This window comes from Onychomys torridus, chromosome 19 (genome assembly GCF_903995425.1).
Source record: "Onychomys torridus chromosome 19, mOncTor1.1, whole genome shotgun sequence".
NCBI classification, from domain to species: Eukaryota; Metazoa; Chordata; class Mammalia; order Rodentia; family Cricetidae; genus Onychomys; species Onychomys torridus.
The window spans coordinates 11,033,011-11,093,958 of record NC_050461.1 but is presented as its reverse complement, the minus strand read 5'-3'; the positions used below and the strand labels follow the sequence as shown (position 1 = coordinate 11,093,958).

The following is a 60,948-nucleotide window of genomic DNA, read 5'->3' as shown; positions in this document are numbered from 1 at the left end:
TTAAGTTTTATGTTTATAAGAGACTGAGAACTTCTATTTTGACACTATGAAACATAATTCTCAAGTTAGGTTTTATGAGTAAGGTAGAATTTGTCTGTTTTCCCCTAAAACTTCTTTTATCCTGTGTAGGATCAGTAACAGTTGGTTGTAATTTTTCTTTTCCTGATTTCCTCAATGGCCTGTATGGCTGGCATAATCTGGTATGTAAATATCTATTGGATGAAATGACACCACAGATTACAAAATTTCCTGTTTTTAGTGTCATTAAACATTATAATGATTTGTTCTGTAGTTAGGATTCAGCAAATTGAAGTCAGCAAGTGGGCAATCTACAGAAATAAGGTTTTTGCTGTGTTGTTTTGTTTTTGTAACAACAACAAAAAAAAAAACCCAAAAACCTTCCGGTTTGGTTCTTGATCAATGATCTTATGAAACGATGTTTTCTCAGTATAAATCAGTGATGTAGAGAACGAGGAGGTTTTCCTGTGGCTAGAACAGATTTTTAGACAGGTGATAAACACATCACATTGTTGGCTTGAGTGAAGCAAATGGAACAAAGCTGCCTCCCGATAACAGGACAACCTCTCTAAGGTCATATGACTTTCCTCAGCAATCATGACAATCAATGCCAGGCTCCAGTCATGTGCGGGAATCTGGGCTGATGTAAGTGAAGCCGCAGTTTTGAACCCACACGTGTGCCGCGGTTGACTAGGCCAGTGATTGCTGACTGACCTTGGCGAGCTCTCTAGACACCTGGCTAAGGTGACAGCAGAGTATGGTGAGGATTGACATGGCTCCGGGAGTGTGTTCCAGAGCTTCAGCAAGTGTCCGTAGCCTGAAAGCTGAATAACAGACCGGGAGAGCTCAGGAGTGGACAGAAGGCAGGGATGCCTGCCGGCCTGGAAGGACGACCTCCCCTCCTGCTTCCCTCAAGCTTAGCTGCACCGGCTGCTGAGCGGCTGTTGCCAGGCTTCAGTTGCTGCTCCAACTCGCGCGGCGTCCGGTTTCCTCGGCAACCACCATGACTTCCGGTCCGACTCTGGCTCTTGGTTGGCCAGAGGCCCGATTCCCTCTCGCGACCGCAGGCGATTCTTGAAGATGGAGAGAGAAGCTTCTCAGCGGCCAGCTGGGGCCAGGGTCGAAGTCCAGCCGCCGGAGGTCCTGAGTCGGCACGGTCCCCGGGGGAAGGTGGTGCCCGGAGGGACCTCGGAGCCTGCCGGAGCCGGAGCGCACAGCCCCGGAGGGTCCGCCCGCAGCCAGAGCTGTCCGCCGGCGCCGAGCTGGAGCTGGACCTGAAGCCCGGGAGCGCCGGGCCCGCGGCGGCCGCACGCCGGCTCCACCAGGCGGAGACCCCGGCGGAGAGCGAGCTGGCCGCGGTGGCCTCCCGGCCGAGGAAGCGGACCAGGAGCGCGCTGCGCTGGTTCTCCACCGCGGTCCTGTATGCCGCCTTCCTGGGGCTGGTGAGAGCTGAGGCTGCACCCCTCCCAGTGTGGGTGCGAGCCTCCTGCAGGCGACCTGCCCTTCCCAGCTGGACCCTCACCTTCACTGCCTGCATGCTGTGTTACCTTAGGCACTTTAGTTAGACACCCCCAGGGCTTCGCTTTCATCAGCTAACACAATTCTAATCTTGGAGGGTCACTGTCAAGAGCGCGGTTGATTTAACCCAACATGTGTTATCGTTGTCGTCCCCACAGCCTATCTTTGTAGGGCTCCTCTGAGTACTGGGGAGACAGAAAGCAGAATGTCCCGGGTCTGTAGCCACAGCCGCCTAAACCTTAGTTATTATACAGGGGAAAAAATCTGCTTTAGGGGGATCTTTTCTTTCTGGTGGCTTGACTAAATTATGCTAACCGGTTGGATTTACAGATGGGGAAATAAAGGCAAGAGGGGGAAAAATCATTTTTCTGGACCGTACGGCTGGTTAAGTGGCAGAGCTGAGAACACCTCTTAATCAGCCAACAACCCTCTTCAAATCAACTCCTCCATTGCATAAGTGATTTTCATGGAGCAAAGTGCAAGGCTTGACTGATTTTTACAAACCCTTGAGCTACCCATCAATTCAATATTTGTGGCAAACCACCCCATCCCCATCACTTCGTGATTGTGATCCAGGGGAGTTGGGAGGCAGCGTCCTCTGAGGAGTCATTCTCTCTCTCCTAGACTCTGAGCCACAGTCATTTCTTAGATTGTATTGATGGAGCTGGAGAAAGAGATCCCTGCGTGTGCTTTTCTGAGCACTCACTGGGTGGGTGTGAGTCCTTGGAGACATGAAGTGCTTTTCCTCTTCGTGTGTGAGCTGCTTGCTTTGTGCAACTGTGCTCACGATGGGCCTTAGTCCTGGACCAATGCCGCCTATGTAGGAGCAGAGTGGTGCATTTAGAATCAACAGTTCTTGAAATGTTGTTCGGGATATTTGATCATACTGTGACACCCTGAGACTCTTAACCTTGAATCAGGGGGCAGAGTCAACGACTAGCTGACTGGACTTTGCCATAGAGATTTTTGGAGGACCCAGGATACAATAAGATAGAGAGGCACAGGAAAGAGTAGGAAGGGGCTTAGAAAGATTTCTGACCATTTGATCTTGGAAGTGTGGAGAGATAGCTGTTTGTTCCTCCGATGCTTTCTTGATCTCTCAGGTTTTTACCCCAATATCTGACTCCTGAGTTTTTTTTTTTTATTAATAATAAAACCATTTAGATAAATGCTTCCAAATGTAAATGAATTAGAAGCTTTATTAAGAATCCAAGGAATTTCTTTTGAAAGACAGCTCTTTAGACTTTAAGTCTTGTTATATCTATTAAAAAGAAGAGCCTGGAAATGTCCGTTTTTGCATGTTCTTTATACAAATGAAAGCTCTGTGTCAGTATCTGTAGGCAGAACAAAATGTCCCATGCAGGAGGAGCGTTTTTATTGTAGTTCATGTACAACCTTTGCCCATTTCTGGGTATTAGCAGTCTGATGAACAGAGTGCCTGTCTGCTCAGGCTCTTTTCCAGAATATTCTCTCAGCTTGCAGTTTGTTGACATGTTAAGGTAGGTTACTGTGTCCTACCCAAGGAGGTAGCTTTAGGCACTTTCTGTTACCACATGAATGGCTGTTTTGTCCATTTGTGGAATTCAAATGTCAATGACTGGTTAGTTTTCTAGTTCCTTCAGCTTTCTTCATGTTTTGTTACGTAAGTTCCTATGGGTCTATGAAAATATTCATGAGTCTTGAGGTGATATACTGGACCAGGGAGTCAGTTATGGTGATCACTAGGAGGATAGTGCTGAGTAACTGAAATGGGTTAAGATCAATATTATGCAATAGGTGCTCAATAAAATTCGACTCCCATTGGTCTTGAGTGTTAGGATGGTGAAGGAAGGCCCACATAAGATTGCCTGATATAGCCAAATGGCACACACTTTTAATCTCAGCACTGGGGATGGGGTGGCAGACAGATCTCTGAGTTCGAAGCCAGTGTGGTCTACAGACTGAGTTCCAGGACAGACAAGGCTACACAAAGAAACCCTGTCTTGGGGAAGAAAAAAAAAAAGATTGCCTGATGTAAAGAAGCATCCAACTTTGGCATGGTGCCACATGCCTGTAATCCCAGCACTTAGAAAGTGAGGCAGATTATGAGGGATTTAGGGTCATCTCAGCTACATATGAAGTTTGAGACCAGTCTGAGCAACATGGGGCTCTACCTAAAAAACAAAACAAAATCCTTTGTTTTCCTGAAGAAAATTACTAATTTAGTAAGTTCCACAGACAGCACAGCCCCATCAACATTGAATTTAGTCCTACATGCATTAGGATTAAGAACAGCCAGTAATTAAGAACTGGCCTGAAGAGTCACTGAGGATATCTGCAGGAAGTCTGAGGTCCATACTAAGTCATAAAATCAAACTAGAGTGTAAATATTTCAAAAGCAAAACAAAGCAAAACCAAAAACTGTTAAAACTCTTCACAGCAAACCAAAAGTTAACAGTTAGGTTTTACCAAATTTCAATACTATTATGGTATTATCTGATTACACATTCAAAATACTGTGAATTAAGTACAAATAACCTCACTGTTTTCATTCACTCATGAAGTTTGCCCAACACTTTAAAATGGCTACAGAATTAAAACCTTTAAAAAGTCAAAATTACTCTACATACTACACTTTTCTTATGGGCTGTGTTAGTATCTCCCATGGCAAGATCCCCAAGCTACTGTATAAAATGCGTTGTGAAATCGATAACTAGTTGCTGCAGAGATGGCATGGTACTCAGCTCTTGAAGGGGCCACAGTTTGTTTCCTAGCATCCAGGTCAGGCTGTTCACAACCACCAGTACTTCTATGGGATCTGAAGCCTTTGCCCTCTGGGGGCACCTGCATATCCCCCCATCCACAGCACATACATACACCTAATTAAGAAATAAAACATTTTCTTAAATTTACAGGTGCTTGATTGGTTCCTTGAAAATAACACTGTTTTAAAAATTACCAAGGATTTGTAAAATTTGATGCCTTAGTGTTGCTTATCTTCCAAAGGGAGTAAAATGTCTTATAAATTGACTTCTTTTGTCCTTTTGTGATCCCTTGATGACCAAAGAAAAGCCTAAACAAATTACATTTCATGTTTCCTGCCTTAATAAAAAAAAAAAACTAAAAGAGAATTTCTTCTTCCTTTCTCTCCCTTCTTCTTCCTCCTCTTTTTGACAAAATCTCTATACCAGGCTGGTCCTGAACTCATTCTGTAGCTGGTAATGACCTTGAACTCCTGAGGTGCTGGGATAATAGCTGTGTGCCAGCATGCTCAGTTTGTGAAGAGCTGTGGATGAGGCCAGGCCTTTACGAAAGCTAGGCAAGTGCTCTACCAATTGAACTATATACCCATCCCCAAAGTTAAAAACTTCCAAACCAAGTACTAATACGCTAACCAAGAGTTACTTTTGAAGTGTAGATCTTCCAAACCTTTGCAAAAAGCATGCCGAGGAAGCTGTTCACTGGTATTCTACTGCAGCCATTGCTGAAATCTGTACAGTGTTCTCTTTCCAACTGGTCCATATGGCATCACCCTTAGGACCATTTTAAGATTGGCCGTGGAGTTCTGACTTCCATGTGGACTCCACTTTCTTGGTTTTGGCTTCAGCATCTGCTTCGTCCACTGTTCTTGTGGTTTGAAAACCTTAAGTGTTTCCAAAGTCTCCAAATCTAGCATAAGCTCACTGCAGCACTGTCTGGCATCTTGCTGCTGACCCACATTCTGGGTGCAGGAAACTAAACAGTTCTGCAAGGAGAACACAGAAGGCTAAGGCCAGCCACACAGTACTAGTTGCTCCTGTCCATACCAAGCCCTGCACATGCTGGAGCAAAGGTCTAAGGATGCTCCTCTAGCTAGCAACGTTCTATTGCTTCTGAGAGATAGGGTCCGATTCCCCTCTATAACTCACCCTTCAGGGAAACCCTCAGGAAAGGCATCCAAAATTCTTGGTTTTAGAATACAGTTTACAATATATTGTGTGTGTGTGTGTGTTTGCAGCGTGGTGTGCACATGGAGGTCAGAGGTCATCCTCGGAAGTCTGTTCACTCTTTCCACTATATTGGTCTCCGGGGCTGAATTCAGACTGTCAGGTTTAGTAGCGCTTGCCTTTTCCCTACTGAGCCATCTCTCTGATCCTGAAAAATCTAGACACAGCATCAGAAATCTCTCTTGTATGACAGACTACTCCAAATTCCATTAATTTACTTGCCAAGAGCATACAAGTAAGAGCCATCAACACGGGGCCAGTGCTCTTCTGTATCTGACATAGAGACAGACTGCCACAGTGGCCGTAACTTGTCTTTAGAGATGCACTTAATGATTGACCAGCATTTGTGAGGAGAAAAATGTACCTTTTGATATTTCTTTCTGCACAAACATTAAATTATTTTGGCACTTTCGACAGCTCCTATGTCCCAAATCCATCTCAAGCAGGAAGAGCTGTAGAAAGTTCTTAGTAAGGGAACACAGCTCACCAGAAAGAAAAAGCCTCAGTATGGAGTGGGCTGAGAATGAACCATTCTCAGCAGTCAGAGAATCACTGTCAGGGACCAAATCAGCTCCTTGCTGTTCTTCACGGTGGTGACCGAGAGGTCTCCATTTTCTCAGTTGGTCTGGTATCAGGAGCCATATGAACTTAGACAGCCAGTTAATATAATCACTTGAAAGCCTTGATATGGCAGACTTGGTATCCACCAGTCTGGGTACTCACAGACCAAGTCTAGCTGTTCCCATGAATACATCACGTGGCCCTTCCTTTCCCCAGGGAAGTTTCCTTAATGTGTGCAGGAGCATGTCCAGAGAAACAGCAGGGTCATCATGGGGTGCTGGGTTGAACCCTGACCTCCTGCATCTTCGCCTGAGCTGAGCCCCAGCCCCTCAGGCATCCTTTCCTTAGAGCTACACTGCCCAGCAGTAAAGCAAACAAAAGGAGTTGGGAAGAGCATTGTTTTCTCCATCACCATACCCTAGACCCAACATGGAGGGAGGAAGTCTAACACTAACTTTGTTCCACTACTTTATGTGAAATATTAATGTTCTCACTCACTTTTCAGAGCGGCTTCTCACTCCTCTGAACCCCTGGAGCGTCTGACTGGCTGTAAGATTCATCTTTTCCCTAACTAAGTGTTCACCACAAATGACATACCAGGGCCCTGAGACTACAGAGACCGAACACCCAGTATTCCTGTTAGAAACATCTTCACTTGAAACGAACTTCTCTCTTCCTGTTCAAGGCAGCTGCTAACCCTACATATTGACTGCTTTGGCCTCTGATTGTCAGAAGGTTTGGGAAATTTCAAGGAAACCTACTAAAAAGTAACAGGCCAAACTGCAAGATCCAACCAGGCAAGAGACTGACGGTGGCCAAGAACTCTCCACCAACTCAGGATGTGTCTGTCCTTGGTGGTAGAGTCTGAGGAGTTGCCACTTAGATTTGTTCACCCATCAGAAGTTTATAGATCTAAACAAGGTCTGGGCGGGGGGAAACATTTTGTAATCCTTTTCAGGGATACAGACTTTTAGTGGAAATGGGCCTTACTGTGTTTAATTGACACAAACAACCTGTTGCTTATAGACACAGAAGTAGTTCTCAGCTTGTAGGAGTAGACATGCAGATACCATCTGCAAATACTACTCAAGTTTTTTACTTCTTATTTGACTTTTATTTTGTGTGCAAGTGCTGGCCTGCTTGTATACATGTGCACCACATTCATGCTAGGTGCCCATGGAGACCAGAAGCACTGGAGTTACAGACCATTGTGAGTCACGTCGTGGCTCTCAATTCTGTGCACTCTCTCCAGCCCACGTTTCCTATTTTTGCCAGTGACTAGGTTATTAGTTGAAAAGGTCATGTTGTCATTTCCAGGGAGTATAGGAAGCAAGGGGCAGAGCTGTCTGGCATGTCCAGGAGAGCTCTCCATCCTTTGGAGTGTGATGATGAGTCACTGGACACCTGGAATAGCACTGGCAATAGTAATGTGTTTCCTGACTGGGAGCACCTAGCCCACAACCCCACCACTGCTCTGGTTTCTTGCCACAGCATTAGCTTTTGCTGTATCCACACATTATGGTCCCAGATATTTCCCTCAGAGGAAAGAGGAGGGGTTGGGACACCAGGTATTAGAAAGGAAAAATAACAAGGCTTGTACGATGACAGAGAAGGTCCCACCATGTGATTTTAGTGAAGTGACCCATAATTATAATGGTGTCTACTTTCTGGGGAGAAATGTCCCTGACCAGCTTTTCCTAAGGTCTCCAGTCCAGGCACAATTTGAGCATCGCGTTCTAGTTAAGAGATACAGATACAAGACTGAAGGCCTAGAAGTTTTTGCTGCAGAGAAAGAAAACAAAACAAAACAAAACACCTGGAATGGCCCCTTCCAAGAGTGAAGGGTCGTAAGTTTATGGTGGTGTTTCTAAAAGCCCCATTCTCCAGACTCTAGATCATGGAAATCCTGGCTAGCATCAGTTAATGTGTATAATGGGCTTTTTTCATCCTAGACAAAATATACGTTGGTGGAGTCCCTTAAAGCCATGACTACTGAGTAGTGTTGTAGTTTATGAGAGTGCAAGATATGTGAGTTTCTTTCAGTAAGGGTGCAGCCCTTTAAAAAAGGATATCACTCATGTTGTGTGGGTATGCCTGTATGCACTTATGTATACCATGTGTGTGCATGTGTCCATGGAGCCTAGAAGAGGGTGTCAGCTCTCCTGGACTGCAGTAACAGGAGATAATGAGCCATCTTGTGTGGGTGCTAAGAACTGAACCCAGGTCCTCTGTAAAGGCAGCAAGCACTTACCCACTAAATCTTTCCGGTCCCTAGGATACACCCTTGAAGTGACTACTCACAAGGGTTTAGTCTGTGCTCTCCAGTGGGAGTGGATACAGTTCCCCTCAGTTGGTAACACCTGGGACTGCGCCCTCCAGCTGGTTCATGTGTGTGCCCTAATGCCACTGTGCAGAGAAACACAGTTGCTGTTGCTGGAGAGATCTCTGTGAGTGCTCTGTGGGAAAGCATCCTTTTCTTCTGGGGCAGGCTATCACGTAGCCCAGGTTGGCCTCACATCCACTGTGTAGCCAACAGTGACATTCAATTTTTGGTCTTCCTACCTCCACCTCCCAGATGCTAAGATTCCAGGCCTGTATCATCACACCCCGTTTATGAAAATTAAATTCTCTAATTATCACAGCTACATAGCTCCAGCCTTTCTGTATGGGAAAAGCTCATACTGGAAAGTAACCTCTATGGGCGTCAGGTGAAGGAATCTACCCACGGGGGTTTAAAGCATGAAGTTTCTGGTAACATATCACTTAAGGCTTTTATAGTGTCAACCAGACTTAAGGGTTTGACAAATCAAACATTGGTTAGGAGCCTCCTTTCATATCCACCCACAGATGCTTGGTTATGTTCTGGGTCATTTCAGCTCTGCACGGTGAGTCTTAGAGTTCACTGCTGCAAGCTTTAAAGACAGTGAGCACCAGGCAGACAGCCAGGCTGCCCCTGGGTGCACATTGACACTAGATTTCCATCCCTTAAACACCAGTTTTGATCTTCTACCTCAGGTGCCTAGAATTGGTCATTAGATAGATTATGGTAGATAATTAAACCTGGATTAATCTTGTGGAGCTCATTTAAACCACATAGCTTAATAATTTCACCACTGGCTACTTAGCATGAAAATCTGCCAAGTCATTTCCTTAGTACTTAATTCTTATTGTGTTTGCTGCTGGGTTAAACATCAGCTTGATGTTTATGAGCCACTGGTTTCTTCATTAGAAGTCTGAGAATTCCTACGCAGCCCAGTGGGACGATCTTAAAGTTACAGAATCCTGTTCTTGTCAGAGTCCCTGCCATGAATGCCCTTGAATGCCACACTGGTAAAGACCCTCTAAACAATGAACTGTAAGTGACTAAATGTGGCCACGGTCGGAGCTGAGGAGCGTGAAATAGTGATGCACACGGCAAGAAAAGTTGTTTATGTTGATGACCTACAACTTCTGCGGTGGATCTTGTTGTGTTGCCCATGTTGACAAACACTCATGCTCTGCATTGACCCTCCTGCCAGCTTCCTGATTAACTCCAGGCAGGGCCACTGCCTGACTCTTGTATATAACACCTCCTGGTTAACTAGACTCCAGGCAGGGACACTCTGCCTGACTCTTGTATATAACAACCTCCTGGTTAACTAGACTCCAGGCAGGGACACTGCCTGACTCTTGTATATAACAACCTCCTGATTAGCTAGACTCTGGGCAGGGCCACTGCCTGACTCTTGTATATAACACCTCCTGATTAACTAGACTCCGGGCAGGGCCACTGCCTGACTCTTGTATATAACAACCTCCTGATTAGCTAGACTCCAGGCAGGGCCACTGCCTGACTCTTGTATATAACAACCTCCTGGTTAGCTAGACTCCAGGCAGGGCCACTGCCTGACTCTTGTATATAACAACCTCCTGGTTAACTAGACTCCAGGCAGGGACACTGCCTGACTCTTGTATATAACACCTCCTGATTAACTAGACTCCAGGCAGGGCCACTGCCTGACTCTTGTATATAACAACCTCCTGGTTAACTAGACTCCAGGCAGGGACACTGCCTGACTCTTGTATATAACACCTCCTGATTAACTAGACTCCAGGCAGGGCCACTGCCTGACTCTTGTATATAACACCTCCTGATTAACTAGACTCCAGGCAGGGCCACTGCCTGACTCTTGTATATAACACCTCCTGATTAACTAGACTCCAGGCAGGGCCACTGCCTGACTCTTGTATATAACAACCTCCTGATTAGCTAGACTCCAGGCAGGGCCACTGCCTGACTCTTGTATATAACACCTCCTGATTAACTAGACTCCAGGCAGGGCCACTGCCTGACTCTTGTATATAATACTTACAAATAACAATTAGGATTGATGTTCTACTAGAACTGGTATTTTATGAATGTAACATAATTTCTGAGACACATTAACAATAACACACCCCTGCAAAAATAACTGAAAATTATAGCATTACTTAATTTTTAGCAACATTTCCCATGTAATTTAATATAACAAATTAGCCCAATTAATTTACTTTCTCTAATTTTGTTAAGATAATTATCTTTTTGAGACATGCCAAGGATCCACTGGGGCACTGGGATAATGAGAATCTCTGTTTTCTAGGAAAAATACCTTAAGTTTAAAGTAAAATCCTCCATGATATCTTTTTTGTTTGTTTGTTTTTTTGTTTCTTGTTTTTCAAGACAGGGTTTCTCTGTGTAGCTTTGCGCCTTTCCTGGAACTCACTCAGTAGCCCAGGCTGGCCTCGAACTCACAGAGATCTGCCTGGCTCTGCCTCCCGAGTGCTGGGGTTAAAGGCATTCGCCACCACCGCCTGGCCCTCCACGATATCTTATTAAGACCCAGCCATGCTGACGGGGGAAGTAGTGCATAGAACTAATGTACTAATATTAAAAAGAAAAAGAAGGGGCCTGTCAGCGTGATAAAAAAGACCTTGTTATTGTTTTAACAAGAATGAAATTGTAGTTTTGCAGTGTACTTTATATACTAATGCTCAATTTTTAGAAAAATTTGTAAGGAGTTCTCTTCCCATCTCAACAAATATGGTCGCATGTCCACTACCTTCTACAATGTTCTTATCTGTTCGGTTTTTGCCCTATTTCCTCATCTTATTTTTGAACTGATCATATACTTTAGTGCAAAAATTGCCCCATTTTTCCCTTTAAAAAAGTATTGCTGTTCTGAAGTGACCTTCCTGAGGCACATATTGTCTCTCTTGTACATGCCTTGTTCTGAGCAGTTTTCATTTCATGCATTAACTAAAATTTAATTTTTAAGTTCTTTTCAATTACGTATATGTGTATGCACATGTGGATATGTGCACATGATGGTAGGTGCCTGAGGAGGCTGGAGGTGTAAGATTCCTCCAGAGCTGGAGTTTTAGGTCACTATGGGCTGCCCAGTGTGGGTGCTGGGAACCAGACTTGGATCCTTTGCAAGGGAGTAAATGCTCTTAACCTCTGAGCCATCTGCCAGCCTCCTCATGAATTAATTGGTTTTTAATCTTTGCTCTTAGGTGCTGTCCGCCTTATATTTCGAGACAAGGTCTCTCACCAGACATAGAAATCAATGCTGTTGGCTGGCCAGCAAGCCCCAGGGAGCCGTCTGTCTCTGATTTCCCAAGCTCTGAGATTACAAGGGCATGTCATCATACCCAGCTTTTTAAAATGTGAATCTGGAGATCTAACTCAGGCCCTCACACTGGTGTGGCAAGCTCTCTACCCACTGATCCCTGTTGTTTTAAATCTTGAGGCAGTGTCTCTCACTGGATTACTCAGGCTAACCCTGAGCTCAGGCTAGCCCAAGCAGGTCCTGAATTCTTTCCCTCTTGTTTCAGTCTTTTGAGGTGCAAGGCTTATAAACCTATGTCACAAGGCCATGTTGAGGAATTAGTTTGTTAAATTTAATTCCTAACAACTGCACAAAGTACAATTGAAACTATGCAAAACCTACTCAACCTGGTTGATAGACTCAGTCTGGGGTGGGAACCTTCCTCTTGACTGAGTAAAGGCTGTACCAACTTGAGGTCCTTGTGATTTAGTGGTGAGTTCCCAGAAAGACATCGTGGTTCGGTCCAGGTCTCAGAATCACCAGAATATGTTCACCTTCAAAAAATGACTAGTTTGATAAAAAGAAAAGTAAGGCAAACCTTCATGATGGAGCATGTCAGCACTGCAAAGAAGTCCCTGAATGTGCATAAAATACAGCAAATACAAGCCACTATCGAAGCCTAAGTGTGTTAAATGTTTACCAAAGACAGTGAAGGACTTTTACACATAATGTGTGAAGCATGTGCCTGTGATCTTGAAGTGTGCTAATGTGGAAAGACAGAAGCTATTTTCCTTGTGTTTAATAACGAACCAGAAACTTCAGAAATACTGAAATTAATGGTCTATCCATAGAAAACGCTGCAGAGAAAAGGGAGGCCATGAGGAGGATTTAGATGCCAACAGTGACTCAGATGACAAAGATGGGGACATGCGGGTGGCCTGGCAACATGGAGTCGGCTGCAGGGGGCTCAGCCAACCCTGGCATCTGATGAGGGAGTCAGGAAGACTGTTCAAAATGGGCAGAACCGACACATGAGCAATATAAACTATAACGCTTGAATAACAAACAGCTGCATGTACAGAATATGTGTGTAAACACTTACTGTGGCATGCTGTATAATCTATGGAAATTGTTTAGAAAAACATACTACCTAATGTCAGTATCAAACCATCCAGTAAAAATTGGTGAGTATGTCAGAACTATCTCATGGAAAATGAGATGATTAGCTCACAGGGAGCACATTTTCATAGCCTGATCTCAGATGTGTGACTTCCTTAGCAAAAGCCTCCTTGCATCTTACTAAGCAAAACCGTTTGTTTTTAAACACACACATACACACACACACACACACACACACACACACACACACACACACACTACAATCATGTATAGTGGTTTTCCTTCAAAAATATTATTATTATTATTATTTTATTATTTTGAGACAGGGTTTCTCTGTGTAGCTTTGCGCCTTTCCTGGAACTCGCTTTGGAGACCAGGCTGGCCTCAAAATCATAGAGATCCGCCTGTCTCTGCCTCCTGAGTGCTGGGATTAAAGGCCTGCGCCACCACCGCCCAGCTGGCTTTATTATTTTTAGAGACAGTGTCTCTCTGTATAGCCCTGGCTGTCCTGTAACTCTCTGTAGACCAGGCTGGCCTCAAACACGAAGATCTGCCAGCCTCTGCCTCCTGAGTACTGGGATTAAAGGTGTTTACCACTGCTACCTGGCAAAATATTTTTATATACTACATCCCATTGTTTTTACCTTTTCCTAGTTTGGAAATATATACTCAGAAAAAATGTGAGAACTATAGAATTAATAACTAGAAAGGAAAATCCAACATTACTTAAAAGTAACCCACTGTCTTGCATTGCCTCTCTTTTTATGACTGAACAATATGACCACTCTTTTCAGACATGACTTTAATTATTGTGTATAAAAAGCTTTTGTCTTTTTCAATTCTAGGGAATGAGTGTTGCTATCCTGGGACCCACATTTCAAGACCTGGCAGCAAACGTGAACAGGAATATCAGCAGCCTGTCCCTGATATTTGTGGGCCGTGCCTCTGGGTTCTTGTGTGGTACCATGATTGGCGGGATTCTCTTTGACCACATGAATCAGTTCCTTCTTTTGGGTGAGTGAACACCACCTTTGCTGTTGTGTGCCTGTCCCGACTCTGCCCTTTGGCTCTCTGTGTGGAAAGCACAGCCTGCAGATGCTTGACAACACAAGCGGCCAGAGCTGGGGTGTCTTTTCTGGCTGCGGGGCTTCCAGACTCCTGCCCTAACCTCGGCAGCTGGAAGGAGTCTGTACTGACCCCTCGGGAACCTGAGCGGCCACCCTGAGCAGTGCTGACCTTTCCCGTAATGTAGGCTCTGCTCCAGACCCACACACTGGATGACCATGAAGCTCTGCTTAACTGGGGGTGGGGCAGGGCTTCCGGGGCCATGGGAGTCAGAAGGATTCCTGGAACCTGGCCAGGCTCAGGGCGGAGGACTGTGAGTGAAATGGTGTAGACTATGCCTCTGTGTGTCACTGAGGAATCCAGACTGTCCTTTCCATCCCCTGAAAAGACGGCAAAGCTCTTAGCATAATATTTCTAATAAACTGACACAATTAAGAGAAATTTAGGGGTTGGGGATGTAGCTCGGTGGTAGAGTGCTTGCCTAGCAAGCTCAAGGTCCTGGGTTCGGTCCTCAGCTCTGGAAAATACAAGAGAGAGAAATTTAGATGAATTATAAGATGCAAAGCAAGGAAAATAAGTTATTGCTAATGAATAAAAAACTGGCTCTTCTTTACAGAAAGCATTGTTAGCCCACATCTAAAAATTCTCTAGTTTCTTCAATGTATAACAGTAAGTAAATAATTTCTGGCCTGTCTCCTTTGCTATAAAACTTTGTGTTGCTGTATAATTTACTGTGGTTATTAATAGTACTATAAACCTGTTTAGGGCATAAGTTACAAAAGCCTTATAGAATTTTCATGATTTTTGCATAGCCACTGTAGAAGCTGCTACTCCCAGTGTTAATTCAATCTTATTTTTGTATTCTTGGAGGTTTGATGATGCTGAGGGATACAGTTTTTTTTATAGCTCATTTTCATTTTTTTTTAATATTAAAGTTTATTTCTACAGTGGGGATCAAACCCAAGGGCTCATGCCTGCTAGACAAGCATGCATTTTATTGCTGAGCTGTGCTCCCAGCTCCCACAGCTGAATTTCTTCCCTTTCTTCCCAGGGCTGTCAATGGTGGCAACAACAGTGGGCCTTTATCTCATCCCGTTCTGCAAGACAGCACATGTATTGATCGTCACCATGTCTGCCTTTGGGGCTGCCGTTGGCGTTGTGGATACAGGTGTGTGAAGCCTGCAGTGTGGTCTGTAGTGCGTGGGCACTCCACTAGAAAAGTACAGCAGATGATATCAACTGTCCCGGGCATACTTTTGTAATGACACAGATGTACTGGCTTGGTCATGGGCTCACTCAGGCAGAACACCCTTGTAGCAGCTGCACTTGGTGCTGATTTTGCAGTGATTTTGAACAGCCAACTATATGATTGGATATAATGCTTTGCTCTATGAAAGGCTGATTTGCAGGAGCAGCCCTGGGAAAGGCCCTTCTGTGGTTGCAGTTTGGATGAAATGGGCGTGTGTTAGGAGGTTACATTTTATCATTGTAAAGCAGGAGGAGTAGATGGTTCAGAACAAGCATCATTTGGCTAAGGAAACACAGACGCAGACTTACAGTTAAATACGCCCTGTTTTCTGAGCTAAGAGAAACTCAGTGCTGCTTTCTTTCTTTCCTGTTAGTTTATTTCAGAAGTTCTAAATCTCCAAAGGTGTAGCTTTTCATTTGTCACTATCTATTTGAAAATGTACGAAATACCACACATGATATGGACTTTCCTTCAATTCCTGCTGTCTAGCTCTCCCTTGATAGTCTTTCTTTTTCCTTTTATTGAAAATAGATTTTTTTTCCTCACATAATACATCCTGATCACAGTTTTCCCTCTCTCCTCCTCCCAGTTCCTCCCTACCACCTCTCTCATCTAGATGTACTCCCTTTCTGTCTCTCATTAGAGAAGAACAGGCTCCTAAGGGATAAAGAAAGACAATATAATATAATCTAATATAATCTAATCTAATATATATATAAATATGATATATAATAAATATAATATAATAAATATAATATATAATAAATATAATATAATATAATATAATATAATATAATATAATATAATATAATATAATATAATATAATATAATAGTTAAGAGAAAAACCTACACACCAGAATTGTACAAAACAAACCAACAGAGGGAAAAGAGCCCAAGAGAAGGCACAAGAAACAGACCCACTCGTTCACACCCTAGAGAATCCCATAACCACACTAAACTGGAAGCCATGATATATGTGAAAAGGACCTGGTGCAGATGCGTGCAAGCCTGTGCATGCTACCTCAGTCTCTCTGCGTTCATATGGTGCTTTGCTCATGTTAAATTAGAGGCCTTGTTCTCTTGCTCCCCTCCATTCCCTCAGGCTTTTACACTCTTTCTGCCTCCTTCGATGGAGACATCATATAGAACTAAGTGTTCCGAGGTCAGTCAGCCTGTCTGTCTGTCTGTCTGTCTGTCTGACTGTCTCTGTGTGTGTGTGTGTGTGTGTGTGTGGTCACTGGCTGTGGATCTCTGTGTTTGTTCCCACCTCCTGCAGGAAGCTTCTCTGATGATAGCCAGCAAGGCACTGATCTGCTTCCCTGGCTGGAACATCCCTTGATGCTCTAATGTTATCTGATACATCATGTAATATTTTAATACTCAGGTTTCATTTGGTTGCAAAGTTACAAAGAATTATATGCTTATTTCAAAATAACCAGTTGAAATAAAATAGCCAAAGGCTGGATGCTTATGGCTTTCTCCCTTGCCAGTGTTCAGACAGTGCTGTGTGGATTCTGAAAGGTGTGCCTGTTTCCTGTAACTGGAACACCTAAGTCTAGAGCACTTGGGTTCCTGATGGAATGTTTTAAATTTATTATATCCCCCACAATTTTCAAGTGGTTGCCAGAAAGCTTTGCCATTTGGCTTCTATCTGATGATAAAATTTTGCAATGAATAGGTCTATAGTCTTACTGCGCAGTGTGGTGTTAGCACTCTTTATAACAGCCCTTTGCTAGTGTACCTGGCTCCAGGGAGGTGGTGCTTCCCCAGCTTGTAGCATTCCATGTATGAGGCTGAGATATTACAACACGGAGTTTTCTGGTGTTCGTGGGTCAGTTCCCTGATCAGAATCACTTGGGGCCAGTGTTGGGTTACTTAGAATGTTGCAGGTTTTCTGCCTCTTGACACAGGCTCAGCTTCTTTATCGTGGTCATGGCCTGTCTGGTTTTCCCTGCACCAAGTAAGGGTTTAGCTGTAACCATTCCTCATGTTTCATTGGCAGGTGCAAATGTCCTCATCTTGGCTCTTTGGGGAGACAAAGGAGCCCCACACATGCAGGCCTTGCACTTCAGTTTCGCCTTGGGTGCTGTCCTGGCTCCCCTGCTGGCTAAATTGGCCTGGGGGACAGCAGCATCCACTCAGAACCTCACAGAGACAGACTTTGTCCCTCTAATGCTCAACCGATCCTCTGGAGCCACCTCTCTGTTTGTAGCGCCTGAGGACATGAACCTGCTGTGGGCCTATGCTTCCATCGGCACCTACATTTTAGTAGTCTCTGTCTTCCTGTTTGGTCTGTTTTGTAAGAAACGCTCAAGACAGAAAAAATCCACAGCATCTGCTGAGGGATCTCGAAGAGCTAAATATCACTGGGCCCTGCTCTGTCTCCTCTTCCTCTTCTTCTTCTTTTATGTTGGAGCTGAGATAACATTTGGCTCTTATGTTTTCTCATTTGCCACCACTCATGTTGGCATGGAAGAAAGTGAAGCAGCCGGCTTGAACTCCATCTTCTGGGGGACCTTTGCAGCCTGCAGGGGCCTGGCCATCTTCTTTGCAACACTCTTACAGCCTGGAACCATGATTGTGTTGAGTAATGTTGGCAGCCTTGTCTCAACTTTCTTTCTGGTGCTTTTTCACAAGAGCCCTCTTTGCCTCTGGATCGCAACTTCTGTGTATGGGGCCTCCATGGCAACCACGTTTCCCAGTGGAGTTTCCTGGATCGAGCAGTACACCAGTATAAGTGGGAAGTCCGCAGCATTCTTTGTAATTGGTGCCGCTCTGGGAGATATGGCGATTCCTGCAGTAATCGGAATTCTTCAAGGACACTACCCAGAACTTCCCATCGTTCTTTATACATGTCTGGGGTCAGCCATATTCACTGCTGTTTTATTTCCTGTGATGTATAAATTAGCCACCTTACCCCTGGAACGCCAGCGCAAAGGGAAAAGAAAAGGAGAGGACCAGAGAGCCTTGTCCACTAGTTCTAGGCTATGAGCAAGAGACTGAGTGGGAAGACACCACAACAACTAAAACATGGAATGAAATGGATTTTGAAGTGGTTGGAATGAGTGACCCAATGAGGCCATCTGTAACAGGGTCATGTAGAGATGTTCTACGGAAGTGCCCTTCTACTGAGTCCTCCGTGGGTAGTAAAGGCAATCCCCAGGAGACACTCCTGGACAGAGGGGACAGGTGCTTAGAGAGGATGAATTGCTTCATGACTTCACTGAATAAAGAGTCAGTCAACCAGAGAGTGAAGATTTCTCAATACTTACTTAGTATTCAAGATGTCCAGGTCTACTTTAGAGAACGCTAGATGATTTAGAAATGTTCTGTGATTCCCAGTCATCCATAAGCTAACAGGTCTCATATATTAGGATCTTGTTAGGAGACTTGTTTTAGCAATGCATAATTTGGTAATGTTTATGGTCTCTGATGGTTATGATAAACAGCGCTGGTGGCGGTGCTGGTTACCACTGGAAAAGTCATGAGCCATGGCCATGACTACCAGAGTTACAAAGAGCTCTATTAGAAAGAAGGAAGGATAGAAGGAAGGAGAGCCAGGCCTGGAGAGAAAGAAAGATGGCGGGAGCAGAGCAGAGAGTAGGGAGCAGAGAGGGAACAGAGAGAGAACACAGAGACCCTCTGGTGGGGGTCCGCGTCCAGCTTTTTAAGGTGGGTACGTAGTCACCAGTGCCCACTGATGATGTAAGATGCAATACCCCGAGCTGTGCGTGTGCCAGAGTGAGGGCAGGATCCTAACAGTCTCCACCTTTCAGAGCATATAAATGGGTTGGGAAACTGGACATTCCAACAGGTCATATGGATCTGCTCAGCAATGGTCACCCACCCACATTCTGTCAACTGTTCTGGGAGTGTTTTTGTGAAAGCTGCTTGTAAGGGTCAGATGTTTCCACACCGCTATAGGGCTGGGCCATGGTGTGCTGGTGACAATGACTGGTTTCAGTTTTTTATTTCTACACAGGAAACACAAAGCAAGGTTTAAATTATGTGTGGCTTCTTGACATGAATCTAACTTTGAGGTCTTCCCTGAGGCATTCAGCATAGGCCTCAATGGCATCTCCAGACCCTGAATTTCTAAAACTGAAGATAAGATGATTCCTAAATCAAAAATCTATGCATCATGAAGGGTTTGCAGGATGCCTCCTAGGGATTAATATGAGCTCTAGCTCACTCATCATTGCAAATTCTGAGTGAAACCAAGATGATCAAAAGCTTAACTAAGGATGTGATACTGATTACATTTGCCATTTAATGTACTCAGTGCTCAATACTCCTATGAAAAGTACTTGCAGTGCAGAGTTGAATCCATCATAAGGTACATCCTCCATACTTTTAACACCTCTGAAATCAGATATACCTTACAATAAATGATCACTTAACACTGGGACAAAGTTACTTGACAGTGTTTTCATATAGATATAGAAAATAATGATCTGTCTACTATTCCACCCAGTAAAATAGAATCTGGTGCAAAATTCTCTGTCATGCTTCAGAAGTCTGAAACATCTGAAGTGTTGGCTTGAAAGTCCACCCCCAATCTCAGAGACTCCAGGCAAACTTGTAACTGTGAGCTCTTCTAAAGATTGACAGAGACAGGCGTGGTAGCTCCTGGTGGCATGAGTTTCAGGCCAGGCTGAAATACAGTGAGACCCTGTCTTTAAGAAAATCAAAAGAATGTTACATACTTCCAAACTACAGTGGCAGGACAGTCACATTCACATCTCCTCCAACAGGAGAATACAAATAATCAGACCACAAGACAAACCCACCCACAAGAGAAGACACTAAATCCTTTAGCCCCATGCACAGCATATAAGGTATACTAGGGTGAGCTGTGGTCCCCGTATTCTGGATTTGCTGTTTGTATGACACGTGGTCACTCCCTTTGGCTGGAACTGTTCACTGCCTATAGCTTGGTATGCAGGACCTAGTCTTGGCAGTCTATGTTCCTGTGGAATCTTTGATAGCTTTGCTATCCTACAGCTTCATTATCTGCAAGCATTCTGATCCTTTTGCACATGCCCTGGCCTCCTGGGCTTTCCTTCGAAATGTTGGTGAAAGCCCAGATCCCCATAACCCTTTCATTCTCTATGCTTGCAAAATCAGCATCATGTGGATGCTGCTGAGGTTCTGCTGCCATAGGGAACTATGCCTGAGTCCCCATGGACGCAGGCTGTGGCAGCTTCTCAGTGTCTTGCTGGCCAAACATGGAATTTTTAGTTACTTTTCTGTCGATGTCATAAGATGCTCTGACAAAAGGGGGTGTTTATTCTGGCTCACAGTTTGTGAATTTAATCTGCCATGGTGGAAGTATGGAGTTTGAGGTCACTAATCCTCCTGCCTCAGCCTCTCCAGTGCTGTGATTACAGGTGTGTCCCCTAAAACCTGGTCTACAGATAATCTCCTCTTCATCAAAATGTGAGTGGCTCTGGCCCCAGAATACCAGTTCACACTGCCCTTAACAACTTGTTTAAAATCAAAATGGTTTTAAGAAGACTTTACAGAACAAAATAAGGTTATAAATCAAGGCGTCTTTTAAATACATTGCTTGGAATACCAGGTAAGCAGGCTCAACAGAGTGAGGAAATCTCTAGAGGATTGTGGAAACATGAACCATCTGCTAATTCAAGACATTCCAAATGTTTTCACCTGATAGTCTGAAGGGGCTAGTTCAGACACAGGGGAGGGTAACCAATGGCCTGAGGAGCTCTGAGGTTGCAGCATTCCAGTGTCCACAATCTTTCCAACAAAACAGCCTTGCATCACACCTGGGTGTGGCTTTTTATTTTTCTGAGAACTTCAGTTTACATAGGCCGCTCTGGGGGGGTCACTCCATGGATAACCAGACCCCTGGGCCATTTCAATTCAAGCCTCCATGGAATTTCAGCATACAACTTGGAGTAGTAAACCCCAGAAGATCTAGGCAGACCTCCAACCACTGAGATACACTTAATCTCACTCTCTTTTCCAGGAAATGGAAAATTCCATTCAGGTGTGTGTGTGTGTGTGTGTGTGTATTAGGTGTTAAAAAGACGCAGCAACAATAGCAGCCTTTAATCCATTCTCCAGGTAGATCTCTTTTTATAAGAGATGAGTAAAGAAAATGGTCGGAGGTATCCTGCATCCAGGCTTTTAAAGGTTCTAAGTCAGTGGTTCTCAGCTTGTGGGTTGTGACCCGCCAGGGGGTCACATATCAGATATTTGCATTACGGTACATAAATCTTTTTTTTTTTTAAAGAAAGGTGGTATAGTTATGATTAAGTTTGCTATAATTAAATATATTAATTTTTCACATAAGGTCAAAATTCAGTGTTTTAATATAAATCTGAAATATAATTCTGTTTAAAAGAATTTAAGCTGGGCAGTGGTGGTACACACCTTTGATCCCAGCACTCTGGAAGCAGAGGCAGGTGGATATCTATAAGTTCAAGACCAGCCTGGTTCGAACAGAGAGAGTTCCAGGGCAGCTGAGGCTACACAGAGATACCCTTTCTTGAAATTCCCTGCCCCTCCAAAAAATGATGTAAAAGATTTTCTTAGTATATTAATCTGCTCTAAGTATCTGCTTGCTTGTAAATTCTTTATTATTTGTTTGTTTGTTTGTTTGTTTGTTTGTTTGTTTACTGAGGCTGTGTCTCACTATCTAGCCATGGGTAGCCCTGTATCTCCCTTATGTAGACCAGGATAGCCCTGAAGTCACAAAATCTGCCTGCCTCTGCCTCCTGAGTGCTAGAATCAAAGGCATGTGCTACCACACCTGGCCAAGGTTTTTTGTTATTTTTAAAAGATTTCCTTTTATTTTTAATTATGTATATGCCATGTATACCTGAGTGCCTGTGTATGTCAGAAGAGGACATTGATCCCCTGGAGCTGAAGTTACTCACAGTTGTGAGCTGCCTTGTAGGTGCTGGGAACTGAACTCAGGTCCTCTGCAAGAGCAGCCAGGGTTCTCAACTGCTGAGCCACCTCCCCGGCCCATGAAGGCTTGCAAATGATCACTCTAGAACTCTAGTTAGAGAAATATCTTACTTTAGGTGGTCACAGCATATTTAGTGCCATATATATGCCCAGAACTGTATGTATATCTAAAGGCTAAAGGTGCCATAGGTCCAGGCTTTACCTAGATGTTCAAAGGTAAAATTCAAAGCCACTAGTTTTCAGGACTGCTGACGCTGACCCAGGTATTCAAAAACAAAACTTGGGGCAAAGACAAGAGAGTAAGGTTCTAAGAAAGCAGTCAATATTGTCCCCTCACACACCCGGGTGAGCCCATCCCCAAGGGAAAATGGCATGCCCCTAAAAGGCTCCCAAACCTTCATAAAGCCATCCATCTTCTTGATCAGGGATGCTGTAGAGACCTCAGAGAACAGTTTCAAGGGGAGCTGTCCTCTGTGCTTCCCAGAGGGGCAAGACCCTGACCCACCTGTCCCTGAAGGTGGTACAGCTTGTAGAAGAAAAGACAGGGGCTGGAGAGATGGCTCAGCGGTTAAGAGCACTGACTGCTCTTCCAGAGGTCCTGAGTTCAGTTCCCAGCAACCACATGGTGGCTCACAACCATCCGTAATGAGATCTGGTGCCCTCTTCTGGCCTGCAGTCATACATGCTGTATACATAATAAATAAATAAATGTTTAAAAAAAATAAAATAAATCTTTAAAAAAAAAAAAAAGACTAAAGTAAGTAAAGGGGCTCTCTGTAGGTCCCTAAGAGTCACCCCCAAGTACCCTTAGCCAACAAGAGTGGTAAAAGGGAAAATGATTGGTTTAGGGCCACCTACATGACCAGAAACACTCAGCAAGGAAGTATGACTAGGGTGGAGCAGTTAGTAATAATAACACTGAGCAAGAGCTAGACTAGGTCTGTAAAGCAACCTGAACACTATTTCAGCTATTACACGTTCTACTCAGATACCAGTGGCCACAGTGTGCGAGGGGAAAGCTGAGACACTCCTGAAGCCTCTGGTCACACTTGTGATGGCTTAGCCTGCAGCCATAAAACGTCCAGACTCCAGGCCAGGGAGACATTTCCATTTAAAAAATGTTCTTTGCACAAGCCTAATGCCTTGAGTCTGATGCCTGGAACTCATGGGAAGACAATGTGGTGGTGAACATCTGTAATCCCAGCACTGCTGTGGAGAGATGGGAGGCAGACAGGAGAACTGGCTAGCCAGAAGCCTTGTATGCAGCACAGGGCAGAAACAAGAGACAGTGTCTCAATGTAAGGACTATAGGGAAGGAGAGAACTTGCTGTGTGATAATCCTTCTGTATGCTGTGAATATGAATTGCTCTCATGGGTTAATAATAAAAAAAAAAGCTGGTTGGCCTATACCAAGGCAGAATAAGGCTAGGCAGGAAAGCCAAACTGAAAATGCTAGGGGCAAGGAGGGCAGAGTCAGAGAGATGCCAGCCAGCCATGGGACAAACAGGACCTGTAGAAAATAAGGCAACAAGCCATGTGGCAGAATGTAGATTAACAGAAGGGAGTTAATTGAAATGTGAGAGCTAGTTAGTAACAAGCCTGAGCAATCGACCAAGCATTTACACACAATATAAGCCTCTGAATGGTTATTTGGGACTGGAAGGTCAGGATGGGAAGAGGCCATTTACAAGAACTAACTCCCAAAAACTTGTTACCTGGCCTCTACATATGTGCAACAGGACATGCACATGCAAACCAATAAGTGTCTCCCCCGACCCTCTCTCTCCTCTTAAATAAATAACAAAATTTAAAAGTCCAAATTTCCAGTTGTATTAGCTCTTCCAAAAATGGATCCAGTCCTTGAAAGGTAGATTCAGGAGAATCAGTTCAACCCAAGCACCTATATAAAAAGCCGGGTATGGAAGCACCAGCTTGTAATACAGCACTGGAGAGGCAGAGACAAGAGGATCTCCAGAAAGACTCAGTGGCCAGCCACCTTAATCAAATCAGTGACATGATCAATTCCATCACTCCTAGTTCCCCCTCTCTCTTTCAGGACTCCTGGTGTATTGGCTACTTCTCATTGTTGTAACAAAACACCCAACCAAAGCAGCTTAAAGAAGGAAGGTTTGTGCTGGTTCACAGTCGTAGAAGATATTGTCTATCACACAGTCTATCTATACCTGGTCAGGTGGGAAAGTTCCCTGAAATTGAGGGGGGTGTGTTAGCTCTAACACTCTCTCTTCCCTGAACTCAATGGTTACTCTCTAGGCACTTCTAGGGAGCCATTAGTACTGTATTCTCCCAAAGGATACTATCTTGTCCATGGGCACAGTTCTACCCTACTACATATCCTGTTTTCACACATTCCAATCTGGCTCCCAACTTTCAGTGCATAGAAACCATCTTAGTTAGGGTTTCTATTGCTATGAAGAGGCACCGTGAGTATGGCAACTCTTACAAAGGAAAAGATTAAATTGGGGCTGGCTTGCAGTTTCAGAGGTTTAATCCATTATTGTTGTGGTAGGGGAAAAATGGCAGCATGCGGGCAGACATGGTGCTGGAGAAGAAGATGAGTTATGCATCTTGATCGGCAGGCAGCAGGAGATACTGTGTATCCTACTGGGTGTAGCTTGAGCATAAGAGACCTTAAAGCCTGCCTCCACAGTGACACACTTCCTCCAAGGCCACACCTACTCTAACAAGGCCATAACATCTAATAGAGCCGCTCCCTATGGGCCCAGCATTCAAACACTGTGGGGGCCATATCTATTCAAACCACCACAGACACTCACCAAAGAGCCTCTCACTTGGGATATATGATTCTACCAGGAGTTTCTATTCACAACATCACTTACATCTATAATAAGCAAGGGAATAAATCTGTTGGGTCTGGTATCACTCTAGGATGGTCTTACCAATTATGAAGATATTCTCTACCAGAACAAACAAACCTCTACAACATGGCTAAGGCTGAACATGGAGGCACACAACTATAATCCCAGTACTAGGGAGGCCATTTTCAACTACATAGTGAGTTCATGGTCAACCTGTGCTACATGAAACTGTCTCAAGAAAACAAGACAAGACAAAACACAGCTGCCTTGACTCCTACCTAAAAGCCTGAACTACTTTACTCGAAGTACCAACCAGCTAGCTTTAGAATACCTCTTAGCACAGCAAGGTGGAGTCTTGCTGGCAGCAAAGCTGGGGGTGGTGCTACATCAGCACCTCAGGAATGGTAGAGACTGACATTCATGAGCTTTATCCTCAGGCTACCTGGTTCCATGATTTTAGACTGGGATCTGATCCCGATTTCATTTGGTTTACTATCAAGAGTTTTAAACCAGATGTCTGGAAAGATAGCTCAGTAAGTGGAGTGCTTGCTATGCAGATGTGAGCCTTGAATCTGATCTCCAGCAGCCATGTAAAAAGTTGGGAGTGGTTGCACAAGAGTGGAATCCCCATGCTGACTGTAGAGAGATGATGATCCCTGGACCATACAGGCCTACTAGCCTAGCCTGACTGGACCCAGTGACTCTCACAAAACAGACAAAAATTAAAAAATGAAACACAAAAGTCAGACGGCTTCTAAGGAACCACACCAAAGAGGGTTCTGACTTCTTCATGCACACTCATACACATGTACAGGCACATGTAACCCCCCCTTTCCTCCCCACCACAAAGAAAATATTTGGAGTTGTTGATACGGCTCAGTGGTGCAAGGCCCTGAGTTTATCACCAGTACCAGAAAAGGAAAAGGAAAGAGTTTCCTCCTTACTTAGTTCCTATATTTTCTTGGTCTCTGGTCATCATGGTCTTATCAGTCGATTATGGTGTGTGTGCGTGTGTGTGTATGTATGTGTGTGTGTGTGTGTGTGTGTGTGTGTATGTGTGCATGTGTGTGTATGTGTGCATGTGTGTGTGTATGTGTGCGTGTGTGTGTGTGTGTGCGTGTGTGTATGTGTGTGTATGTGTGTATGTGTGCGTGTGTGTGTATGTGTGCGTGTGTGTATGTGTGTGTATGTGTGTGTACGTGTGTGTGTGTGTGTGTGTGTGTGTGTGTATGTGTGCGTGTGTGTGTGTGTGTGTGTGTGTGCATGTGTGTATGTGTGCGTGTGTGTGTATGTGTGTGTATGTGTGTGTGTATGTGTGTGTATGCGCTCATGTGTGTGTGTGTGTGTGTGTGTGTGTGTGTGTGTGTGTGTGTGTGTGTAGCATAATAGTTTGTGTCTTCTACAGCACAGATACAGCTGCTGCTCTCAGACTAACAGCATCAGCTACTGAGACCTTTGGATCCAGCAGTCCTCAGTGTTTATCCCCCACTACAGCGACCTACTCTTAATTATCAAGGAATAATGGACCTTTGTGAGTATTTTATTTACTCCAGAAGCCTCAGGCCTTCACTGTTGGGCCTTAAGAGGCATAGAGGAAGTTAGGAAATTACAAATAAGGCAGTTTACAAAAAGGATTTACTTTTCTTATTTTAAAAAATCTTGCCGGGTGGTGGTGGCACACACCTTCAATCCCAGCACTTGGGAGGCAGAGGCAGGTGGATCTCTGTGAGTTTGAGGCCAGCCTGGTCTACAGAGCGAGATCCAGGAGAGGTGCAAAGCTACACAGAGAAACCCTGTCTTGAAAAACCAAAAAAAGGGGCTGGAGAGATGGCTCAGAGGTTAAGAGCACCACTGAATGCTCTTCCAGAGGTCCTGAGTTTAATTCCCAGCAACCACATGGTGGCTCAGAACCATCTGTAATGAGATCTGGTGCCCTCTTCTGGCCTTCAGTCATACATGCTGATACATAATAAATAAATAAACTGGAAAATCTAAAAGAAATAAAATTAAAAAAAAAAAAAACAATGGAATCTTCCTTAAAAAAAAAAAAAAATATTGTCCTGCATGTATGTGGGTATATGCATATGAGTACTGGTTCTCATGGAGACCAGAGGTGTTGGATCCCCTGAAGCTGGAATTACTGGCCATTATAAGCCACCCATTGTGAGTTTTGGAATCAGATTCTAAACCTCTGCAAGAACTGCTGATCCATCTCTCCCTCCCAGGAGGCAGATTTCAAGCACTGTAATGGAACATCCCCAAGCTGCTGGCTGACCTCCCATTGTGGATTAAAAATGAACCAGTGCTGGCCTGGGAGTGAGTGATAGATACCATTGCACAAGCTGTGAGTTAAAGGTAAGCTAAAGGAAGAGGCTTCACACTGGCCGCAGAACCAGCCCAGTGATAACGTAAAACAGCTAGCCATTCCTTCCTAGCCCAGAGCTAACAAGGCTAGTGGGTAACTCAAAGGTAGTAAATGTGGCTAGTTTATCCCTTCCTGGCTTCAAGACTGAAGGGTAACCTGGTGGCCCAAATGCAGCCAGATTCTACTCATGTAGAGTAAACCTTAGACACAGCCTGAGTTCTCAGCCACACAGAGCAACTCTTAGGTGATTGCAAGGTTAGACCACAAATACTGAGGTAAACTAGCTCCTCTCTGGATGGGTAAGAGCCAAAGTTAACCCTTTAAACCCCACCTGCCCAAAGACAAGGTAACTTTGTGGAATGCTGGGAGTTGTAGTTCTTGGGAAATAACAAGCCACATGTTCATTCCCCTACACGAGTTTGTTTGAACCATCTGCTCTGGATGTGCTTGATCACATGTGGGCGGTGTAGGGTCCAGAAACGCTGAAGAATGTAGCTGGAAGTTTCTCCAGTCCTGCCTTGCCCAGCAATCTGGATGAATCTCTCCCACTTATGTCCCACAGGCACTTGGTCCCAAGTAAACACACAGAGGCTTATATTACTTACAAACTGTATGGCTTCCTGCTAGCTAGCTCTTATAACTTAGCTCAACCCGTTTCTATTAATCTATATGTTGCCACATGGCCACGTTACCAGTCCACAGGTATCTTCTTGCTCCTCCAGCCATGTCTAGCATCTCTCCCTTTTTCTTTCTGTATCTCTGCTTGGATTTTCCACCTGGCTGTAAGCTTTCTTGCCATAGGCCAAAACAGCTTTCTTTATTATCCAATATGAGCCACACATATTCACAGCATACAGAAGGACATCCCACAGCACTTCTCTTTTTCTGTCTAATCAAAAAGGAGAGTTTTAACTTTAACATAGTAAAATTATATATAACAAAACAGTTATCAAGCAAGAATTACAATTAAAATATCTAGTCTATTTGTATTTGGCAAAATTAAAGAAAATATTCTGTCATCTATTTTTGTGGGTTTAAAGTTTTATATCTAATTTATCTTTTATCATGACTAAGGAAAACAATAATTACAACTATCTAGTCTTAAACTCTATCAAAGACCCCTGAAGTATATATTACCTGAATAAACAGGATGTGCATTGAACATCCATAGTTCTAGAAATGACAGAGACATCTGGATGCCTGGACAGTCATCCAAAATTCCTCTGTAACGTTGGGGCATCTATTTTTAGCCTACAGGCCTAGAGTCTCTGGCATAGCCTTCAGTGAAGCAGGAAATTTTAAGAACTGTTCGGCCCATTCTGCAAAGTTTGTCAGTCGCTTCTCCCTGTGTCCTGTATAATGTCTGGCAGTTTCTTCTGCAATGCAGGAACCTAAAGGACTTGCACCTCAGTGGTCATCTTCCTATGGGTCCTGCATGTCCAGTTTATACAGCATCCTATCAAGCAGTTGAAGCAAGGGTACTTTTTTTGCCTACTGGCTGACTTTTGCCACAAAGAAAGCAAACTCCATATGGAGTTTCTTCAATGCCCATCCTCCTCTCTGAAGAAAACTGGTGCTGCCAGGAGCAGACATGTCTCACTGTGCAGAAAAGTCTAAGTTCTCAAATCATTTTAAATGCCATATTCTGTAGGTCTTTGAAGTGTTTGATGATTACCTACCTAATTGAAATATACCTTTGTATGCCTAAAAAACTTAACTAACATAAGTTTATCACAGATGACTACTAATCTGTATTCCTCATATTTTACAATTTTAAATGAATTGCATAAACATAATACCTTAAACAAGAGTAGAAATATACATATAGTATAACAAAATTAACTTTAAATTTGTATCAATAAACTAAAATCTATAGCAATGTAAAGTATTTCAAACGAATTGTTGCTCTTTAAAAGTAGATTCAATAATCTACCCCTTTATCCTATCATTTCTGTATCCCCTTTTCTTCTTTAGAAAGAGATTTCATTTATAATCAGCCCCCTTTAAATAAAGATAAACATTTATAAACAATATTTTGGGAATTTGGGCATAGCTTCTCATACTACTTCCTGCTTCATTGAGGGCACTGGCATTCTTATGAGGATCCTGAGAAAATTAAGAAATTATAGTTAAATCTTGGCTGTAGTAGTCTGTGATGCTGTATTGAACTTTCAAGGGGTCATGGTTGATCAAACCATATTAGCCTGGAAGTAATCCATAGGTTCTCATCTGTGGAAACAAAAGCAGAACCTCTTTTCCAAAGCAATGTATCCTCAGACACAAATTTTGAAGTCAAGATACCTTTAAAATATACATATTGGTTTATCTCAGCAGGCTTTACAATCAAATGTCTCTCCAGTTAAAAATCACAAAGACAGCGTTGGTGGTATAGTGGTGAGCAAAGCTGCCTTCCAAAGACAACTCAATCCAGACTCTCTGTGTAATTTCCATCTTTACATGCCTTATTGTATTCTTATATATTATTCTATTTATAATTATCTCCTTTCTCTTCTCTCTTTCTCAAGCCTATGTACCATTTTTTATAAACTGTTTAGAGGTTTATTCCATAATCTGTCTTATTGTGAATCTATAATCCTTCTCTGACCAGAAGAGATTTTAAACTGTTCAGCTGCTCAGTGACTTTGGCTGTTGACTCATCCCCATTCAGCTTCTCAACATGGTGGCTGTATGTTTACAGCCAACTCTGGGATCCATGCTCACCACCGAGTCTGGGAAGCAGTGGGTCTATGTCTCCATCCAGCAGTGTGTCCATCCAGCTTAGAAACCTTTTTTTTTATACTAGCAAAAGCTAAACCCACCATGCAATGTGCTACATGGCTTGGAAGCACCTTTGTGTACCAGGGCAGGAATCTGCCACTCTGTAGGTAAAGCCCACACCCCTCGAACCTGCCATACTGCAGCTCAAGCCTTAATGCTACAGTGTCTCTGTATCATAGCTTGCCTGAGAGACACAACTAAGAAGCTGCTCTTGGCTCCATTTTAGAACTGTTCCTTAAAGCTTTCTCAGGTTTTGAGTGGAAATTCTTGCTACCATGTTGGGTGCCAAATGTATTAAAAGGAGCAGCAAAAGGACCCAAGCAGCAGCTTGTCTACACTGCTATTATGACAGGATCCATAAAAAACAGGTGAAAAATTAGGACTGGTTTCAGGTTACTGACAGCAACACCCAGATCCAGGAAAAGCCATAAGCTGACACTACCCAGACATGGGCCAGCATCTAAAAGGAAGAACCTGACATACTAAACATTCCAAATATTATCACCAGATGTCCCTGAGACTAGCACACACCTATTTACCTTTCACCAAGATACCCCTAAACAAATGTCAGCCAATCAGAGTCCTGAGCCCTGGAAATCCCCTCAACCTCACCTCTACTATGATTAAAAACCCCACCTGGGCTCGGGACTCTCTGCTCTCACTGCTACATTGGGCAGAGAGTCCAAGCTCAAACTTGAAATAAAGGCTCTCTGCTTTTACATATGGGATTCTATCTCTGTGGTGGTCTTTTTGGGGATCCCTGCAATCTGGGAATAACACTTTTAAGCACAGCTGGAGGAATTTGAGAAACAGTTATGTCATCTCAAACATAATTGGTTAAGCAAGCAGCAGTGACATTAGTATACTTTTAATTGGCTGAGGTTTCATCTTTGAGATACTTGGGTAAATTTCAAGGAGGTTTCAGGAACTATCCTTGAGACATTGTGGGGCTGAATCAGGCCTTGTTTGTGCTCTCTCCCTCATCCCGGAATGTAAGGATGTTTGTTGATAAATGGCCCTTTGTTGGGAGAGACACCTGTTTGCCCCTCTCAGAGGACTGAAATCTAAATTCAGTTGTAAGTAGGAAAGTTTAAACACTTCAGGCAGGAGGTATGTGGGCAGGAAATAAATAGGGTACATGCTTGTCCCTAATTGAACCTGATGGGAAATGCAATGAATTGTGGATTTTGCCTTTTTTAACCCCCTGTAAAATATGCTTGTGGCCATCTCCTGGGAACCTAGAGATGGACACCAGCCAGGACTTGACCATTATCCTAATTTTTTCAGGGTCTCCCAAAATTTCAGTGCCCTCAGACAACAGGAAGCAGTCTAGAGATGGGATGAGTGGTTTTTGGTTATTAGATGGACTATGGATGTTTATCATTGTTAAGGGGGGGTGGTTACGAATTGTTATTGGTCATGGTCAGAAAAAAAACTGAACAGAGGAGACTAGATTCATGAACTTCTTTCTGAAGAGAAAAAGGGGGAATATAGTATGAAATGATGAGATAAAAGGGGGGTTGTTGAGTCTACTTTTAAACAACCACTAGTCTCAAACATTCTACATTGGTATGGATTTTTGTATATTGATACAAATTTAAGGTCATTTTTATTATACTGTGTATATGTTTCTACTCTTGTTTAAGGCATTTTTGTATATTAATACAAATCTAAGTTCATTTTTGTTAGAATATGCTGTACATACATTTCTACTCTTGTTTAATGTATTGTACCTATGCAGCTCATTTAACAATCTAATAAAAAATTTCTAGTCCTTGAAAGTTATTATTACAAATTATTTAGAGTAATAAAGAAATGAAGGCAAGTGGTTAGTCACCTATAACAATCAAAGTTATAGTCATGTTAGGTATGTTTTCAAGGTCAAACAGAGATATATTTTAGATAGACAGGTGGTCTCCAGACGCTTCAGATATCTATAGAATATGGCACTTGAGATATTTTAATAACAAAACTTTTAATGATAATGAGACACATCTGCTCCTGGCAGCACCAATCTATTTCAGAGAAGATGGTGGGCATCAAAAAAACCTCTATATGGAGTTTGCTTTCCTTGCTGAAAAGTAAGACACTGGGCAAAGACTGCTGAAGTATGCTGCCCAAATTGGAAAAGCAGAACACAGAAGAAAGTGACTGTTGAACTTTGAGAAGACAGGGTGGGACAATCCTTCAAAATTCCTGCTTCACAGAAAAATCTGTCAGATATTCTAGGCCTGTAGGTCAAAGATGGTCATTTCTATAGTTCTGGAAGTTGTTTACTCTATACTTCTTGTTTACTCAGGAAATAGTGCAGCCTGCTCAGGTCTCTGATGGAGTTGAAGACTAGATAGTTATAGTTACAGTTACAGTTTTCCTTGTTACCAAATTCAGAAAAGAAACTCACAAAAGAGGTGTAAAGTCTATAAGGTTGAGAGACAAAAAAGCTTAAACTGTTTATCTAAGAAAATGTTTGAGGTCTAAAAAAATAAGTTTGGAGTTGGTAATACAAATTAAAATAGAAAGTAAATTAGATACCAAACTTTTGACTCACCAAGATAGAATAGATAATGGAGTATTTTCTGTGAATTTGCCAAATGCAAATGGACTGGATATTGTGAATGTGATTCTTAACTGATACTTGTTCTTATTGTATATAGGTTTACTATGCTAGAGTTAAAATCTTTCCTATTTATTTAGACAGATGGGGGAAATGTTGTAGAATATTTTTTTACACTGTGTGAAGATATGAATGTCACTGTAATTGGTTTAATAAAAAGCTAAACAGCCAATGATTAAGCACGATGTTCAGGGCAGAGAGAATGCTGCGGGGAAAAGTAGAGTCGCCAGCCAGACACGGAGGAAGCACAATGTGTAGGAGATGAGGTAGCAAGCCATGAGTCACAGTGCAGCATGTAGATTAATACAAATGACTTAATTTAAGATATAAGAACTAGTTGGAAACAAGCCTAAGACATAGGCCAAGCTTTCAAAATTAATAGTAAGTATGTGTGTTGTGATTTGGGAGCTGGCTGGTGGGATAGAAAAAACTCACTATACAGACCCAGCATTGGTAGCAGGAATGGAGAACGGCAGGCCTAGAAGCCCAGATGGTGAACAGACAGGGCAGGGGTTGGGAAGTCTCCTAAGGCAGGATGTTTTGGCTTCTCTGCTCCCAGATGACCTGAAAGGAAGACACCAGTTTCTCCCTTGCAGTTCTCTGCCCACACTTCTTCCCAACAGTTTTCTGGCATCTTACCTCTTTTTAAAAAACATCACAAATCTTTCACAATTCTAGTTATTTAGACATTATTTTTGAGAGCTGAGGTTAAATCTCGTGGCTAACCTGAGCCCACTAAGCATGACTGACACAGAGCGTGATGAACCCACATTTCTCTTTACCACGCTGTGCTCTCCTCCTCTGAATCTGCATTTCTAAGTGTGATTACCCGTTGACTCCATGAAGCCATATTTACAACAGCACAGTGAACAGTGGTTTCTTTCACTCACTCTTTTCAGGACTGCCAACAGCAGGGATGACTTCATTTTCAGGGCTTTCTCAATCTGGAAAACCAGATAGTCTTGCATTTAGCCCAAGTACACGGAGGCGATGTGCTTAGAACCAGAGGTTTCAGAGGGTTTGACAGGATAAGGTCAGGAGCTGTTGGTCTTGGAAACAAAATGTCCCATTACTTCCTGCTCTAGTGACCCACTCTGGGACAGCAGCATTTGGAGCTCCCGGAGCTCTTATTCAGAACTTGGTTGTGCTGTTACTAGACGTTCTGGGGGGAGACTGGGCCCTGGCAGTCTGGCAACTCTGAGAGCCAAATGGTGTTGTAGGTGTTCATTACTGTGTCCGAGAGATCCATGAAACCAAATGCCTCTAACCTGTAAGCCCCTTGCCCAAGGCCAGACACTTCCTGAAATGCTGGCGGCTGTTGTTTGTGGAAGATGATGAACCATTTGTTTTCACTCCCCTAAACAAGTTTGTTTGACCCATCTGCACTGATGTGCTTGATCTCATGTAGGTGGGAGGTACGTGGACCAAAAATGCATCAAGATATAGGCTTTCTCCTGATTGGATCTGGTGATAAGTAGCCTTTATAAGCCTCTGTAAAATGTGACGCAGTGCCATTTTCTGGGAACCCTGGAATGGACCAGAGTCCATCGGCCTGTCCAGTATTTAATTAAAGTTTGCTTCAAATTTGGCCCAAAAATTATGGTAGTGGTATTAGTTTCACCACAGCCTAGGCTCAGCTACTGGTCCTCAGCACTCAGTTAAAAAGAGTGGTAATGTGGGCTGGAGAGATGGCTCAGAGGTTAAGAGCACCAACTGTTCTTCCAAAGGTCCTGAGTTCAATTCCCAGCAACCACACTCACAACCATCTGTAATGAGATCTGGCGACCTCTTCTGTATATGTAGTAAATAAATAAATAAATCTTAAAAAAAAAAAGAGCAGTAATGAAAAGCAGAGAAAGGAGATTTATTTACTCAGTGGCCACCTTAGGAAAAAGAACAAATGAAGAGATTCAGTGTCTCGCCCCAAGTCCATCTTTGGGGTCTTGATGTAAGGTTAGGCTTCAGTGCAAGGCAAGTGGAATGCATAACTAAGCAGTCATGGTCACGGTGGTCCCTTTGAATCATCCTTGTCTCAGCTCTGTCTCTCTTGCAAGGTAGTCTGGAAGCTGCCAGAATGGTGTGAAGAGAAATTCTTCTTCTGGCTGGCTCTAGGCTTTGGCATCTTCTCCCAGCATACAGGAAATTCCAGTTCCTTAGAGACCAATGTTTAATAGTCTGGTAGCCAAGGGATATAGTGGGTGTCTCTTCACTCCTGGGCCTAGGTAGAGCACTTGTCTAGCAAATGTTGGGCCCTCATTTCAGTCCCCAGTATCCACAGGGATTGAGAACATCATCCCTGACATGGTGGCCACAATGCTCTTTTAAATTTCTCTGGGACCATCTTTCAATAATGCACTGGTTCATCCCCTTTCATGTGGGTGCCTACAAAAGCTTCCTAGTGTGCTCTGAGCTTCCTTTACACAGCAAGGCTACATCAGGGGATGGCTTGACCACGTGCATTGACATAAGGTATTTGGGATGGTCTACACTTGGCTGTGCTGGGGGAAGGTCTTTTGCTCCATGCCTTGGCATTCCTTTAAAAGCCCTTTAGTGAGACAGAAGGGGCTGGTGGGTTTTGACCCAGGCCTTCCTGTGCTATCCTGTGTTTCTTTCTCTCTCTCCTCTATATTTCTATCTACATACTTCTTACTTCTTCCTCTTCAAGAGTACCCTGGGGAAAAAGAGCGAGCTGGTCTCCCTCAAATGGTGTCCAAACAGGGACAGACCAGGGACTTAGCAAAAGGAGGGTTTGAGGGCCCGGTAGGAAGTTAGGACATGTCCAGTTATGGAAATTAGGTGGAGGTAATCTACTTTCAGGAGTAAAAGGGGCTGAAAGATGCCCTAAGTAAGACTGCAGCATAGATTTCTCTATATTAAGGTTTCTTTCTTTCTCGCTCTTACCTTCTGTCTATGAAAATTAAGAAAGGTAGAGTGTAGTATCACAGTGTAGAGAAAATCTAGAGTGAGGTAGAGTAGGAGTAGCAGGAAGAAAACTTGGAATAAGATAAGCAGCAGGACAGAGGAACTACGTCCTTAATTTTCTAACTCTGGGGCTAGGAACACAAACTGGGAAAAATCAGAGGAAGAAGCAGGGAGAAAAAGATTCCTGGGGGAAACCTTCAGTCGCAAGCAGCAGGGAAAGGGTTTCCCCTGAGGCAAGTGTGAGTAAAATAAAAATTTTCACTCTGCTGATGCCACCACTGTATGGAAGCATCATACCAACAGAGTTAGTTTCTTTTTGGCCATGAAGCTAAAAGGTTTAGAGAACAGAAGTCTTGGGAAAATTTGGCAGTCTTTTTCTCTCAAAAACTGAAATCTTTTGGGGGAAAAACTTAGTAATCTCTCTCTAAAAAACTACAAAGTCTTTGATTCTCAGAAATTTTTCTTTCTGTAAGGGAAAAATTAGAGTCACGTGAAAGAGTGTGGGGAGTCACCTGTGGTTCACTCTAAGGAAAAAAGACCTCTTGGAACCAGGCATATCTTCTCTGCTAAGCTTTTCTCTAAGCTAGAGTAAAACAGTGGCCTGAGTTCCCTGAGACAAGAGCCTGGCGAGAGAAGGGACAGACTCCTTCCCAAAAGGTGCAGGACCTGAGGGAGGCTGCATAAAAAGCAGGGTCTAAGTTCCAACAAGTAGCCACAATGGCATCACAGGAAAAGCTGAGGCAGAACTGGGGAGAGAAGCCCCTACCTCTAGAAGCAGTTAGCAGAGGAACAGAGCCCCATGACCCCAGACATCTGAGACTGTGAACCTGGGGGGAAGGAACAAGCAGGATAAGACAAAGATCTATCAGGGAAAAAGTCTCTCTGAAGGGTTGTGAAAAAGCTTTATCTTAAGTATTTTCATTCCCTCACGGACCTAACAAGGTGGAGGAGTGGGCAAGCCCTGAGGGGATTTTGCTTCTTGTACTAAAGTGTCAGTCTGAGTGCATGCAAGCAGGCCTGACCATTCAGGAATAGTGTCAGGGAAAAAAATACATCTAGCAATGCCTGCACATGGAGAATAGATATCTGTTGATCTCCCATGGTAAAAAGCAAAAAGCTTGATTCAAAAGCTTCCCATGCTAAAAGCAGAAACTTGACTTCAGCCATGTAAAGGGAAATGGAAGTGGCAGACCAGAGAGGCGTTACGGGAAAGGCAGTTTGTAGTAGCATGCCATTATAGAGAATGGCAGCTTGGGAATGAAGTCTGAAACATAGTGATGCTATGGAGAAATGCATCCTGGGAAATGCAGTGCATAGAAGCAAGACAGCACAGGCAAAGTGGCACAGAGCAAAGGCAGACAAATTGGGACAAAAGCTTACAAATGCTCAACTTAAAACATTGCTTTTTTTCCAAGTGCTGCTAAAAGGCTTGGCTTTACCTCCCATAAAAACAAGAAACAGGTGATCAAAAGCTTGCCTCTCAGGTGACATTTAAAATACTAATACTGCTTATCAACAAGATGCTTTGAAATGCTTAAAGCAAAGAAAAGTAATTCCTATGCTGGGAAATTACTTTAGGCATGGAAATTACTTCAGGCAAGTAAAAATTAAAAACTTGGGTTGTGTTATGAGATACTATGGAGGACAAATGAGAATAATAAGTTCTGCAATGAATGATTCCTTTGTAAAAAAAAAAAACATGTATTCAAAAAAGAAATGACTACATTGTAGATGAGGATCAAGCTTCAGAAAATCTGTCTTACAAAACAGAGTTGCTTCACTTGAAAGTTTCCTATAAGAAAACAATGCTAATTTAGAATGCTTGCTTCATGAATTCACTGATAGTTGTGAGAATAGGAAAAATAGGCCAAATACTGAAGGTTGAAAACTTACAACTACAGTCTATGCTGAATGACTCATGATCAGAGTATATTACAGCTGCTAATAAAAATCACATCAGGGGTTGAGAAGCTAATGAATGAGGTGAAAATACTAAATTATGAAAATGTTCTTCCTCAGAGTAAGCTAATGAAGGATGTGTTTCATGAAACAACATTTATGTTCTTGACTCCTTTGAACAGTAGCTGTTTTGGTGAACAAATAACCTTGCCAGAAATACTGGGCTAATAAAATTCTATGAGAAACATCAGCATTGCTATAAGAACTCATGGCAAATACAGCTTAAAAATGCAGAAGGGAGAAAATTGTCTGAGAGTTTGCGGATGAGTGTGGAACAGAGGAATGTCAGCTCCAATGACACCCCTCTAGAGGAACTGGAGTGAAAAGCAGGTAAACCTGTTTTCCTGATACTGAGGCTCCATCTTGCATCTGGGGATAGTAGGAGAATAAACCTGTCTCCTGACTGCTGGGGAGTTTGGGATGAAGTTTCAGCAATGTTTTTGGTATACAGGGGAACTTGCTGAAAGCTGCAGGTCTAGAACCCCACCTGCTGTAAACTGAGCTAGCTCTTAATAGAGTTTTTACAAAAGATGTGGAATGTATAAAATACTGTTTAGCAGCAGAACTATTTCTGCTTTATAAATGAAGTCCAAAGAAAATCACTCTCTGTCTTGTCGGAAGATAATGTAAAATCTCTTCTAGATTTCGATGGGTTAGTTCTGTTGAGATATTCTTTCTAGATGTTTGCTAATAGTTTAAGTTTGGTGAATAGTTCTTCTTAGAAATATAAATAAGTAAGCTTGTAAAAAGTGTAAATATGTATTGTTGGGTTTATAAAGCAGTCCTATAGAATGTAAGTTTGTAAAATGTAAACATGTAGAGTGATGGAAGTTTGTAAGAAGTATAAATATATATAGTAAATAGCCATGCTAGGTGTAAATATATAGTAAATAGTCATGATAGTTGTAAATATGTATAGTAAGTGTTATACTAGAATTATGTTGAAGTTAATGAACCAGAGTTTGCTAAAAAGCTAAGGGAATCTTTAAATTTGATGTAATTTATCTGATGCAGTTTGCATCAAGTTAATTGATTTAAAAAAGACTTGTCACAACTAAGATTGTTGTAGACATCTTAAGACCCATTCCAAAAAAGATATGCCATCTCTGTCATCCTCTACTCCTGTACTGGGAGGTATGGCAGCTATGTAGATCACTGTGGAGGTTGTAAGCTCAATAGGAACCTGGGCCAGAGCTGAGTTGAGCTCAGTACTCCCTCCTACCAGAAGCTGAGACTCAAGGACAGGCAACTTTCTCTTGCCAGATTCCCAACCTAAGCTAAAGGGCACTTGATGGAAAGTGTACCTCCAAGATGGGTAAGGGTTGTCTGGCTGAAGGAAATGACCTAAGACAGACCCAGCTTATCTGATGGGGATTGAGGGGCTCTTTTAAAAAATTAAAAGGAGGGACCTGTGGGAGCTCACAAAGGTTTTCTAGTGAGATCTGAGCTTGCTTTACACAGCAGGCCTGCATTAGGGGATGACTTGACCACATGCATGGTCACCAGGCAGTTGGGATTGTCTACACTTGGCTGTGCTGGGGAAAGGTCTTTTGCTCGACCACTTGACATACCTTTAACAGCCCTTTAGTAGAGACAGAAGAGACTGATAGGTTTTGATCCAGGCCCTCCTGAGCTATCCTGTGTTTCTGTCTCTCTCTCTCCTTTATATTTCTATCTACATACTTCTCACTTCTTCTTCTTCAAGAGTACCCTTGGGAAAAAAGAAGGAGCTGGTATCCCTCAATTTCATACTGAATTCTTCCATCTCTGCAGCATCTTACTAACCCACAAAACAGCTACTTGGGCCTAGCAAAATGGCTCAGTGACTAAATAAAGGTGTTTGCCTCAGGATCAGATATCCTAAGTTTTAATCTGGGTCTCGCACACTAGAACGACAGAACCAACCCCTTCAAATTGTTCTGGGACCTCTACACCCTGAGACACCTCTCCTTAAGTAAATGTAATGAAAAAAATTGTTATAATTACACCTTATTTGGTACCATTTCTGCATTCTGCATCAACTCTTTAATACGTTCCATGTGACCTGCTGGACTTAGAGCAACTTTCATTCCCCTGGGCTTGCTGCAGAGTCCCCAGAGAGGAAGGCTGCCATCGACTCCCAGGGTGCCTCAGGGGTCTTGTTAAAGTCCTCTGGTGGAGGACACCTAGGTGCCCAGACCAAGCACCATTAGAGACTGCCCTCTGCTGTGTGGAGAGAAGTTACTCAAAGAACTAAGAATGGATCCATTTTTTTAAATTTGTGTCTACAGAGTCCAGAAGACAGTGTTGGGTCCCCTGGAGCTAGAGTTAGAGGTAGGTTGTGAACTGCCAATATGGGTGCTGGGAACCAAACACAAGTCCTCTGAAAAATTCAACAAGCTCTCTTGATGTCTCTGAGCCGTCTCTCTAGGCCCCAACGCCTCTTGACTGAGCTCTTCTGAGGCTGAGCTTCCGGCTTTCTCAGTCTCAAGTGTCAGTGTGTCCATCTGTGTGCACGTGGAAGTGATGCTGAATGAGGCCAGGAGAACATGTGGTCTTCCAGACAACCACGTTTACTTTCCCACAAGAAGCTGGGTTCCTGATGGCTCAGAAAGGCCTGTGTCTGGCAAATGTTCTTCTTAGAAGCTATGCAAGATGGACAGAGTGCACTGCTCTCACTATGTGCACAGTCCAAAGTGTAACTTCCCAGCGCCCTGACTCAGGACTATCCTTGGTGGGAGGAGGCTCTGGGAGGGATCTCCTGGTCAGAAGGAACAGGGGCTCAGTGTTAGTTATTACGACACAGCACAATGTTATTCATTAAGCAGCACTGTTTACTGTGCAAGAAAAGCCACGAGGCACAGCAAAATACATTCTAATAGTGTTAGTTCATTAGGAAAAAGAGAACAGAAGGAAGTGAGCTTAGGCCCATGGAAATGGTCACACAGGAAAGAGAGAGAGGAGGGGTCTGTGATCTGCTTTTTATAAATTCGCCCACACATGCACATATGGGCTTATATAGCTATGCCACAAATGCACATAGATTATGTGATCATGCTGCATGCAAATTATGTGACCAATCAGCACATGGATTACATAGGACATGAGGGGCTGGAATGACTAAGCCTCTTGCTTGGCTACTGGACAGCACATGTGCAGTCATGTATGTATCTGGGGAGCGGCCAGGAATTCCAACACTCAGAGTTCCAAGGACCCTGCAAAAGAGCTGGGCCACAGCAAAACTCCTTGTCTGGAGCCACAGCAAGACCCCTTGTCTGGAACCGCCAAACTGGAATTGGAAATGGAGTCCCGTGGGTCCCAGGCCAAGGCAGTTGGGCAGCACCTCCTCCAGGCTGAGACCCGCAGGGAAGAACGAGCTCCAGGCTGTGTCCAGTGGCCAAGTGGGAAGAGCGCTGCGCTGGTTCACCACTGTGGTCCTGAATGCCGCCTTCCTGGGGATGGTGAGAGCTGAGGCCGCACCCTCCCAGACTGGGGTGCAAGCCTCCTGCAGGGGACCCGCCCTTCCAGGGAGATCTGCTTTTGACCATATTGTGTGACCTTTGTGCTGCATTATTTAAACTGTCCAGGCTGCAGTTTCATCAACAGGAAAATGGGTACAATTCTAATCAAATGTAAAATTGATTGTCCTAATGTTTCCAACTGCAGCAAGCTTTACTTGGTTCTGTACAAGGTAAAGGGGGGGGGGGTTGTGCTGGTGTGTACCAATGTCCCTCACCAGCCCAGACTGTTACACAGAAACATCCATCCTGAGAGTTCTTCCCTGTGCCCTGACCTTTATTTTCAAGCTGAAAAATAGGCCCCGTAGGGGAAGTGACTTTTGCCAGCTGGCAGAGTTAGGTGATAAAGCCTGGAAGATGTCTCACTCCCTACAATAATCCTTTTATTTACACTGAGCTTTCAGATCCTTAAAGTTTTTCTTGGATCAAAGTACAAAGCAAGAAGTGCCTTTTGCCGTGATGACCTCCCTCTGCCCCTGGGTAACTGTGACCTTGCAGAGTTGAAAGGGAGTGGCCTGTGGGGTAATTCTGGTAACTAAGCATTTCAGAGATGGAATCAGAATTGGGTTTTGATGAGGGGAGGTGGAAGACTGGAGAAGAAATCACTGCAGATGATTCTCCATAGACCAGGTCTTGCTGTAAGTCCTTCTGGAAACGTGGAGTGCTTTGGTAACACCTCTGCTCTGACCCTGGCATTCATGGCTGTGTGCACTTGTACTCATCCTGGCCCAGAGTCCTGGATGGCTTCTGCCTGGGGGAGGGGCAGGCACACCTTGCCTTGGTCAGAGGGTGACTCTATCAGAATCAGTAATTCTTGAACATAGATGAATAAGAAACATTTTCTTAAAGGGCCCAAGAAATTTCCTCTGAAAACCAGCTGTTGACCTTTGGGTCTTACTGCACTATTGAAAAGCAAAGGTTACCCTTGTTGATTTTAACAGTTTCTTTGCACAAAGAAATGATTCAGGAACTGGCCAGAGCTGAGCCAGTGAAGGATGAGAAAATTCTACTCTGAAATATGGGCAGGAAGTGTCTATAGATTGAGAAAGTATATGGAAATAACATGATTGCATATTGCATCCAGCTCACTCACCTTCTTTGGACATTTTAGGCAGTATGCACCTGTAATGGACAACACTTGGCTGCTCAGCTACTTGTCTGAGAATATTCTTTCAGTTAGACTTCAGTTGTTGGAGTACTAAGGTTACAGAATCCTACCCACACAGGCAGCCAGACCCTGCTTTAAACAAACCCACCTTCCTTTTGGGTCAGCTGCTCAGTTTGAAATGGGCTGAGACTGTAGACACCAGCAGCACTTTCTGTGACCATTGTCATGGTCAGTTTGGTCCAGTTATAGAATTCATAATGGACAATAACAGATTAGTCAGGTAGTTTTCTATGCCTTCTTCATGTTTTTAACTGGAGCTCAAAGGTTGAGCACATACAAACACCTATGACTCCGACAGGTAAGGGAGGTTGTTATGAGAGTTAACGGGTGGACAGGACTAAGAAACTAGAGCCCAGTCCTTGACAGGTTTCTGCCGGGACCAACCAGATCAAAACCAAACAATCCAAACTCACATAATAAGAGCAGCAGTGTTAGAGCATGACTCTCCTAGCCTTTGTCTAGACTCTAGGGCACAGTGGCAGTTGAGACCCCAAGTTGATGGTACAATTGGCTGATGTAAAGAGTTACCTACTTTTGTGGTTAGCCCGGCAACATAAGCCAAAGGAACCTGTGTAGCCACTGATGACATGTATTAGGAAGCTTTGTCATAGCCAGGCTGTGGCCCACCATCCCTGATGCCTGCAGACTAACCGTTTACTGTTCCCATGAACACACAGTGTGTCCCCTATCCTGCAGACTGACTGTTTACTGTTCCCATGAACACACAGTGTGTCCCCTCCCCTGCAGACTGACTGTTTACTGTTCCCATGAACACACAGTGTGTCCCCTCCCCTGCAGACTAACTGCTTACTGTTCCCATGAACACACAGTGTGTCCCCTCCCCTGCAGACTAACTGTTTATTGTTCCCATGAACACACAGTGTGTCCCCTACCCTGCAGACTGTTTATTGTTCCCATGATCACACAGTGTGTCCCCTCCCCTGCAGACTGACTGTTTACTGTTCCCATGATCACACAGTGTGTCCCCTCCCCTGCAGACTAACTGCTTACTGTTCCCATGAACACACAGTGTGTCCCCTCCCCTGCAGACTAACTGTTTTATTGTTCCCATGAACACACAGTGTGTCCCCTCCCCTGCAGACTGTTTATTGTTCCCATGAACACACTGTGTGTCCCCTCCCCTGCAGACTAACTGTTTACTGTTCCCATGAACACACAGTGTGTCCCCTACCCTGAGAAGTTTCTTTTCCAGTGTCAGTGTCGTGGGAAATCACAGGATCACCAGCAACCACACAGGAACATGAAGTGAACATGAGTGCCCTGGAAGCCAGACGATTACAAGCAGTTGTGAGATGACTGACCAGGGTTCTGGGAATCGAACAGGGGTCCTATGGAAGATCAGCACATGTTCTCAATCATGGAGCAATCTCTCCAGCCCTGAAAAAGATCTAATGTGAAATTTTGTTCCAGTAAGTATTTGTAGTATGTGAAGGTTCTCACCTTTCAGAGGGTAGATCCACATTTCAGGACCCATGGGAGGTTTGACTGGTTACAAGATCCAAATTGTCCCCAAGTTAGAGGTAGATTTCAATCCTAGGCAACCAGCACCTCACTGCTACAAAATCAATTCATAGAAACCCTGTTAGAAGCTTTCTTCAATGGAGATCAACATTTTTATCTACGTCAAAGGTGGGCACTCCTTTTGAGTATTTACTGCTTTGATTGTGGAAAGTATGGAAACTTCCAGAAAAGCAATTCAGAAGGTAGAAGTGTGCCATGCCAAACAGTAAGATTTATACCACTGAGGAGACTGAGTAGTCTCCAACGTCAATAAAGGCTTTTCTTGAATTGGACAAGATTGCCCCCTAGTGGCCACTGAGCAGACATCAATGAAGTTCATTCACCACTAAAGGAACATACCTCCCCAGCAAGGTCTGGTGTGAAGTTTCCTATGAAGCATGCTACAAGGGTATAGCATCTCACTTAATGGCGTTAATTTTGACTTAGTGTGGCACCACTCAAGCATTTATTTTTACTCACAGTAGTCCCTAGGTCTTGTGCATACAATGCCTGGATACATAATACACTTTCACTGGCATGCATGTGATAATATTAGTTAGTAATTGGCCAGGTCATTTCCAGTGCTTGTATCACAGCAGCAGTGATGCCCAGAATATCAAGGAGTGCTTTCTACTCTGCAACTTGCTAAGAACCTGGAGGGGCATGTGTGTATAGAAAGCTAAGGCTTTTGTCTGCTTGCAGGGTGGTCCTAGTGAAAATACAGTTTGGATTAATGCATGAGAGCTTAGCCTTCTGGACCATGTCACATTTTAAGTGAGTAGGAGATACTTGGGTGCTTCATTAGGGATGATGAGGCTTTGCAGTGACTATTCACAAGGGCTCAGTCTATGCTCTCCACTGGGAGCACATCCGGTGGCCATCACTTGGAGGTGCTTGTGACTGAGGCCATCCAGGTGGTCCAGTGTGGAGGCCCACAAAGGTTTCCCAGTGAGATCTGAGCTTGTTTCACCCAGCAGGACTGCATTAGGGGATTGCTTGACCACATGTGTGGTTACCAGGTGATTGGAAAGAGTCTGCACATATCTATGCTAGGGGAAGGTCCTTTGCTCCACCCTTTGGTATTCCTATAAATAGCCCCCTAGAAGAGACAGGAGGGGCTGCTGGATTCTTGAATATTATTAAGAGCTAGCTTCAATAATCTTCTTTCCCAGGGCCCAGAAGAGATGCTACAATGGTGAGAATTATTTTCGGAGAAAGAATCTAAAAAAGTACACCGAGCTCTTAGTCTGTCTACTTTAGTCCTCTGGGATAAGATTCTATCTACACAGCTACAGCTCTGTACTCAAGCCTGGCTCTTTTCTTGCCTGACTTCTCTCTACCTTTCTCTGCTGTCCCCTCTAAGTTCTATCTTAATTCTCTCATCTTAGTTCTGCCCATCTTGGTCTTTCTCATCTCGTTCTTCCTTATCTGGTTCTTCCTCATCTTCCATCTCATTCTTCTAGTTCTCCTGTCAAAATCCTCCTCAGTCTCGGAGGTTTACAGTTGTACACCCATGCAATAGCAGTGCTCTGGCTAAAGCAAGGGCACCAGGCTTGAATTCTTACAGGGTCATAAGGCAGACAAGAGTTTTCCTCAGGCAGTGACTGCCAGGCTTTCTTTTACAACCCAAAAGGGGAGTGGTAAAGGAGGAGGTCAACTAAGAGCTAAAATCGGTTAATACCTCACAAAAGGGGAATTTGTGTGCTCAAACTACATTCCTAGAGGTGGTTGTTAGGAGTCTCTAATGTTAGTAAGGCTGTGTAAGAAAGGAGGGTCTCAGCTTAAATTGCACAAGAAATAAAACTATCCGCCTGACCTAGGTGTTACCTTACTTAGTTCAGGAGATCATTTAGCCTTGGATGTTTGGTAGGTATTTCAGGTAAATACACTGTTAGGAGTTCTTGGAAGCACACATAGCATTACAAGAAAAATCATTGTAGGAACTGGCTAGTACATATATGCAAAAGCTAAAATATCACCAAGACTTCTTAAGCAATGGCTTGACCTTCAGAAAAGTCCTTGACCTTTGCAAGTAGTAACTTTTGTGATAGTAGCTGGATTCCATTACATTTTCCTGTGGCCTACAGAAGTGGATAAGGATCCAGGCCCTCCTGAGGCTATCCTGTGTTTCTTTTTTTTTTTTTACAATTTATTTATTTTCATTTTATGTGCATTGGTGTTCTGCATGCATGTCTGTGTGAGGGTGTCAGATCTTGTAGTTACAGACAGTTGTTAGATGCCATGTGGGTGCTGGGAATTGAACTCATGACCTATGGAAGAGCAGTCAGTGCCCTTAACCACTGAGCCACCTCTCCAGTCCCTATCCTGTGTTTCTATCTGTTTCTCTTCCCTCTATCCTTCTATCTAAATCTCTTATCCCTCTCTCCTCAAGAGTACCCTGGGGTAGAATGTGGGAGCCGGTCTCCCAGTTGGCCTCCCCCAGTCCAGGAATCGGGCTAACCATTGCCTTGTGTCTGTGGTTCCTTACTTAGCTGTTACACAACTGTGTGATGAAATAAGTGCCACTGTGGCCAGGGATCGCTCCAGAAAAACACAACTTCTTGTTGCGGCGCCCTGGGCACAAGACCCCCAAAGAGACCACTAGAGACATGAACTGGCCAAAATGCAAAACCAAGGTTTATTGGAGCAGTTCAAGCCACACTGCAGGGACCTCGTCAAGCCATCCAAAACAGTAGCGGCTGGAAGTGGTGTCCACCCCTCTGCAAGCTCAGCTTTTAAAGGCAAAAACCACAAGGTTACATCATTTAGGGGTGCGAGTATGGGTACAATTCTGATTGGCTCAAGTTTTAGGGGCTTTCCAGAATTTCTGTGTTATCTTACTTTGTAGTTTTAACAGGTTGTCTCTCAAACTTTTTAGACTACCTCCAGCATTGGGGCATTCTGTGGTTAATCAATTGCTACCAGATAGCGTTTCAAACATCCTAACTTTGTCCTGGAACCTATGTCAGCAGCTCTGAGAATTTTGAAACTCAGGCCTGTTTCAAACTGGGATGAGGGGCTTGCTTGAAATGGGGGTGCTTTGGTTCTTCACTTCTAATTTAACTGCAGCTACTGTTACAGTGTCTGCCTTTCTGCATGGGACAGCCTCTGAACACCTAGAAAATGAGCCTTCCAGTGGCAAGAGAAATAAATCTGTCTGTGAGTGTCTGACTCATCCAGCTGCTAACAGTTCAAGACTTGGAGCTTTATTGTCTTAACTAAATGGTGGGATGCCAAGTGAACGCTGGTTAGAAGCCCTTCACAGGGAAAATACGGATACACCAATGTTTTGTTACAGTTTGGATCATTTTTCCTACCATGGTGTATCTTAGAGTGCAGAGCTTTCAATACTAGAAGCTTTGAGGACTCAGCAAGCACCAGGCAGCCATCCAAGCTCTCCATGGGTCCACACTTAGGATGGATTTGCATCCTCTCAAGTTTAGGTGCTTGGTGCTGCATACTAAATAGATTCTGATAGGTAACTGGACTTGGGCCAATCCACGGCATTCCTTCAGATTGCAAAGCTTTCATTTCACCACTGACTAACTTAGCATGAAAATCTGTCCAGTCATTTCCTGAGTACTTAATTAATTCTCATTGTGCTTGGCCCTGGGTTAAATTTCAGCTTGATGGTTATGAGCCACTGGTTTCTTCATTAGAAGTTGAGAATTCCTACCCAGGCCAGCAGAACTCGACAGTCCTTTCCATGATTGTCCTTTCATACTAAACAATTAACTGTAAACGACAAGACAAGATGGCCACGGTTAAAGACCACTTGAGAGTTCAGTACAATAGTAATGCATTGGGCAAGAAAAATTGCTTGTGTCTGTGGCATACAGATTTTATGAGCTGGCGCTTGCTATGGTGTCCATGCTGACTAGGACTCCTGGGCTCCATTGATTTTCTTGCCCCAGCCTCGTGATTAGCCAGGACTACAGGGAGGGTCACTAGACCTGACTCTTGCATATAACACTTAACAGTGACAGGTAGAGGTCTGGGTGGCAGCTGGGTCGGTGGAGTTCTTGCTGGCACCCAGGAGGGCCTGAGGTTTGTCTCTAGCACAGATGCCTGTAAGCATATCTGCACTCAGGAGGTACAAGGCAGAACTTCAAGGTTATCTTCAGCTGCCTATGAAGTTCAAAGCTGCCCTGGGACACATAAACCCCTGCTTCAAATCACAGAGCAACAGTTAGAGTTGTGACTGCTAGTGCTATACTTAGGACCACTACATTTTTGTTTTTGTTTTTGTTTTTGTTTTTGTTTTTGTTTTTGTTTTTTCGAGACAGGGTTTCTCTGTAGCTTTGGAGGCTGTCCTGGAACTCGCTTTGTAGACCAGGCTGGCCTTGAACTCACAGAGATCCACTTTCTGTCTCCCAAGTGCTGAGATTACAGGCGTGCGCCGCCACCACCACCACCACCACCACCTGGCGGGCCACTACATTTCTAAGAATTTCGCACAATTTCAGAAGCACACATTAGTAACACACCCACCTGAATATAACTCATTAATTTTGCATTTCTTATTATGCCATCATAGTTCTTATATACTTTAATATGTCATTTGTATACATTTCACATTTATTATTTCATCATACTTCTCACACTTTAATGTGTCTAATAAACTAACAGATATGAGTTTAATGTATCTATTTTTATAAAAAAGATGTATCCTTTGGAGATATTCCAAGGACCCATCTAGAAAGTTGCTAAATTAATCCAATATCTAGAAAAATATTTATTTCATTGATTTGAAGAAATGTGTAAAAAATAAGCAGTGACAATTTTCAACATCTGATCAAAACAAGATTGATTTGGGCAAACCATAATCTTTAATTTACCAAAGTGACATCAGCAATTCAAAGGTTAATACACAGAATGACAGTTTTTGTTTTGAGACAAGGTCTCCCTATGTAGTCTCAGGCTGGCCTGGACACTCTGATCCTCCTGACCCAGCCTCCGGAGGGCTGGCGATAAAGGCCTGATCTTAAGGTGTTGGGTCTGAGGTCACGAAATAATGAGGGACAGACCACCAAAGTCTATTAAACCTGAAGCAAGCTTTATTCCAGAAAGAAAAAAAAGAAAGAAAGAAAGAAAGAGAGAGAGAGAGAGAGAGAGAGAGAGAGAGAAAGAAAGAAAGAAAGAAAGAAAGAAAGAAAGAAAGAAAGAAAAGAAAGAAAGAAAGAAAAAAGGAAGGAAGGAAGGAAGGAAGGAAGAAAGAGAAAGAAAAAGAAAAAATAACAACAACAAAAAATCACCATGGGGTACAAAAGCTTATCAGCTAGCTGAGACCACAGCCAGTGTTTGGAATTTCTGAGGATGTGGCCCTGGAGTCAGGCTCTGGCCTCGTTCTTATTTATAGTAAGGGAGAAAGCATCAGGCACGGGATGCATGCTAGAAGTCACATGGAAACAACTATTAAAAGTTAACTTTGGTCCAGGCAGTTGCTGGCTATAAGGGTGAAGGGGGCTAAAAGTTAACCCCTGGCTGTTGACAGAGGAGCTGGCTATAAAGCAGAAAGCACTTGTTAGCAGTTAACCTTTAGAGCTGATGACTGTCAGGCTCCATCTCTTAAGCTTATAATTTTATATTTCTATGTCCCTGGACCCTTCAAAGTCAGCAAAAACCTAATACGTGTTAGAATTCTGCCCCCACTCCAGCCACATGACTGCACATGTGCCGTTCAGGAGTTAAGCAAAGGGTCTTGCATCTTACATCATCAGTGTGCGCTGGCCCTTAAAAAGCCAGATGCAGACCCCACCCTCTCTGCTTGGCTCTCCCTCCTCCCCCATCTTTCCTCTGCCCTCGGCAAGTGCTCTTTCCCAGGCCTGGTCCTTCCTCCACCCCTCTTCCTCCTAATAAAGCTCTAAAACTAATTCTGGGTTCTGTTGTGACAATACCCTTCCACGCGGTACCAGCACCGCCACCAGCACCTTATTCATTTCAATAAGGACATCAGAGAGCACAGGAAAACATCACGGTAAAACCCAGGAATTTCATTTCCTATAATAATTAACCCAAATAGCAAAGAAAATTCCTTTACGATATTCTGTACAATATAATAGGAAATTGTGTGTGTGTGTGTGTGTGTGTGTGTGTGTGTGTGTGTAGGGCTGTTGTGTGTACTGCGCCTGTGCAGAGGGACAACTTGCAGGAATCAATTCTCTCCTTCTACCGGGACAGTCTTGGCGGCAAGCACCTTTACCCACAAGCCATCTCGCCAGTCCAAAACCTTGTGTTTTATTTCATTTTGTTTTAGACGTATTTTAATTTTTATTTGTGTGTACATGTGTGTGTGTCACTGTGTGTATCATGTGTGTGCAAATGCCACAAGGCAAGTATCAGATCATCTGTAGTTGTAGTTCCAGGTGGTTGTGAGCACCAGATGTGGATGCTGGGAACAGATACCTTGTCCTGCTAAGCACTCTTGCACACTGAGCTGTCTCTCTAGACCATGGCTTTTGTTGAATGTTTGTTTTATTTTTTAACAGAAAGAACCGAATTCTAGTTTTATATTGCATTTTATGTTGTAATGCTCATTTTTTAAGAAAAACTTGTAAATAATTCCTTTTCATTTCAGCAAGCATGCTCACAGAAAGTTTATTTCACGAAGTTCATCTGGGATAAGACTTCTAGACTCCTGCAATGTTTTAGCTTTGGGATTTGGTCTTTGTGTTATCTTTAGATAGGGTCTCTCAAACCCCAGGCTTGTTTTGAATTCAGTACCTAGCCAAGGATGACCTTCAACAGAATTCCCTTGGGCTGCAGCCTTTGTGGCCTAACTGCTGCTGGTAGCCCAGTCCCTGATTAGGACAGCTGTTGCTTAAGGGAAATCCATTGTAAATAACAAAAAACAGTCGACAACAATCCTGAGTTCCTAGAGGTCATGTTTTTCTCACTTTCTTGAACTTACTCAAAATGCAACCAGTCTATCTCCAAGACTCTTGGTGGTATCCATTAGTCCAGTTCCTGGAACTGCTCAAATGTCCGAGTCCCAAACCCTCTCTGAGACTCAAGGCAAACTCTTAGCTTTGAACTCCTGTAGAGATAAACAGAGGGCTGGTGACATTGTTTAGAGATAAAGCACTTGCCTAACGTGTGTGAGGGACTGGGATCAATCCTTAACCACACTCACACAAATCAAAAAGGAAGTCTTGATACAATGCTGGAAAATTCAAAGAGTCAATACTCCATTCAATAGGGAGGAATGAGGAGGTAGGAAACCCTGTAGCTTCGTGTCCAGCACATAGTGAAGGAGAGTTGGGAACTGACTTGCATGACCTGGGCAGCCATGCCGCTCACTAGCCTTGCTTGTTGTAGCACTGGTGGCCACATTTGGGTGCTGGCATCCCACACTGCCCACACTCACTGCCCACGGTGAGTGGCTTCACTCACTGCCACTGAAAGGCCATTGTAAAGGAAACAAGGCCCCCCCACTAGCTCTGCTAATTGTAGATTCAGTGGAAAATACTGCACTCTGCCCCCATGCCCCATACCAGAAAAGTTAGCCCATCATGCTGTGCTAACAGGATGCTTGCAGGATGCCCACCTGTGGTTGTGCTTGCAAGATAAATTGCTTGAGAAGAATGCTTGCAAAATAACCCCTTGCTAGATAAGCTTGAAATTTGTTTACCCACCCAGACTCTGAGAAAGACCTCGGAGACATCTGGTCTGCAGATGTCTGCACTCTGGATGACCCCGCTCCCCTGCCCTGATAGAACCGCCTCTTAAAAGGCCTGTGAGCCTTAGACTCGGGGTCACCGGCTACTTCTTGCACTGGTGGCCCACGAGCTCGTGCTAATAAAGCTTCTTTTGTGACCTGATATCGGAGTGAAGCTCTCTGTTTTGGATGCCGACCCTAACATTTGGAGATCCCACCAAGATTGGTAAGGACGGTGGTGAGTCGGCGGGGAAGCAGCTGTTCAAGCGGCCCATGAGGACCCTTGGACGGTGGGGGACAGACGTGTCCTGAACCCACAGGCTGCAGCTCTGGAGGACGCTCTGGAGTGTGGGGACCCTGAGACAGGGGCCCTGTCTGATTCCCTTTTGTCTAGGAGATTTTTCAGACGGCCCGGGCCAACAGACAATCTTTTGGCTTCATTTTCCCTACCATTTTGCCAGCTTGTCTTGTTTGTGTGTTGTGTCTCGATTTTTGTGTCCTTCTGTGTCTGTTTCTACTTGTTTGGAATGGGACAGTCTGCTGCCAAGTCTGCCTCCACCCCTTTGTCCCTAACCCTCTCTCATTGGTCGGCAGTGATGGACCTCGTGTCAAACCTGGCGGTTCGGGTGAGGAAGGGAAAGTGGCAGACTTTCTGTTCGTCTGAATGGCCCACCTTCGGAGTCGGGTGGCCAGTAGATGGTACTTTTGATCTTAATATAATTAAGGCAGTCAAACAAAAGATTTTCATTCCAGGTTCGCACGGACACCAGACCAGCAGGCCTACATTATTGTATGGGAGGATCTGGTGACTGACCCTCCTAAGTGGGTCCAACCCTTCCTGACTGCTCCTATAGCACCTTCACTCACTTCTGCTCCGATTCTCGCGACAAAACCTTCCCAATCGGCTCCATTACCGACTCCATCCCCTCCTCAACCCCCTTTACCTGAATCTCAGAATGACCTCATTTCGTTTGCCTTAGACTTCCCACCACGACCGCCTCCCTCTCAGCCCGAACCACGACCTCCGGCAGAGACTGGGCCCGAGTCTGTCTTGGTCTCTCCATTGGGTCCAGCACAGGGAACCCGCCAGAGGAGAGCAAGGCCCCCGGATGAGGCACCCCCGGCTATCACACTGCCTTTGCGCCCCATTGGGGGAACGGTCGATGATGGGGCCGGGGGTGACATGCCCGCTCTCCAATACTGGCCCTTTTCCTCCTCTGACTTGTATAACTGGAAAAATAATAACCCTCCATTTTCTGAGGACCCCTCCAGATTAACAGGTCTCTTAGATTCCATCATGTATTCCCACCAACCTACTTGGAACGATTGCCAGCAGCTCCTGGGGATCCTCTTCACTACGGAAGAGAGAGAGTGCATTCTCCTGGAAGCCAGGAAACTAGTCCCCGGGCCAGATGGGCGACCGACTCAACTCCCCACCCTGATTGACAAGCGCTTCCCATTAAGACGACCAACCTGGGACCCAAATACCCCAGAAGGTAGGGAGCATCTGTCCCTCTATCACCAGACTCTAATGGCGGGTCTCTGTATGGCGGCCAGAAGGCCCACTAATTTGGCTAAGGTAGGTGAGGTTCTTCAAGGGCCTGACGAAACCCCCTCTGCCTTCCTTGAAAGGCTCATGGAAGCATACAGGAGGTATACGGCTTTCGATCCACAGTCTGAAGAACAAAAGGGGGCGGTAGCGATGGCCTTTATAGGACAGTCAGCTGCAGACATAAAACGCAAGTTACAGAGATTAGATGGTTTGCAGGGACTGAGTTTGAGAGATTTAGTCAAGGAAGCAGAAAAGGTTTATTATAAAAGAGAAACTGCAGAGGAAAAAGAAGCTAGGTTAGAAAAAGAGAGAGAAGAAAAGGAAAGACAAAGAGAGAAGTGGCAAAATCGAAATTTATCACGGATCCTGGCAGTGGCAGTGAAAGACAACTCAGGGCCTCGAGGCAGAGGAGGTCGCCCGCCTTTAAAGCCTAACCAATGTGCATACTGCAAGGAAGAGGGTCATTGGGCCTGAGAATGCCCAAAAAAACAGAGAGGATGAGGCCGGTCAGTCTTGGCCCTTGAGGACTGAGGAAGTCAGGGTTCGGAACCCCTCCCCGAGCTCCAGGTAACCTTTGAAGTGGAGGGGACCCCAGTCAACTTTGAAGTAGATACGGGAGCAGTCTTTTCAGCAATACAACAACCACTCGGGCCACTATCTTCCCGCAAGTCTCTAGTCCAAGGGGCCAACGGGAGTAGAGAGAGACCCTGGACCACTCAGAGAACAGTCAACTTGGGGAAAGGTACTGTGCAACATTCTTTTCTGGTCCTCCCTGACTGTCCCGCGCCTCTCCTGGGGAGGGATCTCCTGACAAAATTAGGAGCCCAAATAACTTTCACTGCCCAAGGACCTGAATTAAAGTTTGCCCATCCCATGGTCGGGGACCTCTGCCTCCTCACTCTAGAACTCCCAGCAGCAGAGGAATATCGACTGTATGGGACCACCATCCCCGCGGCCCAGCTGACCATGGTCCCCACAGGACTGGGAAATGAAGAATGGACCCGCAGGTTCCCGGAGACTTGGGCAGAGACAGGGGGACCTGGACTGGCAGTAGAACAGCCACCCGTTGTGGTCACCTTAAAACCCACAGCAGTTCTGGCTCGGGTAAGACAATACCCTCAGCCGAGAGGCCAGAGAGGGCATTAAACCCCACATAGAACGATTCCTAGAACTTGGCATACTAAGACCATGCCAATTCGATTGGAATACTCCGCTCCTGCTGGTAAGGAAGCCGGGAACTAATGATTATAGACCCATCCAAGACCTACGGGAAGTAAACACTCGAGTAATGGACATACACCCCTACAACCTTCTAAGTATGCTGCCCCCAGAACGAAATTGGTACACAGTTTTAGACCTGAAGGATGCTTTCTTCTGCCTGCCCCTTCACCCGGACTCTCAGACACTTTTTGCCTTTGAATGGTCAGACCCTGAGAAAGGGAGAACAGGGCAGTTAACTTGGACCAGGCTCCCACAGGGATTCAAGAACTCTCCAACCATCTTCCATGAGGCCTTGCATTGGGACCTCCGAGAGTTCCGAGAGACAACCCCCGAGGTCACTCTCCTCCAATACATTGATGACCTCCTACTGGCAACTGACAATCGAGATGCCTGTAGGCGGGGGACAGAGAAACTGCTGGGTACCTTGGCAAAATTGAGATATAGAGCATCCGCCAAGAAGGCACAAATTTGCCAGAACCGAGTCACCTTTCTCGGCTACTCTCTTGAAGGAGGAAAAAGATGGCTGATGGACGCCCAAAAGAAAACGGTGGCCAACATCCCAGCCCCATTGGATCGCCGTCAACTACGGGAGTTCCTAGGTGCGGCAGGGTTCTGTCGCCTATGGATCCCAGGATTCGCCGCCATAACTGAGCCGTTTTCCCCCTCACTCAAGGAAAAGAACCCCTTTGTCTGGCAAAAGGAACACCAGACAGCGTTCCAGACGCTGAAGAAGGCACTCCTGTGGGCACCTGCCCTTGCCCTTCCCGATGTGAGTAAGCCCTTCACCCTGTACCTCCACGAGAAAAAGGGGGTGGCGGTTGGTGTACTAGCACAAGCTCTCGGACCCTGGAAAAGGCCCGTCACCTACTTATCCAAACGACTCAACCCAGTGGCTAGAGGGTGGCCCACTTGCCTTCGGGCAGTGGCAGCAGTGGCTACTCTAGTGAGAGACTCGGACAAATTGACTCTGGGGCAGCACCTGACCATCATTGCTCCCCATGCGCTAGAGAGCATTGTTCGCCAGCCACCTGAAAGATGGCTGAGCAATGCCTGGGCCACCTATTACCAGACAATGCTACTAGACCGAGACCGCATCACATTTGGGCCCCCGTCCCTTTTTAATCTGGCCACCCTCCTCCCAATCTCCCTGGAGGAGGGTGAGAATGAATTAGTCCACAACTTCGAGGCCATCCTAGCCAAAGAAACCGGGGTCCGAAAGGACCTAACAGACCAGCCTCTAGCCCACTCTGATCTGATATGGTATACGGATGGCAGCAGCTTCCTGAGTGGGGGGCAGAGGAAAGCGGGAACAGCCGTAGTGGACAAAAATCGGGTAATTTGGTCTAGTAGCCTCCCGGAAGGAACTTCAGCCCAGAAAGCAGAACTGATCGTGCTCACGCAAGCTCTCACCAGGGTTTCAGGGAAACGGGCCACAATCTATACTGACAGCCAGTATGCGTTTGCAACAGCACATGTGCATGGGGCAATATATCAAGAGAGAGGGCTACTAACATTGGCTGGAAAAGAAATAAAAAATAAAAAAGAAATTGAGGCCCTATTGGAGGCTGTAATGTTGCCCCGAGAGTTGGCCATCGTACATTGCCCTGGGCACCAAAAAGGGGACTCCCCAGTTGCAGCGGGGAACAGGAAGGCCAATCAAGAGGCAAAGGAGGCTGCGCTCCGGGATCCAAGGAGCCTGGCCATTCATGCCTCGACTCTGGAGGATCCAGCTCCTGAAGAGGCTCCACCCCTGGAACTTCTGAAAGACACTCTGGAAAGGATCCACAAATTAACCCATCTGGGCAGCAGAAAATTGATCCAGCTGACTACAGAAGATAAGACCCTCTCCCCATCTGAGAAGAAACAAATGGCAGAGAAGGTGGTAGCTGCTTGCTGGGCCTGCCAGCAGGTAAATGCATATCCTCGGAAACTGGCCCCCAGAAAAAGACTATGAGGAACCCGCCCTGGCCAGCATTGGGAAGTAGACTTCACCGAAGTAAAGCCAGCTAAGTATGGCCTAAAGTACCTGCTAGTGTTTGTAGATACCTTTACAGGATGGGTAGAAGCCTACCCCACCAAAAAGGAGACTGCCGCAATAGTCGCTAAGAAAATCCTGGAAGAAATCTTCCCAAGATTTGGACTGCCTCAGGTAATTGGGTCAGATAATGGCCCAGCGTTCGTGGCCCAGGTAAGTCAGGGACTGGCAAAGGTATTGGGGATTGATTGGAAGTTGCATTGTGCATACAGATCCCAGAGCTCAGGACAGGTAGAAAGAACCAACAGGACCATTAAGGAGACCTTAACCAAATTGACCATGGAGACTGGCTCTAGAGATTGGATGATGCTCCTACCGTATGCCCTCTTTAGAGCTAGAAATACCCCTTCCTTCATGGGTCTTACCCCCTTTGAACTGCTCTTTGGGTGTGTACCCCCAGTTAAGAGCCTAACCATCCAGCAAGGAGAAATCATGCCTTCCCCTCTGTCTGACAGGCTGCAAGCCTTAGCATCTGTCCAGCATACACTGTGGAAGCAACTGTCCGCTGCGTACCAACCCAGCGGGGACAGCGCTGCCCATCAGTTCCATGTGGAGGACTTCGTATACGTCCGCAGACACCAGCATCAGACTTTGGAACCCCAGTGGAAGGGACCATACCAAGTCCTGCTGACCACCCTGATGGCAGTCAAGGTGGACAGGATTGCTGCCTGGATTCATGGCTCCCATCTCAAACCTGCCCCTGCCCCTGACCTGGATGCTGATTTGGACTGGACTGTGGAGCGGACTGAGCATCCCCTCAAGCTCTGCATTAGGCGCAGAAGCCGGCCAGACAAACCCCCACCGGCCACAACCACAAACTTGGCAAGTGATATCTGGGACGGGAGATATGGTGTGGACAGTGTCTAGCGCGGACTACCTGCTGGGAACCTGGTGGCCTACACTCCAGCCAGATATCTGTCAGTTAGCAGCCGGACTAGACACCTGGGACTTGCAGGGGAAGGAACCCGGTAGCGAACTCCCCATAACAAGTGAAGGGAAAATGAATGATGGAAGGCCTCAGGGATGCGCCACCCCCCCCCAGAGGAGATGCCTCTTCAATTATTTGTCATTCTATGTATGCCCCAGAGATGGTAGAAAAAGAGGGGAGATTCATAGGTGCGGGGGACCAGAATCCCTATACTGTAAGGCTTGGGGATGCGAAACCACTGGAACCACATATTGGAAACCTAGCTCTACATGGGATTGGATCCGAGTAGGGCGAAACATCACTTATCCTGAACCGGCCAGGGGCCCTTATCCAGTTCATCATCCTTGCCACCCAGATGACCTTGCACCTAAGGGTAAGCACGTCACGGGATGCCAGAACACCTCCCTGTGTAAAGTACTAAACATAACCTTCACTACTGAAGGAAAAAAATCCACGTCTCTAGCTGAATGGTACAAAGGTCGGAACTGGGGTTTGAGATTCTATGCTCCCGGACATGATTTTGGGCTTCTCTTTAAGATAAGCCTAAACAAGGATAATACACTAGTACGCCCGGCTATTGGCCCAAACTCGGTCCTTCCGGACCAAAAGGGGCCCACGCCTAAAATCTATCAGCCTGAGATTCACCCCTCACCCCCGAAAAACATTTCAGACCCTCCAACAACTCCCCCAGGCCTAGGGACAGGAGAAAGACTTATAAACTTAATCAAAGGAGGATATCAGGCTTTGAATTCAACCTATCCCAATCTCACTGAGTCCTGCTGGATCTGCCTTCAGCTCAGCCCTCCTTATTATGAGGGGATGGCTATGAATGAAAGTTTCACTTACAACACCTTGGCTAGCTGTGATTGGGGGACCAAGCATATGTTAACTTTGCCCGAAGTGACTGGCCTGGGAACCTGTCTAGGACGTACCCCTACCTCGGGGAGACCCCTCTGCACCCGCACAAAGAACATAACAACCACAAATGGGTCCCTCTGCCTTGTCCCGGCCCTCGGCCTATATTGGGCATGCAGTCCAGGACTCACCCCGTGTGTCTCGGTTGCCAGTTTCAACCAGTCTAGAGACTTCTGTGTCCTTGTCCGAATCTCCCCGAGGCTAGTCTATTACCCAGCTGAAGAGTTCGAGGAGCATTTTGTGGGCAGGACTCGGTTACCCAGAGAACCTGTCAGTGCCACCCTAGCCGTGTTGCTAGGAGCAGGAGTGCTAGCCGGGGTAGGAACTGGAGCAGCAGCATTAATTGAAGGCCCTAGGCAGTTGGGGATTCTAGAAGCGGCAGTCCAACAAGACCTGAGAGCAATCGAGACCTCCGTTACCGCCCTAGAAAAGTCTTTAACTTCGCTATCGGAAGTAGTCCTGCAAAATAGACGAGGACTGGACTTACTGTTCTTAAAGGAAGTGGTCTGTGCGCTGCCCTGAAGGAAAACTGTTGCTTCTACACAGATCATACAGGTATAGTAAGGGAATCAATGACAAAACTCAGGGAGAGACTGGATGCAAGGGAAAAATCCCTACGAGGCTCCCAAAGCTGGTTAGAGGGGTGGTATGAAAAGTCACCCTGGATGACCACCGTGCTTTCAGCCCTCACTGGGCCTCTAATTGTTCTGCTCCTACTACTAATGATTGGACCATATGTCCTAAATCGGATTTCAGGCTTTGTTCGTTCCCAAGTAGACGGGGTTAAAATGATGGTCCTAAGACAAAGATATCAGCCTATACCAGGGAATGATCTTTAGGATTAAAGGTCAGCACAAAAAGGGGGGGGGAATGAAAGGCCCCCCCCAGCTCTGCTAATTGTAGATTCAGTGGGAAATATTACACTCTGCCCCCATGCCCCATACCAGAAAGTTAGCCCATCATGCTGTGCTAACAGGATGCTTGCAGGATAACCGCCTGCGGTTGTGCTTGCAAGATAAATTGCTTGAGAAGAATGCTTGCAAAATAACCCCTTGCTAGATAAGCTTGGAATTTGTTTACCCACCCAGACTCTGAGAAAGACCGCGGAGACATCTGGTACCAAGCCACGTAGCTAAACATAGATAAGAATTGTGGGTTAATTTAAGTGTAATTGCTAGTCAGCATAAGCCTGAGCTAATAGTTGAGCAGTTATAATTAATATGAGCTTCTGAGTGGTAATTTGGGAAGCAGCTGCTGGGTATTTGGTGAGTGCAGCTTCACCGGAGGATTCATTTTGTTTTATAATAAGGGCCTGGATTAGTCACAACTTAGCTAAGGACTCTAGTGAATCCCTTCCTCACAGAGCATGCCCAGTTGTAGAGATTTCTGGTACTCCAAGCCACGTGAGTGGAGGTACAAGGTGAGAAGGGGGGGGGAAGAGTTGGAGCTTCTGAGAGGTGCTCCAGCAAGGACTACATACAGCTGGAGCAGTCCTTTCGGGTACCAGGCCCATAGTCCCGCCCAGCCTGGGGACCGAGGGAAGGGGCCACAGTGGCCACCTAGACTCTTTCTCTGCCTCATGTGGTACATCTCAGGACATCTCTTTTCAACTCTAACAAAATGAAAGGGTCGGTCTCTTCTTCCAGCAGTTCATGGCATAGAAAGGCAATGCTGCTGGGCTCATCCAACACCTGCACTGTCTTACAGGATGAGAACTTGCCCCATCAAGACATCTAATGGAAGCTATCTAGTTGTCAATTGGCCTCTTGATAGAGAAAGGCCTGGTTTCAGAAACTTGGTGAAAAAGAAGCATCAAGACAAGATCTCAGAGTCCTGCAGAGATGACCCGATTGGTGGAAAGATGGCCGAAGTATGGGGACCACAGAAATGAGAGGTCTTTTTTTTTTTTTTTTAAAGAATGTATTCAGGGCTGGAGAGATGGCTCAGAGGTTAAGAAAGAACACTGACTGCTCTTCTAGGGTCCTGAGTTCAATTCCCAGCAACCACATGGTGGCTCACAACCATCTATAATGAGATCTGACGCCCTCTTCTGTATATATAATAAATAAATAAATCTTTAAAAAGGGCTGGAGAGATGGCTCAATGGTTAAGAGCACTCACTGATTGCTCTTCCAGAGGACCCAGGTTCAATTCCCAGCACCCACATGGCAGCTAACAACTGTCTGTAACTCCAAGAGCTGACATCCTCACACAGACATACATGGAGACAAAAACATCAAAGCACAAAAAAAAGAAAGAAAGAAAAAGAAAAAAAATTTTTTTAAAAATGAATTCAGTTTAAAGAACCAAGAAATTTTTGTGAAGGTTGATGTTCCTAGAATACATTTTTGGTTTATTAAATCTGAAAGTGCTGATGGAAGCCGCCAAGTCCAAACTCTTACAAAGTGTACAGCATTCAAAGCTCTTTACAGTGTGCACCTAACCTACCTCTCTCTCTTAGTCAGAGTTTCTATTGCTGTGAAGAGACACCATGACCACAGCACCTTTTATAAAGAAAAACATTTAATTGGGGTGACTTGTTGTTTGTTTTTTACTTGTTACTCTTCTTTGGCTCTTCAGGGGCCCACCATCCAGCTCCCAAATTAATCATACGCAGAGTTATTCTTACTTATGAATGCCTCACCTTAGCTTGGCTTGTTTCTAGTTAGCTTTTCTTAACTTAAATTATCTGGTCTACCTTTTTCCTCTAGGCTTTTATCTTTCTCTATTCTGTATACCTTTCTCTACTTCTTACTCCATGGCTGGCTGTGTACTGAGTGGCTGGCCCCTTACATCCTCCTCTCCTTCTTTTCTCACTCCTTGATCTCCTCTTCCCAGATTTTTCCTCCTGCCAGCCCTGCCTATCCTTTCTCCTGCCTTGCTATTGGCTGTTCAGCCTATTATTGGACCCATCAGGTGTTCTAGACAGGCAAAGTGACACAGTTTCACAAAGTTAAATAAATGCAACATTAAAGAA

At 44.7% G+C, this 60,948-nt stretch overlaps 2 pseudogenes; both read left to right on the top strand.

The window, feature by feature from the left end:
• Positions 1–1,033: 1,033 nt before the first annotated feature.
• On the top strand, positions 1,034–18,567 carry LOC118570675 (annotated as a pseudogene).
• On the top strand, positions 9,411–12,953 carry LOC118570666 (annotated as a pseudogene).
• Positions 18,568–60,948: the final 42,381 nt, after the last annotated feature.